The following is a 67,051-nucleotide window of genomic DNA, read 5'->3' on the forward strand; positions in this document are numbered from 1 at the left end:
ATATACGTCTGTGTATTACAAGGAGAGTAAGAGAGATGTCAGGAGATACGTCTGTTTCTTTGTCTGAAAGTTATGCTGCCATGAATGCAGATGGTCTGTACAAACTGTCCATTAGCCAGTGTGTGAATACTGACGCAAAGCCAGACTGGTACATGAGAGAGGGGCTTATGGTGACATCAATCATGGAGGCGAGGGGGGAGGCGAGGGGGAAATCACATGTATTACACTCCAGTTATTACAGGCACCTTCCTGAGCACACACGGCATGCATGCTGGCACACACACATACACGTGGACACACACACTCACTTTCTCACTAACTCACATAGAGCCTCACACACACACACACACACACACACACACACACACACACACACACACACACACACACACACACACACACACACACTTGTCATGCATCTGCACCAAAGCAAAATGATTATAATCACTTATGATGTTGAGAAGCAAGCAGGCAAATGAAGACTGCCAACACACATTAGGCAGTTTACATAACCTAAGTCACAGACTCAACCTCCTTTTCCAGGCCACAACAAAAATGAGCTGTCACATGTCACATGGACCCATAAATGTAGACATTCTCCTAACGATGGGCAGTAGACCCTCCTGCTGGAGACAGTTACAGACAGACAGCACTTTCAGAGACAGAGGCTCTCATTGAGAAACCCTCTGATGAGGATGATGATGGTTGATGGTTGATGATGACAATTACGACAATGACGATGGTGGTGGTGGTGGTGATGATGATGATGCGGTTGGTGATGGTGATGGTGGTGGTGGTGGTGATGATGATGATGATGGTGGTGGTGGTGATGGTGATGATGATGATGGGGTTGGTGATGGTGATGATGGTGGTGGTGGTGGTGATGATGATGATGCGGTTGGTGATGGTGGTGGTGATGATGATGATGATGATGGTGGTGGTGATGATGATGGGGTTGGTGATGGCGATGATGTGATGATGGTGATGATGATGATGGGATTGGTGATGGTGGTGGTGATGATGATGATGGTGATGGTGATGCGGTTGGTGATGGTGATGATGGTGATGATGGTGGTGGTGGTGATGATGGTGGTGGTGATGATGGTGGTGGTGATGGTGATGATGATGTTGATAGGGTTGGTGATGGTGATGATGATGGGGTTGGTGATGGTGATGTTGATAGGGTTGGTGATGGTGATGATGATAGGGTTGGTGATGGTGATGATGATGGGGTTGGTGATGGTAGTGGTGGTGATGGTAATGATGATGGGTTGGTGGTGGTGGTGGTGGTGATGATGGTGGAGGTGATGATGGTGATGATGATGATGGTGGTGATGATGATGATGGGGTTGCTGATGATGGGGTTGGTGATGGTGATGATGGGGTTGGTGATGATGGTGATGATGATGATGGTGATGATGGGGTTGGTGATGGTGGTGATGGGGTTGGTGATGGTGGTGATGGGGTTGGTGGTGATGGGGTTGGTGATGGTGGTGATGGGGTTGGTGGTGATGGGGTTGGTGATGATGGGGATGATGGGGTTGGTGATGATGGTGATGATGGTGTTGGTGATGATGGGGTTGGGGTTGGTGATGGTGATGATGGGGTTGGTGATGGTGATGGGGTTGGGGTTGGTGATGATGGTGATGATGGGGTTGGTGATGGTGATAGGGTTGGTGATGGTGATGATGGGGTTGGTGATGGTGATGGGGTTGGTGATGATGGTGATGATGGGGTTGGTGATGGTGATAGGGTTGGTGATGGTGATGGTGGTGGTGGTGGTGATGATGATGATGGTGGTGGTGATGGTGATGATGATGATGGGGTTGGTGATGGTGATGATGGTGGTGGTGGTGGTGATGATGATGATGCGGTTGGTGATGGTGGTGGTGATGATGGTGGTGGTGATGGGGTTGGTGATGATGGTGATGATGGGGTTGGTGATGGTGATGATGGGGCTGGTGATTGTGATGATGGGGTGGTTGATGTTGATGGGGTTGGTGATGATGGTAATGATGGGGTTGGTGATGGTGATAGGGTTGGTGATGGTGATGATGGGGTTGGTGATGGTGATGGGGTTGGTGATGATGGTGATGATGGGGTTGGTGATGGTGATAGGGTTGGTGATGATGGTGATGATGATGGTGGTGATGATAAATATGACAACTACAACAACAATGATGAAGTTGCTGGTGGACGCGAACACTCACATGTTGTACCTCTAGGTTCTGCTGACTGGACTGGACCCTCACCTTCAGGGTCTCCAGACCACACCTTCCACGGACCCCGACAACCTGCTCGGCCCAGGGGGAGGAAGTGTGCCTCGTTAAGGAAGGTCCTTGAGGATGAGAGGTCAAGGGTCGTATAACATCAGCGGGAGAGGTCCTCAAACCTACTGAGTATCTGGCTGCATTCCAATGTTGAAGGACACCTTAACAGAACGTTTGTCTTACGTTCTGAGTTCTCAAGTATCAAAGTCATGTCTTGCACTCAAACTAGTTGTACATAATGACTGTTGATAAGTTGAATCCACAATGTCTTCTAGATGTTTCATTTCCATGTAATACATTTACTGCTTGAGCATCACTGGATCATATGACATATTCTATAGGTTGTGGTCTGTCTTTGATAGACACATACTGTACATTACATAGCATGAACCTTCTGCCTGGATCACAAGTATTTCATATGATATTCAAGAGACACTGAACATTTTACACTGTAATGTAAGCCAGCTATGGATAACAACGATTAAATTGGGAATCGTTCCCATTTCATTACATCAATCTACATGTTGGCTCGTATGGATTCATAAAGGAAGTCAGGTGCTTGAGTAAGTATCTGTACTGCACTCTGCTACATGCTGTACTTGATCTATAATGCAAACACTTTCCATTGACTATCATCATCTCAGGTGTCGTAGTGAGACAGGATGGCATGCCAGAACACACCCCTCCCTATCCTTCTCTCCCTCTCTCCCCATCCCTCCATCGCAGCTTCCTTCTCTCCCTCTCTCCCCATCCCTCCATCGCAGCGCTACACCTAGGCAGAGTGGAAGCTACAAGCGAAGCAATAACCCTGGTGTGCAAATGACTGCGAATCAATGGACGTTTTAGTCAAGCAGAACACGTAGGCCCCGGACAGACAATTAGAGAAAGGACAGCAGCAAACACACCTCTTCTACGTCCTGACCTTTAAAACAAGAGCCGGTCATACTTTTCCCCCTCTCGTCAGCTATTTTCTCCCGCATCACAATCGCATCTCGGGGGCCGAACTAGGAACACTGTGTGCTTCACATGAACATGACTGAGGGAGAAGAGGCTGGAGCCATCTTGAAATCGGGTAGCCTGGTCCCAGATCTGCTTGCACTGTGTTGCCAACTCTTATGGTCATTGTCATGTCATACAGCACAAACAGAAACGCACACCTATTCAGACGAGGTGCTGGCTAGCGGAGTAGAACACCTATTCAGGCGAGGTGCTGGCTAGCGGAGTAGAACACCTATTCAGGCGAGGTGCTGGCTAGCGGAGTAGAACACCTATTCAGGCGAGGTGCTGGCTAGCGGAGTAGAACACCTATTCAGGCGAGGTGCTGGCTAGCGGAGTAGAACACCTATTCAGACGAGGTGCTGGCTAGCGGAGTAGAACACCTATTCAGGCGAGGTGCTGGCTAGCGGAGTAGAACACCTATTCAGACGAGGTGCTGGCTAGCGGAGTAGAACACCTATTCAGACGAGGTGCTGGCTAGCGGAGTAGAACACCTATTCAGACGAGGTGCTGGCTAGCGGAGTAGAACACCTATTCAGACGAGGTGCTGGCTAGCGGAGTAGAACACCTATTCAGGCGAGGTGCTGGCTAGCGGAGTAGAACACCTATTCAGACGAGGTGCTGGCTAGCGGAGTGGAACACCTATTCAGGCGAGGTGCTGGCTAGCGGAGTAGAACACCTATTCAGACGAGGTGCTGGCTAGCGGAGTGGAACACCTATTCAGGCGAGGTGCTGGCTAGCGGAGTAGAACACCTATTCAGACGAGGTGCTGGCTAGCGGAGTGGAACACCTATTCAGGCGAGGTGCTGGCTAGCGGAGTAGAACACCTATTCAGGCGAGGTGCTGGCTAGCGGAGTAGAACACCTATTCAGGCGAGGTGCTGGCTAGCGGAGTAGAACACCTATTCAGGCGAGGTGCTGGCTAGCGGAGTAGAACACCTATTCAGGCGAGGTGCTGGCTAGCGGAGTGGAACACCTATTCAGGCGAGGTGCTGGCTAGCGGAGTGGAACACCTATTCAGACGAGGTGCTGGCTAGCGGAGTGGAACACCTATTCAGGCGAGGTGCTGGCTAGCGGAGTAGAACACCTATTCAGACGAGGTGCTGGCTAGCGGAGTGGAACACCTATTCAGACGAGGTGCTGGCTAGCGGAGTAGAACACCTATTCAGACGAGGTGCTGGCTAGCGGAGTAGAACACCTATTCAGACGAGGTGCTGGCTAGCGGAGTGGAACACCTATTCAGGCGAGGTGCTGGCTAGTGGAGTAGAACACTTGAAAAGTTAAAGGAGAGCCGCACACTCTAGGAGCTCAGATGCAATAATTGAATGACCAACGTTTCAACAGAAAAGCTGTCTTCATCAGGGTATAATGACACACACTGCGGGGTGACCAGTTTATATAGTGTCAAAGGACACACACAGGTGTCTGTAATCATGGCCAGGTGTGGCCTGATATCATTGGTTAATCTTCAGATATAAAAATAACATACCAAAAACATGAATGGATAGTATACGATCATAGATACAATTTGGCTACATAGGCCTACAAACATTGGCAATAGCAAAATCACAACAATCAAAATAATGGCTTTAGATCAAAGTCTACGTTGAGACCGAAGAGAGCAAGGGTCTTTAAATTAAAGATCCAGCCAGCCTCTCATTTTAACAGTAAATTGTCGAGGTCACCCCCTCTCCTAGGGAGGGTGACATGTTCGATGTCGATATAACGTAGGGACGAAATCGAGTGGTTTGCTTCCAAAAAGTGGGCCGCAACTGAGTAAGTCAAGTTTTTGCACCTAATGGTGCTACGATGCTCTGAGATACGTACTTTTAATTCACGCTTTGTTTTACCCACATCATTTTTACCACAAGGACAAGTTATAAGATAAATAACTGCCTTAGGGGAGCACGTAATAACACCTTTGATTGGGATCTGCTTCCCTGTTTATGGGTGTTTGAAGGATCTACATTTATAAGTGCCATTGCATTGAGCACAGCCATTACACTTGTAGTTTCCATCCAGTAACACTGGTTTGAGTATGTCAAGAACTGCAACGCTGCTGGGTTTTTCACACTCAACAGTTTCCCCATGTGTATCAAGAATGGTCCACCACCCAAAGGGCATCCACCCAACTTGACACAACTGTGGGAAACATTGGAGTCAACATGGGCCAGCATCCCTGTGGAGTGCTTTCGACACCTAGAGTCCCTGCCCCCACGAATTGAGGCTGTTCCGAGGGCAAAAGGGGGTGCAACTCAATATTTGGAAGGTGTTCCTTATGTTTTCTACACTCAGTGTATATACTGTTTTTTTGTAGAGGTGCAGGGGGCTGCCACACTGGGCAGTTACCAGCTCACTTCCCACCAGATTTTTCCAGTCAGACCCAGGATTCAAACTGGCAACCCTCCGGTTGCTGGCTCACCAATCTAACCACTAGGATACTTGCCGTACCATGGAGCCTTTGTGTTGAATCATGTGTTTATTAAAAAAACGAACACTATCAAACACCGTTTATTTTTTAAGGATTTGGCCAGACAGTGTCAGAACTCTGAAAAAGAGAGAAGGATTACCAGCGTTAAAAAAGAGGGGGAATATGGAAATAAGAGACATTCAACCTCATAGACGTATGAGTCATTATTTAATGAAGCTCATTAAGTCAAACTGCAAAATATTTATCCGTTAAGCAACGAGGAGCCATGGGTGTCAAAACAACAGTTTCTTCTACATTTAAAATGATGCAACACTTGAGTCAAAATAGGAGTTGGCAGGTACATCTATTATCGGGCAGTTATTATGCATTATTCAATGATGAGAGCCAAGGTCACAGTGCTTGTGCCTGCGTAGTTTGTGACTAATAACATTTTCTGAGAGTTAATCGGTAAATAAGAGGAAGCCTTACAAGGCTTACTAAACTTTTTGAGCATCTCAAACATGTTAGAATTCGTTAACACAACAAGGATAAAACGTATCTGGGTGATGATGTAAGTTTAACACACATGCAGCAAAAAAGCATCCCCACTACTGGATTTTCCCCTCAATCTCTTTATGGGAATGGAGGGGTGGGGGGGTGAGTGGTCTCATCCCAAAGTCGCCCTCTGAGACAGGAGCAGAGCCCCATAAACCACTTGGATTGTAAGTGTCAGCCACTGAAGGAGAGGAGAGCAGGCTGGGATAGGTGTGTGATAGAGTGAGGTGTTGGCATCTACAGTCTGTTAGTTGCTATCAAAGTTTTCCCCTATCTCCCTCCTCCTTTCTTTCTGTTACTCCCCTGGTTAGTTTCTCACTTTCCACTGTGCTCGGTCATTACACCTGCAGAGCTGAAAATGTCACCCTTGGCTTTAGCCTGATGAATTTACTGTGTTAAATGAGGCCTCACCTCTTGGTTACACTAGTGACCATATCCCCCGTGCATCCCGCAATGGCGGAGGTGTTGCTAACATTTACGATAGCAAATTTCAATTTACAAAAAAAAAAACGACGTTTTCATCTTTTGAGCTTCTAGTCATGAAATCTATGCAGCCTACTCAATCACTTTTTATAGCTACTGTTTACAGGCCTCCTGGGCCATATACAGCGTTCCGCACTGAGTTCCCTGAATTCCTATCGGACATTGTAGTCATAGCAGATAATATTCAAATTTTTGGTGACTTTAATATTCACATGGAAAAGTCCACAGACCCACTCCAAAAGGCTTTCGGAGCCATCATCGACTCAATGGGTTTTGTCCAACATGTCTCCGGACCTACTCACTGCCACAGTCATACTCTGGACCTAGTTTGGTCCCATGGAATAAATGTTGTGGATCTTAATGTTTTTCCTCATAATCCTGGACTATCGGACCACCATTTTATTACGTTTGCAATCGCAACAAATAATCTTCTCAACCCAAAGATTCCTTGATGCCCTTCCAGACTCCCTCTGCCTACCCAAGGACTTCAGAGGACAAAAATCAGTTAACCACCTAACTGAGGAACTCAATTTAACCTTATAAACATTTGTCATAAGAAACTAGCTCCATGGTATACAGAAAATACACGAGCTCTGAAGCAAGCTTCCAGAAAATTGGAACGGAAATGGCACCACACCAAACTGGAAGTCTTCCGACTAGCTTGGAAAGACAGTACCATGCAGTATCGAAGAGCCCTCACTGCTGCTCGATCATCCTATCTTTCCAACTTAATTGAGGAAAATAAGAACAATCCAAAATGTGTTTTTGATACTGTCGCAAAGCTAACTAAAAAGCAACATTCCACAAGAGAGGATGGCTCTCACTTCAGCAGTAATAAATTCATGAACTTCTTTGAGGAAAAGATCATGATCATTAGAAAGCAAATTACAGACTCCTCTTTAAATCTGCGTATTCCTCCAAAGCTCAGTTGTCCTGAGTCTGCACAACTCTGCCAGGACCTAGGATCAAGGGAGACACTCAAGTGTTTTAGTACTATATCTCTTGACACAATGATTAAAATAATCATGGCCTCTAAACCTTCAAGCTGCATACTGGACCCTATTCCAACTAAACTACTGAAAGAGTTGCTTCCTGTGCTTGGCCCTCCTATGTTGAACATAATAAACGGCTCTCTATCCACCGGATGTGAACCAAACTCACTAAAAGTGGCAGTAATAAAGCCTCTCTTGAAAAAGCCAAACCTTGACCCAGAAAATATACAAAACTATCGGCCTATATCGAATCTTCCATTCCTCTCAAAAAAAATTGAAAACGCTGTTGCGCAGCAACTCACTGCCTTCCTGAAGACAAACAATGTATACGAAATGCTTCAGTCTGGTTTTAGACCCCATCATAGCACTGAGACTGCACTTGTGAAGGTGGTAAATGACCTTTTAATGGCGTCAGACCGAGGCTCTGCATCTGTCCTCGTGCTCCTAGACCTTAGTGCTGCTTTTGATACCATCGATCATCACATTCTTTTGGAGAGATTGGAAACCCAAATTGGTCTACACGGACAAGTTCTGGCCTGGTTTAGATCTTATCTGTCGGAAAGATATCAGTTTGTCTCTGTGAATGGTTTGTCCTCTGACAAATCAACTGTAAGTTTCGGTGTTCCTCAAGGTTCCATTTTAGGACCACTATTGTTTTCACTATATATTTTACCTCTTGGGGATGTCATTCGAAAACATAATGTTAACTTTCACTGCTATGCGACACACAGCTGTACATTTCAATGAAACATGGTGAAGCCCCAAAATTGCCCTCGCTAGAAGCCTGTGTTTCAGACACACTTTCTACTTTTAAACTCAGACAAAACAGAGATGCTTGTTCTAGGTCCAAAGAAACAAAGAGATCTTCTGTTGAATCTGACAATTAATCTTGATGGTTGTACAGTCGTCTCAAATAAAGCTGTAAAGGACCTCGGCGTTACTCTGGACTCTGATCTCTCTTTTGACGAACATATCAAGACTGTTTCAAGGACAGCTTTTTTCCATCTACGTAACGTTGCAAAAATCAGAAACTTTCTGTCCAAAAATGATGCAGAAAAATTAATCCATGCTTTTGTTACTTCTAGGTTAGACTACTGCAATGCTCTACTTTCCGGCTACACGGATAAAGCACTAAATAAACTTCAGTTAGTGCCAAATACAGCTGCTAGAATCCTGACTAGAACCCCAAAATTTGATCATATTACTCCAGTGCTAGCCTCCTGTTAAGGCAAGGGCTGATTTCAAGGTTTTACTGCTAACCTACAAAGCATTACATGGGCTTGCTCCTACCTATCTTTCTGATTTGGTCCTGCCGTTCATACCTACACGTACGCTATGGTCACAAGACGCAGGCCTCCTAATTGTCCCTAGAATTTCTAAGCAAACAGCTGGAGGCAGGGCTTTCTCCTATAGAGCTCCATTTTTATGGAATGGTCTGCCTACCCATGTGAGAGACGCAGACTCGGTCTCAACCTTTAAGTCTTTACTGAAGACTCATCTCTTCAGTAGGTCATATGATTGAGTGTAGTCTGGCCCAGGAGTGTGAAGGTGAACGGAAAGGCTCTGGAGCAACGAACCGCCCTTGCTTTCTCTGCCTGGCCGGTTCCCCTGTCTCCACTGGGATTCTCTGCCTCTAACCCTATTACAGGGGCTGAGTCACTGGCTTACTGGTGCTCTTCCATGCCGTCCCTAGGAGGGGTGCATCACTTGAGTGGATTGAGTCACTGACGTGGTCTTCCTGTCTGGGTTGGCGCCCCCCCCTTGGGTTGTGCCGTGGCGGAGATCTTTGTCGGCTATACTGGGCCTTGTCTCAGGATGGTAAGATATCCCTCTAGTGGTGTGGGGGCTGTGCTTTGGCAAAGTGGGTGGGGTTATATCCTTCCTGTTTGGCCCTGTCCGGGGGTATCATCGGATGGGGCCACAGTGTCTCCTGACACCTCTTGTCTCAGCCTACAGTATTTATGCTGCAGTAGTTTATGTGTCGGGGGGCTAGGGTCAGTCTGTTATATCTGGAGTATTTCTCCTGTCTTATCCGGTGTCCTGTGTGAATTTAAGTATGCTCTCTCTAATTCTCTCTTTCTCTCTTTCTTTCTTTCTCTCTCTCGGAGGACCTGAGCCCTAGGACCATGCCTCAGGACTACCTGGCATGATGACTCCTTGCTGTCCCCAGTCCACCTGGCCGTGCTGCTGCTCCAGTTTCAACTGTTCTGCCTGCGGCTATGGAACACTGACCTGTTCACCGAACGTGCTACCTGTCCCAGACCTGCTGTTTTCAACTCTCTAGAGACAGCAGGAGCAGTAGAGATACTGTAGTCTGAATGATACAGTAGTCTGAATGATCGGCTATGAAATGCCAGCTGACATTTACTCTTGAGGTGCTGACTTGTTGCACCCTCGACAACTAATGTGATCATTATGATTTGACCATGCTGGTCATTTATGAACATTTGAACATCTTGGCCATGTTCTGTTATAATCTCCACCCAGCACAGCCAGAAGAGGACTGGCCACCCCTCATAGCCTGGTTCCTCTCTAGGTTTCTTCCTAGGTTTTGGCCTTTCTAGGGAGTTTTTCCTAGCCACCCTGCTTCTACACCTGCATTTCTTGCTGTTTGCTGTTTGGGGTTTTAGGCTGGGTTTCTGTACAGCACTGTGAGATATCAGCTGATGTAAGAAGGGCTATATAAATAAATTTGATTTGATTTGAGCAATGGTCACAGCAGTGACACTCGTGTCAGGGGCGCTCTGGTCCCCTCTCCAAGGCGTTAAATTAAGAGTTCACTGTGGAGACAGAGCGTGCCCCTTTTAGCTCCGTCCAAGCACTTGTTCGGCAGCTAGACATTTTGGAGCAGGTGCTACGTGGGAACATCTGGGAGGTGTTTTTGGAAAATGGCATCATGGCAATCTGGCTCTCTTTTCCCTCTCTATTCCTCCATCCCCCTCTCCCTCCAGACCACCTCCCTGCTCCTTTCCCTTAACATCTACGTAAAACCTGCAAGGTGTTTTTGGAAAACTAAACTGAACAAAAATATCAACGCAACATGTAAAGTGTTGGTCCCATGTTTCATGAGCTGAAATAAAAGATCCCAGAAATGTTCCATGCGCACAAAAAACGTATTTCTCTCAAATGATGTGCACAAATTTCTTTAAATCCCTGTTAGTGAGCATTTCTACTTTGCCAAGATAATCCATCCACCTGACAGGTGTGGCATATCAAGTAGCTGATTATACAAGTGCACCTTGTGCTCTGGACAATAAAAGGCCACTCTGAAATGTGCAGTTTTGTCACACAATGCCACAGATGTCTCAAGTTTTGAGGGAGCGTGTAATTGGCATGCTGACTGCAAGAATGTCCACCAGAGCTGTTGCCAGAGAATTGAATGGTCATTTCTCTACCATAAGCTGCCTTCAAAGTTGTTTTAGAGAATTTGTCAGTACGTCCAACCAGCCTCACAACCGCAGACCACGCCAGCCCAGGACCTCCACATTCAGCTTCTTCACCTGCGGGATTGTCGTTTGTTTTTTGCTGAGGAGTATTTTTGTCTGTAATAAGCCCTTTTTTGTGGATAAATTAATTCTGATTGGATGGGTCTGGCTTCCCGCTCAGCCCAGTCAAAACTGTTCGCTGCTCTGGCACCCCAATGGTGGAACAAGCTCCTTCACGACACCAGGACAGCGGAGTCAATCACCACCTTCCGGAGACACCTGAAACCCCACCTCTTTAAGGAATACCTAGGATAGGATAAAGTAATCCTTCTAACCCCCCCCCCCCCCCCTTAAAAGATTTAGATGCACTATTGTAAAGTGGTTGTTCCACTGGATATCATAAGGTGAATCCACCAATTTGTAAGTCGCTCTGGATAAGAGCGTCTGCTAAATGACTTAAATGTAATGTAATGTAAACATAGCCTGAAGGATGTAAACCCTAACAGAGGGCTATAGAGGTACTAAGTAGCTGTTTGTCCCTCTCCTGCATCCCCTCTCTTTCTCTATCTTTCTCTCTATTTCCGTGTCCAGCTCCCTCTCTTCCAGTCCTCCCTGTTTCCATTGACAACAGGAGGTGTGTGTTTGTGGCGGATAAAGGCAGGGCTTTGACTTGGTAGTGCATAACAAATACGTGAGATACAAACCTCTCTCCAGCTCTCTCTCTCGCTCGTCCTTTCTGATTGGAAAAATATTTTCTCCATGTGTTCCATGCCAAGGACTTCTGTCTGAGTGAGGAAGGAGACGTGAAACAGAGAGAGAAAAAAAGAGACATGGAGATTAGAGATGATGACAGAGAGGAATCTCACCTAGCAACAGGTTACCACAGAAAACAATAACATTAGATTATTTTATGCAGCTATTTCTCCCTTCCTCACTCATAGTGATAGCTAATGTCACTGGGGAACATTGTGTTTCTATTCTGACGACTCAATTTCCATGGCCACTCGTGAATGGCTACATCCGTCATTATATCGTTAGATGTTAGACATCAACATAGAGATGTTACAGGTGTCCACGTAGGGTTAAAGGAGACAAACATGATAGTTAAATAGAGTTTGTCTTTCATCTCTGAGATAAAACGGCGGCAGGTAGGAACACTGAAGTGGAGCAGCCGTCTGGAAACGCTGTCCCTGGTGCAGAGGATGATCAATGGCATATCCATCCTCCGTCCACTCATCTGTCTATCGGTGTCCATCTATCCACCATGCGTTCACCTCTCCGTCGACCCATCCTATCTCCCATTCAACTGTCTCATCCATTCATCCATCCATCTACTCATGATCCTCAATGATCAAAATCATGGACAGATGAGGATGCTGGCTGATGCAGTGGTATAAGTTCAAGAGTTAAGACTCATGACCATGGCCTCACCTTTCATTGACTCCTGCCCATGTTCACCGCTGTTACATAGAGCAGAATGTACAGGGCCCTATGTTTTGGTTAATCATGTCACATGACCTGTATTTCTTGTGTTTGGGTTAATCATGTCACATGACCTGGATTTCATATGTTTTGTTTAATCATGTCACATGACCTGGATTTCATGTTTTGTTTAATCATGTCACATGACCTGGATTTCTTGTGTTTGGGTTAATCATGTCACATGACCTGGATTTCTTGTTTTTGGGTTAATCATGTCACATGATCTGGATTTCTTGTGTTTGGGTTAATCATGTCACATGACCTGGATTTGAACCTTTATTTTAAGACTTTTTTTCAAGAAACAGGAATTAGACCGAAAATGAAAGCAATTGTCTGAGGATGATGCTGGACCATCTGAAATAAAAGAAAATGAAAAGGCTCAATAATAATGTGATGTAACACTATAACAATATACCTCAGGCTACAATGTAAAACCATGCAAACTGATGTAGAGTGGATAAACTACAGCCTCCTGAAATACATTGTGACATTTGCCTATCCAGAATAGCCCATCCTATTGTGTTGATGGGATATCTTTATTTTTAACAGTTACACTATGGATGTGTTAAGAACGCCCTGCTTATGGGCAACAGATAGATCAAATAGAAGGTGAAAAGTTATGCAACAAAGGGAAGTCACTCAGTACAGACGCAGTTCATTCTGCAAGATCCAACAATAAGATCTGTTTGCAAAGCAATACAAGTCCTCGAACATGGTCACAATGACCTAGACAGGGATTACAACAATCTGTAATTATTCTCAAAGTAAAATTGCACGCAAATATTCGTGTTTCAAATAAGTCGGTGTGACTCTTTAGAGATGCTATTTCAGTTGTTCCCACTCACCATTTTATTTCGTTTTATATGTGGTGCTTTACTGCCCCCTGTTGTTCATCAAGGAGATGACATTGCACCTGCTCCTCGAAAGCCGTGGGAATCAAACTTGACTTTGAATTCGAATCTCATCTAAGGTCCTGGGAGGTGCTATCGGAAGACTGCATAAATGGTCAACTAGTTGGGATCCTGCTTGTTTAAAAAAAATATATTTTCTGGGCAGACAACCTGATACAGGGCCTACTCATAGAAGAGATGCCCTACAATGCCTAGATATTCATCAATAACTTTTTTTTTTATGTAACCAGGCAAGTCAGTTAAGAATAAATTCATATTTACAATGACGGGCTACCCTGGCCAAACCCTAAGGATGATGGGCCAATTGTGCGTCGCTCTATGGGACTCCCAATCACGGCCGGTTGTGATACAGCCTAGAATCGAAACAGGGTCTGTAGTGACGCCTTGAGCACTGATATGCAGTGCCTTATACCGCTGCGCCACTCGGGAGTCAGAAAGCACGTAGGTAGGTTAGATACTGTACGATTCATATGGTAAAGCTATTATCTAATAAACCCTATAAGCATATGGTTATTGCGACGAGACAGAGACCGAAAGAGACAGTGACCACGTTTACATGCACGCCAATCTCCCGTTATTATTCGGGTTACTCAAGTATTCTGTTTTTTAGTTGACACATGTAAACATCATATGCCGTTACCAATAACCCGAAAACGCTTGTATCCCTGTTATGATAAACCCGGATAAGATGCCTGGGACATGCTGATCATAGACGGGATACTGTGGCATGTAAACGTATTATCGCATTTACCGTTGTTTTTCACGGTAAATGCCATATTATAATTACTGTCATTTGGTAGGCCATATTATAATTTCCGACATTTGGTAGGCCATATTATAATTTCCGACATTTGGTAGGCCATATTATAACTTCCGACATTTGGTAGGCCATATTATAATTACTGTCATTTGGTAGGCCATATTATAATTACTGACATTTGGTAGGCCATATTATAATTACTGACATTTGGTAGGCCATATTATAATTACTGACATTTGGTAGGCCATATTATAATTACTGACATTTGGTAGGCCATATTATAACTTCCGACATTTGGTAGGCCATATTATAACTTCCGACATTTGGTAGGCCATATTATAATTTCCGACATTTGGTAGGCCATATTATAATTACTGACATTTGGTAGGCCATATTATAACTTCCGACATTTGGTAGGCCATATTATAATTACTGACATTTGGTAGGCCATATTATAATTACTGTCATTTGGTAGGCCATATTATAATTACTGTCATTTGGTAGGCCATATTATAATTACTGTCATTTGGTAGGCCATATTATAATTTCCGACATTTGGTAGGCCATATTATAATTTCCGACATTTGGTAGGCCATATTATAACTTCCGACATTTGGTAGGCCATATTATAATTTCCGACATTTGGTAGGCCATATTATAATTACTGACATTTGGTAGGCCATATTATAATTACTGACATTTGGTAGGCCATATTATAATTACTGACATTTGGTAGGCCATATTATAATTTCCGACATTTGGTAGGCCATATTATAATTACTGACATTTGGTAGGCCATATTATAATTTCCGACATTTGGTAGGCCATATTATAATTTCCGACATTTGGTAGGCCATATTATAACTTCCGTCATTTGGTAGGCCATATTATAATTTCCGACATTTGGTAGGCCATATTATAACTTCCGACATTTGGTAGGCCATATTATAATTACTGACATTTGGTAGGCCATATTATAATTTCCGACATTTGGTAGGCCATATTATAATTTCCGACATTTGGTAGGCCATATTATAACTTCCGTCATCTGGTAGGCCATATTATAATTTCCGACATTTGGTAGGCCATATTATAACTTCCGACATTTGGTAGGCCATATTATAATTACTGACATTTGGTAGGCCATTTTGTTTGTGAACTATAGTTAGATACATGCAGCTTCTCTTCTGTCATAACTTGTTGCCCCGATGACTAAATAAAGTAGTGCTCACCAGAATAATGTCTTACATTGATAGAATGAATGCATTGGTAATCTATTTAACACCGCTAAATGTTTATTTTTATTTTATGTACCAGGGACAAAAGGCAATAACTCCAAAACAGTGGAAAGATTGGTCCTGTGTAAAATGTCAGCAATTTGACCATTGTAAGGAAATTAAAAGTTGAGAAAACGATAAAACACATTTCTGTTAAGACTGTCTGCTTGCATAAGTGTCAAAGATAACACATTACACGCCCATTCGCACGTTGTCAAGAGATGCTGAAAGAAAGAAAACATATTTCTCCACACCTGTTCCCAAGACAAAATTAACATTTGTTGTATAATTTTACTGCAAGAAATGCATAATTCTGCAGGAGTTAATATTATATTAAGCTGTAAGAGTTTATAGGCTAACAGTTAGTGTCCACATTTCAGTTACTATTCCATTTAACCCATGAACTTAAATTAGCAATATTCTGTTTATTCATGGTTACATGGATACTCGTGAGTGGGATATCAAAGATGCATGTAAACAGCTTATCCCAAATAAGACCTTAAGTGGGATATGAGCTACTATCCGTAATAGTCTACGCATGAAAACATGTTATTGTGGTCAGTGAAAGAAACTGAGAGACAGAGACAGACAGAGATTTCTGTTAATGTGGACATTCAACCCCCACTGGGCGAGCCTCAAACAGACAGTAAGACAGACAGATGGACAGAGCCAGACGGCCAGCCAGCCACACATACACACAGACAGACAAGCAGCCAGACAGACAGACATTCAAACACATGGCCAGACAGACAGACAGACAGACAGACAGACAGACAGACAGACAGACAGACAGACAGACAGACAGACAGACAGACAGACAGACAGACAGACAGACAGACAAGCAGCCAGACACACAGACAGAGACAGACAGACAGAAGCATAGGCTAGCCTAGGACCCATTAACCCCAAAGCCTCTCCTTCCTCTCCTTTCTCCGTCCTCCCCCTCCTCACCTCGCCCCTGCTCGGCTACTGGCCCACACAATTACCTACAATTATCCTCACTTCCAGCTAAGAAATTACAGCTCTTATTGATCCCAGCCCCCCAGGCTGCAGGGCTTATCTACACCTCACCACCACAGCCCAGTGGAAGGGGATGGGTATGGGGACAGAATGGGTAGTGACGAGGACATGGCTCATTCTTAAGTGTCATACCTTCACTTCAGGTGTGACGTTGAGCTATGACAGACAGACGCTGTGTGCCCGAATTTCTGTGTTGGCTGATCTCAGTCGAAAAGGTGTAATGGATTTTTAGTGTCATATTGTACACATACACATTTGACAGTATCTCTTACACTACTTAGGTTTCAACTGAGTATGCCATTTATTTCCAGTCCTGAATAACCTACTGGACATCTGTAACCCTATAGGTCTACTACTGTGATGTGAGATGGGGAGGGGGCGAAGAGACACGAAGGTCACAGTATGGGGGCTGTGAAACGTTGAGACAAACTATGAGGCCTGCATCAGCTTCTGAATATGATACTTGCTGACATTTAGTGGGACACAAACATACGTTGTTGTCATCACATACTAATGTAAAACATCCATCATCTGGAATGGATGCCAAGGCACCTGCGGAGAGACAGGTTCAATGGTCCTTTACTGCCATCTCCTGTTATTGTGAAGTGGAGACGCTGGACTCATGAAGTGATTAGTGATGCAACACTGCCCTTTTGTGGGCATGGTAAAGAATAGCAACGCTCAGTTGTGTTGCTGCTTTGGGACAGTGAAAAAGTTGATCTCTTCAGTGGGTTCAAATTCATGGCAGTTATTGGTTTTAGCATGTTGAGACTAAATTTGCCAAACTACAGTTGTAAAGAAGTAAAAGAGTAAAGATATTATTTTAAGTTGAGCCAACGTTTCTGGTAAACCTATTTTTACATGTACAGTAACCTAGTTTCTAGGCATTTTTAGGCAATTACCATTAGCCTTCATTAGGGAATAACTCATGTAAAATAAAGAACAGGAGCAGGAGCAGGTTGTGTACCATATTAACTGTAGTAGCAGCAGGGTAGGTAATGTACCATATTAACTGTAGTAGCAGCAGGGTAGGTAATGTACCATATTAACTGTAGTAGCAGCAGGGTAGGTAATGTACCATATTAACTGTAGTAGCAGCAGGGTAGGTAATGTACCATATTAACTGTAGTAGCAGCAGGGTAGGTAATGTACCATATTAACTGTAGTAGCAGTAGCAGTAGGTTATGTACCATATTAACTGTAGTAGCAGCAGGGTAGGTAATGTACCATATTAACTGTAGTAGCAGCAGGGTAGGTAATGTACCATATTAACTGTAGTAGCAGCAGGGTAGGTAATGTACCATATTAACTGTAGTAGCAGCAGGGTAGGTAATGTACCATATTAACTGTAGTAGCAGCAGGGTAGGTAATGTACCATATTAACTGTAATAGCAGCAGGGTAGGTAATGTACCATATTAACTGTAGCAGCAGCAGTAGGTAATGTACCATATTAACTGTAGTAGCAGCAGGGTAGGTAATGTACCATATTAACTGTAGCAGTAGGTTATGTACCATATTAACTGTAATAGCAGCAGAAGTAGGTTATGTACCATACTAACTGTAGTAGCAGCAGGGTAGGTAATGTACCATATTAATTGTAGCAGCAGCAGTAGGTTGTGTACCATATTAACTGTAATAGCAGAAGAAGTAGGTTATGTACCATACCATATTAACTGTAGTAGCAGCAAGCATAGGTTTTGTACCATATTAACTGTAGTAGAAGCAGGAGGCCTTTTGACATGTGCTTGGCTCTACCCTAGTTGTATTTAATTTCCCCTTGATAAACAGGGCTACTGTTACATTTCCCCTTTGAATCAGGCGTTTTATTTTTTTGCCCAACTAAATATGGCATAGCACAGTAGCCATATTTAGTATAACCTTATTGACAATTTTGTTGTCAAAAGCGTCATTGTATTGAATTAGACTACAAGCAGACTCATGTTCACGTCAAATAAAATAAAATTGTATTTGTCACATGCGCCGAATACAACAGATGCTTCCTTACAAGCCCTTAACCAACAATGCGGTTAAAGAAATGGAGTTAAGAAAACATTTACTAAAATAAAAAAAGTAAACAAATTTTAAAAAGTAAAACAATAAAATAACAATACCGAGGCTATATACAGGGGGTATCGTACCGAGTCAATGTGTGGGGGTACAGGTTAGTCGAGGTAATTTGTATATGTAGGTAGGAGTAAAGTGACTATACATAGAGCATAAACAATGATTGTTCACAAATCAATGTTGTCAACAAGATAAAACAATGCAATTTGATTCAAATAACCCAATTTAGGAAAAAGTCAAATGTTTAAAGAATAACGACTCTGACAAACCTGTATCAGATTGAAATGGCGTCATCCCGTTTGGACCTCCCAAAATATGACATTATTCAAGGTCAGGGGTCTTCAACCTTTTCTTGCCCAGGGACCCCCCTTCCAGGAAAACCGGTAACTAAACATACTGAAATATCCGCGCTTATAAACCCAGGGTCGTTACAATACCTTAGCAAAAATGTTTTCCACATGCCTTATCTTATCATCAGGTGAATGATAATCGCAAGAAGTAATCAACATTTTAAAATTAATAGATTTGGTAGATAGTTTTTCCATTACCTCCCCACACTATAATTGGAAGAAGTGTAAACTATAACATAGACTATTAGCTAGAAAGGTAACTCTAAACACATTGTCGATAACAGCAGCTGTTTAAAGTTGACATCATTAGAAATAACATATTATCCTATTTTGTACAGTAGGTATGTAATTCAAATTGCGTGTATTGTTTTTGCTAGCGATGTTTATAAAAACAACTACTTATTTCAGGGGGGGTTGGCGATACTGTATATTTTTTTGCGGACAAAATAAACATAGCTATATGGATAATATTGAATGAATACTGAACAATATTTGCTATATGTTTAACTTTTTATAAAATAAGAAAAATCTCCTTTTGCCGTGCGGTGATGTTGAACTGAAAGGGGCGTGGTTAGGCCGGTGTTGTAGATCAGTGGGACCGCTGAGCTTCAGCTCCGGTGTGTTTTCGGGCTGGCTGTTCTTTGTCCTCCATTACAGCTCGGATTCCCAGGCCCATCGTACGGCGCAGGCCCGAAGTAGCGCAGCCGCTCTGAGGTTAGTGCCCTACCGCGCAATCTCCAGCTATTTCAGCCCCGGCGCAGCCGCACCAACAAACCCGGCAGCATAGGGGCGAAAAGATGCAGATTGTTTTAGATACCGATGAGAAAACAAAAAAAACGAGTATTTGGCATTTTTGACGACAATACACTTTGCGCACACTGAGAATAAGTCGAGATAATGCAGCAATAGCGTTGGTGTAGGCCGCTAGGCCTGTTATGTATTGTGTTACAGTTGTAGCTCGAGATGGCGGGTTCGCTGCTACAGTAGTCGCGTTATTTTAGCTTACCAGTACACAGCACATGTAATCGCATGCGATGCTTGGTTAGCATGCAATATTTTGGATTCTGATTCCAATAATTGTTCTAGTTTTTACACAATTGTCCAGTATGTCGCTAAATACAGCTGCTTGGCCAGCTAATTCTCTAGCGAAATGTGTTTTGGACATTTGCTAGCCAACTGCGTTTTTATGGTTGACTTGCTAGCTAACGTTAATGAGAGGTTTATTTAGGTTCTTGTCATATTTAAAAGCATAATCGGAGCTAACTAACAGTAACTTAGCTAACTATATGGCTAGTAAAATAACCATAACATTTGATCAGAAATGCTGTTAAACAGTGTTAGCGAAACACATTTGCTAACTTAACTTAGCCACTAACCAGCTAACTTGTTGTGGTCTATCCACCGCCATTGAATGGCAGGTTGGGTAGCGTTAGCTAGCTAGTAGCTATGGTCTGTTATCAATATAGCTCGCATACGTATCATCTTTCGGGAGTATTTAATAGCAGAGACAGAGAATGCTTATCAGTGCAACCTCATTTTGAGTTACTGTTACCTAGACAATCTCGATGTCAATTGATAATTTGTCAAGACTAACTGGTTGGCTAGCCAGCCCATTCCTGCCCCTGTCTGTCTCACCATCTATGTACAGCCTCTCCCCCTCACATAATTCACAGTAGGGCTATATAACAGTTTATAAAGATGCATCATGCAAGCCATTCGACATTCAATCTTTGCATTTCCTGTCTCCCCCCACCCCCAAATCTATTCTGAAATATCATTAATTGGTCACCCAGGGCAATACTCAATTATCCTTTTGAGTAGTAAAGTAATACATGCCTTTTGAATGAATATAATCAACCTCAGCCATTATACATGCTATTTACATTTATTGAACATAAGTACAGAGGCACTGCATCAATGTGTCTACACTGACAATATTACTACTGGAAGATCCATATGCATCATCATTAGCTATGTCATGTATCACAAATGTAGCTAGTACACATGTTCATATATAGCCCCTAGACATAACAAGCTTTATTTCATTAAGCCCTGTTAACATACTTCTGGGATAGTATCACAGTAGAAGTGGGCGGGGGCCTATACACACCCCTGAATGACGTGTGTGTGTCCAGGTTGCTTGCATCAATATCCCATGTACTAACTATTGCTGTAAAGCACATAAACCCCAACTCTGCTCCAGGAGGCAGGAGCACTTCTCTATGGCTGTCCCAGCCTGTTACATACTGAGACAGCAAAAATATGAATTATTCCATGCAAATAGAATAAGTTATTTTCAATTCTCTTCAGTTAGTGTTTGAGGCTAGCACCACGCCATGGAGGACCACAACGTTCACCAGACCGAGCACATGACCACCATCGAGGAGCACGCCGTGCAGCAGGTACATGTGGCCACGTACACAGATCACAGCATGCTGAGCGCCGACGAGGACTCGCCCTCATCCCCTGACGACGACGCCTATGATGACTCAGACATCCTTCACTCGGCCGGCAATGACGAGATGACCGCGCACCTGGCAGCCGCAGGTGAGCCCCGGCCAATGAGAGGAGGGGGTCTTTGGCATGATGGCGGACAGTCTATTATTCATAGTAGCAGAGTGAAATGAGCGCTTTGGTCTCTGTCTTGAAGAGGTTACTGTATTCAGGATCTGCTCTGCCAAAGCTAGGTCATGGGACCCTTGTATCAGGGTCACGCATTAGGAAAATGACAGAATGCTGTGTTTAACAGAAAGACATGGTTGTCTGTCATGTAGAGTAGGCGATCATAACCAGCTCTGTACATAACATGTCTATCTACACCAGGGGTACTCAACTCTGACCCGATGAGGTCCGGGGCCTGCTGGTTTTCTCTTCTACCTGATCATTAATTGCACACACACCTGGTATCCCAGGTCTAAATCAGTCCCTGATTAGAGGGGAATTACACACCTGGTCTAAATCAGTCCCTGATTAGAGGGGAACAGTGAAAGAAAATGCAGTGGGACCTGGAATCCAGAGTTGAGTTTGACGGATCTACACTCTTATGAATCTTTTCCCCAACTACTTATTTCAGACATGACATTGACAAGTCTTTGAACTGATCCCCTCACCTAAAAGAGTCATTGTCGTTCCTATCCATAGATGTTTTTTCATATGCATGTTGTAATGTACATAACTGACCAGCAGATGGTGCTGTCAGACCACTAATGCGAACTGCTCCATTTCAACTGTTTTGTTTCTATTCACAGGCCCAGTAGGCATGGCTGCAGCTGCTGCCGTAGCAACGGGCAAGAAACGCAAGAGGCCCCACATCTTCGAGTCCAACCCGTCCATCCGCAAGAGACAGCAGACACGCCTGCTGAGGTGAACGTCCCAAAACTGTCTATGACCCCAAAATCTTCTAGAACTCACCTAGGAAACTGTTTTCCTGCTCTTTTTCTCTTGTCATTCTGAACAGAATCCTACTTTATTTAGTTTTATTTGTAATTAGTTTTTTCTGAAAGGGGGTATTTTATTTTAATTGAAGTATGGAATGACAGTCATTTGTCACGGCTATTTGTTTTTATCGTCCCCGTGACTAGGAAGAGCACGTTTGAGTGATTTTCGTGGTGTTTTTGTGTCTGTAGGAAACTGCGAGCCACCCTGGATGAGTACACCACCAGAGTTGGCCAACAGGCCATAGTTCTGTGCATCTCTCCCTCCAAGCCCAACGCTTTGTTCAAGGTGTTTGGTGCTGCGCCGCTGGAGAATGTGGTGAGTGCAAGCATGTCTGCCACACGTCAGCCACACAGACGGATGATGTGTTGCCGCCTCATAATGTGTGGCTGAATCTGTAACACAGAAGAAAAAGGAGTTAGTGTTTCATATAAGGAGTGTGTTCACTGTTCCTGCCTTACATTGGGGTTAAAACAATGGCCCAGTTCAACTTTTCTCAGTGCATCCGCTCTTCTGTCCTTCATTGGTTGAAGTAAACGCTGATCTGTGATTGGTGAAAGCAGTAGACTGAAACATCGTCTTCGCTCGACGAGGGCTTTTCCTTTCCTTACCTCAAGGAAAAGACGGATGCATTTTGAAAATATCAGTGTCGACAAATAGTTACCCTAAACGTTTTTCCTTCCTAGTGGTTAAGGTTACTATTTAAGGGGTTGTATTCTGATCTGAGATTTGTGCCTAAAGTCTTTTATCCAGAACATCCATTGCATTGGCCATTCAAGTCGCAGTGTCAACATCCTACCAACAGTAGTCTCAATGCATACTGACTCTATGCCCTGCAGTAGGGCTGGGCGATAGGACGATCTATATCGTGTGACGATAGAAAAACGTCTATCGTTTCATATTATGCTCTTATAGTTTATTTCTTTGTGTCGCAAATCACACTCTTTACGTCAATATTTTTCATCAATTGGACGATGCTATGCGGAAGGAAATTTGCAACACAAACAAACATGGAGGAGCGTGAACGTGACCCAGAGCACAGAGACAAGGAGCTCGTACCTAAAAGAGGGGCTGCTTCTGTCAGATGGACGTGGTTTGGGTATGAAAAGTCTGACACGGACCAGAAAACTGGCCTCTGCAAAATATGCCGCAGGCCGGTCCCAACAACAGGCTCAAACACCACTAACCTCTTTTACCACCTACGCAAAAATCATGTAAAACAGTACGGAGAGAGTCTACGGATGAGACCCCAGAAAGTACAGTCGGGTGCTCAAAACAAACCCCCGACTCAGACGTTGCAAGAGGCTTTTGCCCGCGGCACCATATGGCAAAGAATCACGAAGATGGAAGGAGAGAACAGCTGCCGTTACAACTTCCATCTGCAAAGACATGGCCCCAATTTACACGGTCAAGAAACAGGGGTTTCGTGAGTTTGTGCTAAAATTCGACCCAAGGCACCAAATTTTTATTTTATTTTGTACCTTTTATTTAACTAGGCAAGTCAGTCAAGAACAAATTCTTATTTTCAATGACGGCCTACTGGGGAACAGTGGGTTAACTGCCTTGTTCAGGGGCAGAACGACAGATCTTTGCCTTGTCAGCTCGGGGATTTGATCTTGCAACCTTTCGGTTACTAGTCCAACGCTCTGGCCACTAGGCTACCTGCCACCCCATATGTGACACGTATTGGGGGGGGGGGGGGGGCTGCACAGGCAAGCCCCCACCCACCCCCACCAAAAATATATATTTTCGGCCTATTTTTATTTAGTTTGCAACTATAGTTGAGGTGTTTTCTATTTACCTTTTTTAGATTTTATACATTCATATTTTATATTTTGTTACATGCTTAATAGAAAATTTGCACAAAGGTTCTAAATAAAATAAAAAATAATCAAATATGAGTAAGTACCTTTTTTGAGTAGAATTCAAAATGTATTAAGTAATAGGCCTTTACATGTGGTCATTTTATATAAACTATTTATTCATTGAATTGACAGAAAATGTGCTATATCGTGATAGGTCATTTCATATCACGATAATGATACATATGTCAGGATATGAGGTTTTGGCCATATCTACCCAGCCCTAGCCTGCAGAGTACCTCACTATGTCACAATGTTTGGTTCTCAGACTGCTTTTACAAGGTTAGGGATAACCTTCCCTTGACCTTTGCCCCCTACTCTGGGTCGTCCACTAACCCATGCTTTTCCTACCCCTCCTCCTTCTCCCTGCAGGTGAGGAAGTACAAGGGCATGATCCTGGAGGACCTGGAGAATGCCCTGGCCGAGCACGCCCCCCCCGGGGGGGAACTAACTTCCGAGCTGCCCCCCCTCACCATTGACGGCATCCCCGTCTCTGTGGACAAGATGACACAGGTGAGATGATACACTGACACACAGCTATATTTATTCATGTTTATGGGTGAGATGATACACTGACACACACAGCTATATTTATTCATGTTTATGGGTGAGATGATACACTGACACACACAGCTATATTTATTCATGTTTATGGGTGAGATGATACACTGACACACACAGCTATATTTATTCATGTTTATGGGTGAGATGATACACTGACACACACAGCTATATTTATTCATGTTTATGGGTGAGATGATACACTGACACACACAGCTATATTTATTCATGTTTATGGGTGAGATGATACACTGACACACACAGCTATATTTATTCATGTTTATGGGTGAGATGAGAACCCTCGTCTGGCCAGCAGATGGCGCCAGTTGGTTATAAATCCCTCACTGCTCAGACCATGGTTTCATGCGTTGGCTACGCTAGAAAATGACATGCTTCAAGGTCAAATGCCCCTTTTTAGGTCAATTTGTCAAGGTTGTCACCTGTTCTCATGATGATAGTTGCCACTAGTTTCTCCAGCATGAGTTGCTCGTTAGAACTATAGATCCTATTGGATTCTAGTTTGTAATCTAATATCTTCATGAGACAGATTTGGAATCCATAATGAGCCAGGCTTTCCGATATGCCCGTATCGTTTTAAGAGGCAGATATCCTTCATTTGGCTGTCAGGGTGTGGTGCCAGTCAGTATGAGAGGAAGAGAAAGTAGTGAACGCTGTGCCCTGGTCCACACTAGAGTCCTGTTCTGTAGGCATGAAGCGGACTGAAACGGGGAGGAGCTATCTGAACTTATCCAAAAAGTAAGAGGCACTCATTTTTGTTTTTCCATTCCAAAGTGTTTTGCTTCGCTGTGCCCTAATGAACACAGCCCAGAGATGGCTCACAGAGTAGTCTTCATCCCAAGTGGCGCTAGCTTGTTTACTTCACTGCTGACACAGTCATTGGATCGTCATCATCAGAGACTTGGTACCATGGCTCGCCCTCAGAGACACTACCCCAGGGAGAGGGGACAGAGGCAGCCAATCACTGAGCCCACAGGGATAGAAACAGTCAATCACAGGGAGAGGAGCGGCCAATCCTGTCTCTGGGGCAGGCGTGATAGAACCAGGAAGAATCTCGACGGTTATATATTTTTTTATATGAGTTGAGAGGACGATCTGTTGCCTTACTTCACTCTGCCAAAGCTGGTTGGCAATGGGGTGACGGAAGGTGTTTTTATTTTACCTTTATTTGACCAGGTAGGCCAGTTGAGAACACGTTATCATTTACAACTGCGACCTGGCCAAGATAAAGCAAAGCAGTGCGACACAAACAACACAGAGTTTCACATGGAATAAACAAACGTACAGTCAATAACACAATAGAGAAAAGGGGGGGGGGGAGAGAAAGTATACTGCTCAAAAAAATAAAGGGAACACTTAAACAACACATCCTAGATCTGAATGAAATAAATAATCTTATTAAATACTTTTTTCTTTACATAGTTGAATGTGCTGACAACAAAATCACACAAAAATAATCAATGGAAATCCAATTTATCAACCCATGGAGGTCTGGAATTGGAGTCACACTCAAAATTAAAGTGGAAAACCACACTACAGGCTGATCCAACTTTGATGTAATGTCCTTAAAACAAGTCAAAATGAGGCTCAGTAGTGTGTGTGGCCTCCACGTGCCTGTATAACCTCCCTACAACGCCTGGGCATGCTCCTGATGAGGTGGCGGATGGTCTCCTGAGGGATCTCCTCACAGACCTGGACTAAAGCATCCGCCAACTCCTGGACAGTCTGTGGTGCAACGTGGCATTGGTGGATGGAGCGAGACATGATGTCCCAGATTTGCTCAATTGGATTCAGGTCTGGGGAACAAGCGGGCCAGTCCATAGCATCAATGCCTTCCTCTTGCAGGAACTGCTGACACACTCCAGCCACATGAGGTCTAGCATTGTCTTGCATTAGGAGGAACCCAGGGCCAACCCCACCAGCATATGGTCTCACAAGGGGTCTGAGGATCTCATCTCGGTACCTAATGGCAGTCAGGCTACCTCTGGCGAGCACATGGAGGGCTGTGCGGCCCCCCAAAGAAATGCCACCCCACACCATGACTGACCCACCGCCAAACCGGTCATGCTGGAGGATGTTGCAGGCAGCAGAACGTTCTCCACGGCGTCTCCAGACTCTGTCACATGCTCAGTGTGAACCTGCTTTCATCTGTGACGAGCACAGGGCGCCAGTGGCGAATTTGCCAATCTTGGTGTTCTCTGGCAAATGCCAAACGTCCTGCACGGTGTTGGGCTGTAAGCACAACCCCCACCTGTGGACGTCGGGCCCTCATACCACCCTCATGGAGTCTGTTTCTGACCGTTTGAGCAGACACATGCACATTTGTGGCCTGCTGGAGGTCATTTTGCAGGGCTCTGGCAGTGCTTCTCCTGCTCCTCCTTGCACAAAGGCGGAGGTAGCGGTCCTGCTGCTGGGTTGTTGCCCTCCTACGGCCTCCTCCACATCTCCTGATGTACTGGCTTGTCTCCTGGTAGCGCCTCCATGCTCTGGACACTACGCTGACAGACACAGCAAACCTTCTTGCCACAGCCCGCATTTGATGTGCCATCCTGGATGAGCTGCACTACCTGAGCCACTTGTGTGGGTTGTAGACTCCGTCTCATGCTACCACTAGAGTGAAAGCACCGCCAGCATTCAAAAGTGACCAAAACATCAGCCAGGAAGCATAGGAACTGAGAAGTGGTCTGTGGTCCCCACCTGCAGAACCACTCCTTTATTGGGGGTGTCTTGCTAATTGCCTATAATTTCCACATGTTGTCTATTCCATTTGCACAACAGCATGTGAAATTTATTGTCAATCAGTGTTGCTTCCTAAGTGGACAGTTTGATTTCACAGAAGTGTGATTGACTTGGAGTTACATTGTGTTGTTTAAGTGTTCCCTTTATTTTTTTGAGCAGTGTATATACAGTGTGTGCAAATGGCGTGAGGAGGTAAGGCAATAAATAGGCCATAGTAGCGAAGTAATTACAATTTAGCAAATTAACACGAGTGATAGATGTGCAGATGATGATGTGCAAGTAGAAATACTGGTGTGCAAAAGAGCAGAAAAATAAATAAAAACAATATGGGGATGAGGTAGGTAGATTGCATGGGCTATGTACAGCTGCAGCGATTGGTTAGCTGATGTTTAAAGTTAGTGAGGGAAATATCAGTCTCCAATTTTTTTGATTCGTTCCAGTCATTGGCAGCAGAGAACTGGAAGGAAAGGTCGGCCAAAGAAGGAGTTGGCTTTGGGGATGACCAGTGAGATATACCTGCTGGAACGCGTGCTACGAGTGGGTGTTGTTATCGTGACCAGTGAGCTGAGATAAGGCGGAGCTTTACCTAGCAAAGGCCTATAGATGACCTGGAGCAAGTGGGTCTGTCGACTACTATGTAGCGAGGGCCAGCCGACGAGAGCGTACAGGTCGCAGTGGTGGGTGGTATATGGGGCTTTGGTGACAAAACAGATGGCACTGTGATAGACTGCATCCAGTTTGCTGAGTAGAGTGTTGGAGGCTATTTTGTAAATGACATCGCCAAAGTCAAGGATCGGTAGGATAGTCAGATTTACGAGGGTATGTTTGGGGGCGTGAGTGAAGGAGGCTTTGTTGTGAAATAGAAAGCCGATTCTAGATTTAATTTTGGATTGGCGATGTTTAATGAGTCTGGGAGGAAAGTTTACAGTCTAACCAGACACCTAGGAATTTGTAGAGTTCCACATATTCTAAGTCCGAACCGTCCAGAGTAGTGATGCTAGTCGGGCGGGTGGGTGCGGGCAGCGAACGGTTGAAAAGCATGCATTTAGTTTTACTAGCGTTTAAGAGCAGTTGGAGGCCACAGAAGGAGTGTTGTATGGCATTGAAGCTCGTCTGGAGGTTTGTTAACAGTGTCCAAAGAAGGGCCAGATTTTTTCAGAATGGTGTTGTCTGCGTAGAGGTGGATCAGGGAATCACCCGCAGCAAGAGCGACATAATTGATATATACAGAGAAAAGAGTCGGCCTGAGAATTGAACCCTGTGGTACCCCCATAGCGACTGCCAGGCGAGGCATTCATTTGAGAAACCAAGGCTGTTGAGTCTACCGATAAGAATACGGTGATTGACAGAGTCGAAAGCCTTGGCCAGGTCGATGAAGACGGCTGCACAGTACTGTCTTTTATCGATGGTGGATATGATATCGTTTAGTACCTTGGAAACCAGATTGCACAGCGGAGAAGGTACGGTGGGATTCGAAATGGTCAGTGATCTGTTTAACTTGGCTTTTGAAGACTTCAGAAAGGCAGGGCAGGATAGATATAGGTCTATAACAGTTTGGGTCTAGAGTGTCACCCCCTTTGAGGAGGGGGATGACCGCTGCAGCTTTCCAATCTTTAGGGATCTCAGATGATATGAAAGAGAGGTTGAACAGACTGGTAATAGGGGTTGCAACAATGGCGGCGGATAATTTTAGAAAGAGAGGGTCCAGATTATCTAGCCCAGCTGATTTGTATGTGTCCAGGTTTTGCAACGAGGGGGGGGGGGGGGGGTGGTTCTGGAGAGCCAGGTCAACGCAGTATCCCAGGACACTCACCTGGCTGGGGCCAGAGTGACGGGAGAGTATGGGCTTTGTGGAGATGTAATCTCTCGACTGCTACTATGCTGAATAGGTGTCTCTTTCAAAAGAGATGCTCTCAATGAGACAAACCTGTATACATATAAAGGTTAAATATAGTAGTGGATTGGAAGACATGGTTGTGCCAGGAGAAAGGCTCAAATAAGAGGTTGTAAGATGGATAGGGATTGAGTGACAACCAGGGGAGGGGAGTCAGTCTGACTATCCCTGGAGATGCTCATCTGGCTGGGTTTGGGGAGTTCACGAGAGGGCCCTGGTGGCTGGTGGTATGGAGAGCCTAGGAGCAGCAGGTGAGTCAAGAGACCAGCCAGGGTGAGCCAGCCCATAATTACAGCTCTTTGGGTTTGGAGTGGCTGGCTGCTGATTGGCTGATAGCCTGCCGGATTAGACCAAAGGGAGGGGGGTTAACGCCACACACAGTCACTGTAATTAGGCCATCTGTCCCCCAATCCCCCCCTCACCAGCTACAGGTGGAGAAACAGAGGCACTGAGGAGCTTACTATAGCTGTTGCTACCTGCTACATTAGTAAACTAGTCTTTGTCGGTCACCATTTTATAAACTCTGACAAATGTGTGTTTCTGTTGTTTTTGAGAGGGTTTCTCCAAACGCTAATTCACTGGCTGCAACTACAGCAGGACTGAGACGAAGACGGGTCAGAATGGCTTTCTCAAACAATTTCTAGTATGATATGTTATTATCAGAGGTTACCCATCCATGTTTCAGACTGTCCAGAGCCAGTCAAGGCACCGCCATTTTGTCTACTCTCTCAGAACACAGAGCAAACTGGATAGCTTTGTGGCGTTTCTATTTCTAGCCAAATTTACTCAGTGATGTCAATGTGGGTAGATGCTGCAGTGGCCCCATCCCTACCCCGGCCCCAGTATTACCAGGGACACTGAGGACAGCTGGGGCCGGGGACACTGAGGACAGCTGGGGCCGGGGACACTGAGGACAGCTGGGGCCGGGGACACTGAGGAGACACACACACACACAGGGCTACACGCACGGGGGACTGGTCGGCACGGCGGGGGACTGGTCGGCGCGGCGGGTGACTGGTAAGGCGCGCCGGGGGACTGGTAAGGCGCGCCGGGGGACTGGTAAGGCGCGCCGGGGGACTGGTAAGGCACGCGGAGGTGTGTGTGTTCCACCCCCTTCGTCTCCCAGGAAGAGGGGGCAAATCAGAATAAATAAATGAGGCCTCTTATGCAATAGGTTGGATGAGTCCAAGCAATCAGGCTTCATTGTGGTTAGTCGTCAATCCTAACTGTTCAGAGTACAGTTCACAGAGTACAGCACACCACTTAAACAGTAGGGAGAATGAATGAAACATCATCCACCTACTACTGGTTTAAAACTACTACTGAATCTCCTCTGGTCACTACAGCAGTCTGTTAACATGTTATTGAACTGTGGTTAATCTCACTGAATCCCCTCTGGTCACTACAGCAGTCTGTTAACATGTTATTGAACTGTAGTGAATCTCCTCTGGTCACTACAGCAGTCTGTTAACATGTTATTGAACTGTAGTGAATCTCCTCTGGTCACTACAGCAGTCTGTTAACATGTTATTGAACTGTAGTGAATCTCCTCTGGTCACTACAGCAGTCTGTTAACATGTTATTGAACTGTAGTGAATCTCCTCTGGTCACTACAGCAGTCTGTTAACATGTTATTGAACTGTGGTTAATCTGGCCAGTGAAAATGGGTGTGTTTATCTGGATGTAGTTGTTTGTTACAGTACAACTGATGGAGACTAGAGTGTCAGCTATTGAGGCGGTTCAGGTTTTCTGCCCAGAACAGGGTTTTGTTCATTTGGGCAGGCAACAGTGAAAAGTTGTAAAATGTTTTTCAGCGGAAAAGGAAAGAGCGCAGTCCAGGTAGTCCCTCTAGGTTTCAGTCTGTTTTCTTCCATTCAGTGCCACCCAAGTTCAGAGCCATTAGGCCAAGATTGTGTTAGTTCATCAGTCAGGGAGGCAGACTGGAGCCTCAGTCATAGACTGGCCTGTAGATAGACCTCAGTGCAGTGTGGTCTCCTTTTTAGAAATCCTATTTCTGGGCCCAGTCCACCTCAGCAAGCTGCAGGTAAGTACCTTAATTTCCGGACTATTAAGCGCACCTGAATATAAGCCGCACCCACTGAATTAAAAAATATATATATTATTTTGAACATAAATATGCCGCACATGTCTATAAGCCGCAGGTGCCTACCGGTACATTGAAACAAATTAACTTTACACAGGCTTTAACGAAACACGGCTTGTAACAAAAATAAATAGGCTTTAACGAAACACGGCTTGTAAAAAAAAAAAAAAGAGCAGTAAGCTTTAGTTGTCTTTTTGCAGAGTCAATTCCTCACGCTGCTGTTTCCAACGTCTTATCATCGACTCATTAAGACCAAGCTCCCGTGCAGCAGCTCTATTTCCTTTTCCAACAGCCAGATCAATCGCCTTCAACTTGAAAGCTGCATCATATGCATTTCTCCGTGTCTTTGCCATGATGAGGGTGACAAAATGACTACCGTAATCAGAATGATGGGAAGTTTGAGAGCGCTCGATTTTTTATTTTTATTATTTTTTATTTTTGTAATTTTTTGTTGTTTTTTTTTCACCTTTATTTAACCAGGTAGGCAAGTTGAGAACAAGTTCTCATTTACAATTGCGACCTGGCCAAGATAAAGCAAAGCAGTTCGACAACATACAAAAACACAGAGTTACACATGGAGTAAAACATCATACAATCAATGATGCAGTAGAAAAAAATAAAAAATAAGACTATATACAATGTGAGCAAATGATGTGAGATAAGGGAGGTAAAGGCAAAAAAATGCCATGGTGGCAAAGTAAATAAAGTATAGCAAGAAAAACACTGGAATGGTAGATTTGTAGTTTGAAGAAAGTTCAAAGATAAAATATAAATAATATGGTGCAAAGGAGCAAAATAAATAAATACAGTAGGGGAAGAGGTAGTAGTTTGGGCTAAATTATAGATGGGCTATGTACAGGTGCAGTGATCTGTGAGCTGCTCTGACAGCTGGTGCTTAAAGCTAGTGAGGGAGATAAGTGTTTCCAGTTTCAGAGATTTTTGTAGTTCGTTCCAGTCATTGGCAGCAGAGAACTGGAAGGAGAGACGACCAAAGGAGGAGTTGGCTTTAGGGATGACCAGAGAGATATACCTGCTGGAGCGCGTGCTACAGGTGGGTGCTGCTATGGTGACCAGTGAGCGGAGATAAGGGGGGACTTTACCTAGCAGAGTCTTGTAGATGACCTGGAGCCAATGTGTTTGGCGACGATTATGAAGCGAAGGCCAGCCAACGAGAGCGTACAGGTCGCAGTGGTGGGTAGTAAATGGGGCTTTGGTGACAAAACGGATGGCACTGTGATAGACTGCATCCAGCTTGTTGAGTAGGGTATTGGAAGCTATTTTGTAAATGACATCGCCGAAGTCGAGGATTGGTAGGATGGTCAGTTTTACGAGGGTATGTTTGGCAGCATGAGTGAAGGATGCTTTGTTGCGAAATAGGAAGCCAATTCGAGATTTCACTTTGGATTGGAGATGATTGATGTGAGTCTGGAAGGAGAGTTTACAGTCTAACCAGACACCTAGGTATTTGTAGTTGTCCACAAATTCTAAGTTAGAACCGTCCAGAGAAGTGATGCTGGACAGGCGGGCAGGTGCAGGCAGCGATCGGTTGAAGAGCATGCATTTAGTTTTACTTGTGTTTAGGAGCAGTTGGAGACCACGGAAGGAGAGTTGAATGGCATTGAAGCTCGTCTGGAGGGTTGTTAACAGTGTCCAAAGAAGGGCCAGAAGTGTACAGAATGGTGTCGTCTGCGTAGAGGTGGATCAGAGATTCACCAGCAGCAAGAGCGACATCATTTATGTATACAGAGAAAAGAGTTGGCCCAAGAATTGAACCCTGTGGTACCCCCATAGAGACTGCCAGAGGTCCAGACAGTAGGCCCTCCGATTTGACACACTGAACTCTGTCAGAGAAGTAGTTGGTGAACCAGGCGACGCAATCGTTTGAGAAACCAAGGCTACTGAGTCTGCCGATGAGGATGTGGTGATTAACCTCTCTAGGCTAGGCGGGACGAATTCGTCCCACCTACGTAACAGCCACTGCCAGGCTGTGGCGCGATTTTCAAAACCTTAAAAATCCAATTACTTCAATTTCTCAAACATATGACTATTTTACAGCCATTTAAAGACAAGACTCTCGTTAATCTAACCACACTGTCCGATTTCAAAAAGGCTTTACAACGAAAGCAAAACATTAGATTATGTCAGCAGAGTACCAAGCCAGAAATAATCAGACACCCATTTTTCAAGCCAGCATATAATGTCACCAAAACCCAGAAGACAGCTAAATGCAGCACTCACCTTTGATGATCTTCATCAGATGACAACCCTAGGACATTATGTTATACAATACATGCATGTTTTGTTCAATCAAGTTCATATTTATATCAAAAACCAGCTTTTTACATTAGCATGTGACGTTCAGAACTAGCATACCCCCCGCAAACTTCCGGGGAATTCGCTAACATTTTACTAAATTACTCACGATAAACGTTCACAAAAAGCATAACAATTATTTTAAGAATTATAGATACAGACCTCCTCTATGCACTCGATATGTCCGATTTTAAAATAGCTTTTTGGTGAAAGCACATTTTGCAATATTCTAAGTACATAGCCCAGGCATCACGGGCTCGCTATTTAGACAGCCGGCAAGTTTAGCACTCACCATAATCATATTTACTATTATAAAAGTTTGATTACCTTTTGTTGTCTTCGTCAGAATACACACCCAGGACTGCTACTTCAATAACAAATGTTGGTTTGGTCCAAAATAATCCATCGTTATATCCGAATAGCGCCGTTTTGTTCGTGCGTTCCAGACACTATCCGAAATAGTAAAGAAGTGTCACGCGCATGGCGCAATTCGTGACAATAAAATTCTAAGTATTCCATTACCGTACTTCGAAGCATGTCAACCGCTGTTTAAAATCAATTTTTACGACATTTTTCTCGTAGAAAAGCGATAATATTCCGACAGGGAATCTCCTTTTCGGCAAACAGAGGAAAAAATCCCAAAGGCGGGGGCGGTCGGGGTCACGAGCATAAGGCCAGTGTCCCTTGATCGGCCACTTGAGAAAGGCGATAATGTGTTTCAGCCTGGGGCTGGAATGACGACATTCTGTTTTTTCCCGGGCTCTGAGCGCCTATGGACGACGTGGGAAGTGTCACGTTAGAGCAGAGATCCTTAGTAAATGATAGAGATGGAAAAGAAGTTCAAGAAATGGTCAGACAGGCCACTTCCTGTAAAGGAATCTCTCAGGTTTTGACCTGCCATTTGAGTTCTGTTATACTCACAGACACCATTCAAACAGTTTTAGAAAATTTAGGGTGTTTTCTATCCATATGTAATAAGTATATGCATATTCTAGTTACTGGGTAGGAGTGGTAACCAGATTAAATCGGGTATGTTTTTTATCCAGCCGTGTCAATACTGCCCCCTATCCTAAACAGGTTAACAGAGTCAAAAGCTTTGGCCAGGTCAATGAATACGGCAGCACAGTATTGTTTCTTATCGATGGCGGTTACGATGTCGTTTAGGACCTTGAGCGTGGCTGAGGTGCACCCATGACCAGCTCTGAAACCAGATTGCATAGCGGAGAGGGTGCGGTGGGATTCGAAATGGTCGGTAATCTGTTTGTTGACTTGGCTTTCGAAGACCTTAGAAAGGCAGGGTAGGATGGATATAGGTCTGTAGCAATTAGGGTCAAGAGTGTCACCTCCTTTGAAGAGGGGGATGACAGCAGCTGCTTTCCAATCTATGGGAATCTCAGACGACACGAGAGGTTGAACAGGCTAGTAATAGGGGTTGCAATAATTTCGGCAGATAATTTTAGAAAGAAAGGGTCCAGATTGTCAAGCCCAGCTGATTTGTAGGGGTCCAGATTTTGCAGCTCTTTCAGAACATCAGCTGAATGGATTTGGGAGAAGGAGAAATGGGGGAGGCTTGGGCGAGTAGCTGTGGGGGGTGCAGTGCTGTTGAATGCAGTAGGGGTAGTTAGGTGGAAAGCATGGCCAGCCGTAGAAAAATGCTTATTGAAATTCTCAATTATAGTGGGCTTATCGGTGGTGACAGAGTTTCCTATCCTCAGTGCAGTGGGCAGTTGGGAGGAGGTGTTCTTATTCTCCATGGACTTTACAATGTCCCAGAACTTTTTAGAGTTGGAGTTGCACGAAGCGAATTTCTGTTTGAAAAAGCTAGCCTTGGCGTTTCTAACTGCCTGTGTGTATTGGTTTCTAACTTCCCTAAAAAGTTGCATATCGCGGGGGCAGTTCGATGCTAATGCAGAACGCCACAGGATATTTTTGTGTTGGTTAAGGGCAGTCAGGTCTGGGGAGAACCAAGGGCTATATCTGTTCCTGGTTCTAAATTTCTTGAAAGGGGCATGCTTATTTAAGATGGAGAGGAAGGCATTTTAAAAAAAATAACCAGGCATCCTCTACTGACGGGATGAGGTCAATATCCTTCCAGGATACCAGGGCCAGGTCGATTAGAAAGGCTTGCTCGTTGAAATGTTTCAGGGAGCGTTTGACAGTGATGAGTGGAGGTCGTTTGACCGCTGACCCATTACGGGTGCAGGCAATGAGGCAGTGATCGCTGAGATCTTGGTTGAAAACAGCAGAGGTGTATTTAGAGGGCACGTTGGTTAGGATGATATCTATGAGGGTGCCAATGTTTGCGGCTTTGGGGTTGTACCTGGTGGGTTCATTAATAATTTGTGTGAGATTGAGGGCATCAAGCTTGGATTGTAGGATGGCTGGGGTGTTAAGCATGTCCCAGTTTAGGTCACCTAGTAGCACGAGCTCTGAAGATAGATGGGGGGCAATCAGTTCACATATGGTGTCCAGAGCACAACTAGGGGCCGAGGGGGGTCTATAGCAGGCGGCAACGGTGAGAGACTTGTTTTTGGAGAGGTGGATTTTTAAAAGTAGAAGTTCAAATTGTTTGGGTACAGACCTGGATAGCAGGACAGAACTCTGCAGGCTATCTCTGCAATAGATTGCAACACCGCCCCCTTTGGTCGTCCTATCTTGTCTGAAAACGTTGTAGTTAGGGATGAAGATTTCAGAGTTTTTGGTGGACTTCCTAAGCCAAGATTCAGACACAGCTAGGACATCCGGGTTGGCGGAGTGTGCTAAAGCAGTGAATAAAACAAACTTAGGGAGGAGGCTTCTAATGTTAACATGCATAAAACCAAGGTTATTACGGTTACAGAAGTCATCAAAAGAGAGCGCCTGGGGAGTAGGAGTGGAGCCAGGCATTGCAGGGCCTGGATTCACCTCTACATCCCCAGAGGAGCAGAGAAGAATAAGTATGAGGGTACGGCTAAAAGCTATAAGAATTGGTCGTCTGTGACGTCCAGAATAGAGAGAAAAAGGAGCAGGTTTCTGGGGGCGATAAAATAGCTTCAAGGTATAATGTACAGACAAAGGTATGGTGGGATGTGAGTACAGAGGAGGTAAACCTAGGCATTTAGTGATAGTGAGAGAGAGATTGGCTCTAGAAACATAATTGAAACCAGAAGATGTCATAGCATGTGTGGGTGGAGGAACTGAGAGGTTGGATAAGGTATAATGAGCAGGGCTAGAGGCTCTACAGTGAAATAAGCCAATAAACACTAACCAGAACAGCAATGGAGAAGGCATATTGACATTAAGGAGAGGCATGCTTAGCCGAGTGATCAAAGGGTCCAGTGAGATTCAGACAGCTAGCCGGGCCATAGGTAGCAAGCTGGTGGAAGATGGGAGGGAGGTCTGTTTTTAGCCAGCTCGTGCGTTTCCGTCTGTGGGTTAGTGGGGTTCCGTGTGGAAGGGGGGACCAGTCCAAGTTGGCAAAATAGTTAGTTATAGTGGCCCAAGAAAAGTGTCCGATAGACCTATTCAGATCGCAGCCGAAAAGACAGCTAACGATTAGCGGGCCGCAGATGGGCGATCAGGTTACGTCGCGACGGAGGGGCCAGTTGGATAACTCCCTCGGGCAGATAACGTCGGTGGTCCAGTCGTGAAGACCTGATGGGGCTCCGGATCGGCAGTAAAACGGGTCAGGATAGGTGAGTTGTAGCCCAGGAGACACTTCAGCTGGCTAGCTCAGGAATAGCCCAGGAGTGGCTGACGGAACTCTTCAGCTGGCTAGCTGGCTAGCTCCGTAATAATGTGTGTTAATTCCGTGACCGACGTTGCCAATAGTCACTCAGGTAGCAGCTAGTTAGCTGCAAGATCCAGGTGTAAATGTCCAGAGCCTGCGGTAGAAATCGGGGAAAGGAGAGAGAATAGGTCCGGTATGCTCTGGTCTGAGTCGCGCTGTACAAAAACTGGCGATAGCTTTTCGAGCTAATGGATAGCTGAGGACAGCTAACCGTGGCTAGCTGAACTTCAACGTTAGCCAGTGAAAATGGCTAACCTCTTGCTAGCTTCTGTTGTGGAATTCAGATGAGGTAAATAATACTTTCTTTTTTTAAATTGGTGAGGTGGGTTGCAGGAGAGTGCTTTGAGGTTGAGTTTTTAGAATTAAAAAAGAATATATATATATATATATATATATATATATATATATATATATATATATATATATATATATAAATTTAATTTAATAAAGATTTAATCTAAACAGTAAACAAAAAAGTTGTTTGACCTTAACCCGTTCGGCAATTTCATTGGTCTAATGAAAGCTTCATGCCGCCAAAACACTGAGCACGTCACAGAATGTGTTTTTTTGGGGGGGGGGGAATTGAAAGCGGGAAAAATCCATATATTAGCCGCGTCATTGTTTAAGCCGCGATGTTCAAAGCGTGGGAAAAAAGTTGCGGCTTATAGTCCGGAATTTACGGTAATCAATACCGCTCCCCCCCCCCCCCCCCAGTCAAGGGGGTGTGTGTGTGTGTGTGTGCGCGTGTGTGTGTGTGTGTGTGTGTGTGTGTGTGTGTGTGTGTACACCACTCATCCCCTTGTATCTTGTTTCCTCTGGTCAGGCCCAGCTGCGAGCGTTCATCCCAGAGATGCTGAAGTATTCGACGGGCAGGGGCAAGCCTGGCTGGGGCAAGGAGAGCTGCAAGCCCATCTGGTGGCCAGAGGACATCCCCTGGGCCAACGTGCGCAGTGACGTGCGCACTGAGGAACAGAAACAGAGGGTGAGGATGAAAACAAACTTTCCCTGTGAATTGCCTCCCTGGTATCATTACAATGTTGAATATGGTAGAGAGGTAAGACGTTGTGGAGGTCAAAGGGTCTTTGAGTGGAGACGGTTAGAGAATAATAACCTGGTGGGATAGAGTTCTACCAGGGACAATCCAACACTAATAACCTGGTGGGATAGAGTTCTACCAGGGACAATCTAACACTAATAACTTGGTGGGATAGAGTTCTACCAGGGACAATCCAACACTAATAACCTGGTGGGATAGAGTTCTACCAGGGACAATCCAACACTAATAACTTGGTGGGATAGAGTTCTACCAGGGACAATCCAACACCAATAACTTGGTGGGACAGAGTTCTACCAGGGACAATCCACACACGGGGGTAGAGCTCCAGGGACCCCCCTTGGTGGGACGAGCCCAGGGCCCCCTTCGGGGGTGAGCCAGGGACAATCCAACACCAATAACTTGGTGGGACAGAGTTCTACCAGGGCCCCCACGGGGGAGAGCTCCGGGCAACCACCAATAACTTGGTGGGACAGAGTTCTTTACTGTTTAAAATATGTTTAGTTATGAAGCATAGGTATCAATGAATACAAATGTACATTTTGTTTCGTGAGTTACTTTTTTACATAAAAGACAATATACAAAAAACCGTGTACCATCAGAATATCATTGCAATGAAATGACTTATTCAAATGACTTCTGTATTGCAACTAAAGCCCAGACTTAATTCAGCTCCGTTTCACTCCACTATATCAATTAGTAAAGTTAAACTACAGTGAAACGTAGAGTAATTCTGTCTGTTTGTGTTGTTTCCTGTATAACATCTCCTCTTGCTGTGGCGCCCCTTGCTAGGTGTCGTGGACGCAGGCGCTGCGGACCATCGTGAAGAACTGCTACAAGCAGCATGGGCGCGAGGACCTGCTGTACGCCTTTGAGGACCAGGTGCCACAGCACACGGCCATGACCACGGCCACCCACAGCATCACCCACCTGGTGCCCTCACAGACCGTGGTGCAGACCATCAGCAACCCCGACGGCACCGTCTCCCTCATACAGGTCAGGTGTCCCATAGGTACAGATCTAGGATCTCCCTTAACCAATATTTGGTCAAGCTCCGGGGTAAAGTTTCCCCTAGGAACAGATCTAAGATCAGCTTATTTTTTTAGTGGGGTAATGCTAAACGGACCCAAGATCAGCATCTAGGGGCAACTTAACCCTACTCCACAGATCAGAGGTCACCTAAACGCAGAGTCAAGATTAGGGTCCCAACATTCCGGGAACGTTCGCAAAGTTCCCAGGTTTTTCAGAAATCCCGATTGGAAAATTCCCGGAATCAGAAGGGAATAAGCTGGGAGGGACTTATCAAACTGGGATTTTGGAAAGACCTGGGAACTTGGTGTTTTTCTGTAATTTTGCAACCCTACTAAGGATCCAGATGGCGCAGGCCTCCCCCTCTCTAGGCGGCCGGCAGGCCTCCCCCTCTCTAGGTGGTGATTAAAAGATGCCCTGGATGATGATTTGGAGGGATATAATCCATGGGAAGGATTTGGCTGTTTTGTACTCAAGCCAGGCTGCCCATTGTAATCCCTCTCTCTTTCTCTCTCTTTCTTTCCCTCTCTCTCTTTCTTTCCCTCTCTCTCTGCCCCTCAGGTGGGCACAGGGCAGACGGTGGCCACTCTGGCCGATGCCTCGGAGCTGCCAGGCACAGTGACCGTGGCCCAGGTCAACTACACTGTGAACGACGGAGAGGTACAGACACCACACACATCAGTCTCTCAGAACACACACACACTTCCAAATACACACACTTGTAGAGACATCTGATGACTGTAAGCGGTTGTAATGACAGTCCCTCCTGTGTGTAAGGTGTGTTACTACTATTCTGTGAGGAGTGTTAATGTTACTGTTAAGTCTCCAGAGTAGTGAACATAGCGTGTAGCTGAAATGTTTTTCTGACTGGCTCCATTACACACTTTTAGGCAATATGCCCCTTTACACCTTATCACTTATAATAAATAAATACAAAACGATTTTGATGGCGTTTTAAGCCTGAAGATCGTTTTTCTGCAGTGTGCGGACAGCGTTTCCTCTTTTTGAGATGCTAATGTTAACCATCTCCTGATTCCTAATTGGCTTATATCATTCCTCACCTCTCCTCGGCAATAGTTGATGTGTGGTGAGCTTTCTGGCGCAAAGGGGCAGTCCAGACCACACCCAGGTGGGTTCTACACATTGGTCATGGATGAGGTGATTTCCCCCTTACTATTTAAAGCGCTGACAGGGATTTTTCTGCCATTGAAATCCTTGGGCGGGCCGCCTAAACGGTTTATCGGGTTACCTAAGTCCACACAGTGAGGGAGAAACGTTTTTATTTTTGATAGATTTTCGGGATGGAAAAACACTTTTCAGTGTAAACTTAAACGACAGATATAACGGATGTAGAAAAGACAATATATATATATATATATATATATATATATATATATATATATATATATATATATATATATATATATATATATATATACTGCTCAAAAAAATAAAGGGAACACTAAAATAACACATCCTAGATCTGAATGAATGAAATAATCTTATTAACTACTTTTTTCTTTACATAGTTGAATGTGCTGACAACAAAATCACACAAAAATAATCAATGGAAATCCAATTTATCAACCCATGGAGGTCTGGATTTGGAGTCCCACTCAAAATTAAAGTGGAAAACCACACTACAGGCTGATCCAACTTTGATGTAATGTCCTTAAAACAAGTCAAAATGAGGCTCAGTAGTGTGTGTGGCCTCCACGTGCCTGTATGACCTCCCTACAACGCCTGGGCATGCTCCTGATGAGGTGGCGGATGGTCTCCTGAGGGATCTCCTCACAGACCTGGACTAAAGCATCCGCCAACTCCTGGACAGTCTGTGGTGCAACGTGGCGTTGGTGGATGGAGCGAGACATGATGTCCCAGATGTGCTCAATTGGATTCAGGTCTGGGGAACGGGCGGGCCAGTCCATAGCATCAATGCCTTCCTCTTGCAGGAACTGCTGACACACTCCAGCCACATGAGGTCTAGCATTGTCTTGCATTAGGAGGAACCCAGGGCCAACCGCACCAGCATATGGTCTCACAAGGGCTCTGAGGATCTCATCTCGGTACCTAATAGCAGTCAGGCTACCTCTGGCGAGCACATGGAGGGCTGTGCGGCCCCCCCAAAGAAATGCCACCCCACACCATGACTGACCCACCGCCAAACCGGTCATGCTGGAGGATGTTGCAGGCAGCAGAACGTTCTCCACGGCGTCTCAAGACTCTGTCACGTCTGTCACATGTGCTCAGTGTGAACCTGCTTTCATCTGTGAAGAGCACAGGGCGCCAGTGGCGAATTTGCCAATCTTGGTGTTCTCTGGCAAATGCCAAACGTCCTGCACGGTGTTGGGCTGTAAGCACAACCCCCACCTGTGGACGTCGGGCCCTCATCCCACCCTCATGGAGTCTGTTTCTGACCGTTTGAGCAGACACATGCACATTTGTGGCCTGCTGGAGGTCATTTTGCAGGGCTCTGGCAGTGCTCCTCCTGCTCCTCCTTGCACAAAGGCGGAGGTAGCGGTCCTGCTGCTGGGTTGTTGCCCTCCTACGGCCTCCTCCACGTCTCCTGATGTACTGGCCTGTCTCCTGGTAGCGCCTCCATGCTCTGGACACTACGCTGACAGACACAGCAAACCTTCTTGCCACAGCTCGCATTGATGTGCCATCCTGGATGAGCTGCACTACCTGAGCCACTTGTGTGGGTTGTAGACTCCGTCTCATGCTACCACTAGAGTGAAAGCACCGCCAGCATTCAAAAGTGACCAAAACATCAGCCAGGAAGCATAGGAACTGAGAAGTGGTCTGTGGTCACCACCTGCGGAACCACTCCTTTATTGGGGGTGTCTTGCTAATTGCCTATAATTTCCACCTGTTGTCTATTCCATTTGCACAACAGCATGTGAAATTTATTGTCAATCAGTGTTGCTTCCTAAGTGGACAGTTTGATTTCACAGAAGTGCGATTGACTTGGAGTTACATTGCGTTGTTTAAGTGTTCCTTTTATTTTTTTGAGCAGTGTATTAGAATATGATCTTTGAGAACTAACAATCACCAAAGTAAAAACAATACATTTAGCAGTATTGATTTTGTTATTATGCTTGAGCAAAATATCTCCGCATTAGCCATGGCAGAACTGCAGGAAATTTGCTTTAAAACTGCAATATCTTCTCTCAGCTCCATGGAGAAATATGTAGAACTGCAGAAAATTAGCTTTTAAAACCCCCCGAAAAAATGATCTCTGCTCCATGGAGAAATGTGAGCCCTGCAGGAAATGAACTTTAAAACCTCCTGAAAATGATCTCCGCTCCATGGAGAAATGTGTAGAACTGAGGGAAATTGGCTTAAAATGCAAATAATCCTGTACACCATCAAGATGAGGGCCTCTTAAATTCATCTGCGCCTACGGGCTGACTGCGCCCGTTGCCATGCCTACCAACTAAGCCCTTTTTTGATCCAGAAAAAACCCTGCGCTGATATAAAAAGCGCCATAGAAATCAGTCTTGTTTTTGTTTCATTATGTTAAGTGTTGTAGAACATGCAGCACTGTAGTGTACCTTACATTCTGGGATCCAGCGATACTGCTAGTGTGGTGTACCTTACATTCTGGGATCCAGCGATACTGCTAGTGTGGTGTACCTTACATTCTGGGATCCGGCGATACTGCTAGTGTGGTGTACCTTACATTCTGGGATCCGGCGATACTGCTAGTGTGGTGTACCTTACACTCTGGGATCCGGCGATACTGCTCGTGTGGTGTACCTTACACTCTGGGATCCGGCGATACTGCTAGTGTGGTGTACCTTACACTCTGGGATCCGGCGATACTGCTCGTGTGGTGTACCTTACACTCTGGGATCCGGCGATACTGCTCGTGTGGTGTACCTTACACTCTGGGATCCGGCGATACTGCTCGTGTGGTGTACCTTACACTCTGGGATCCGGCGATACTGCTCGTGTGGTGTACCTTACACTCTGGGATCCGGCGATACTGCTAGTGTGGTGTACCTTACACTCTGGGATCCGGCGATACTGCTAGTGTGGTGTACCTTACACTCTGGGATCCGGCGATACTGCTCGTGTGGTGTACCTTACACTCTGGGATCCGGCGATACTGCTAGTGTGGTGTACCTTACACTCTGGGATCCGGCGATACTGCTAGTGTGGTGTACCTTACACTCTGGGATCCGGCGATACTGCTAGTGTGGTGTACCTTACACTCTGGGATCCGGCGATACTGCTAGTGTGGTGTACCTTACACTCTGGGATCCGGCGATACTGCTAGTGTGGTGTACCTTACACTCTGGGAACCCGGCGATACTGCTCGTGTGGTGTACCTTACATTCTGGGAACCCGGCGATACTGCTCGTGTGGTGTACCTTACACTCTGGGATCCGGCGATACTGCTAGTGTGGTGTACCTTACACTCTGGGATCCGGCGATACTGCTCGTGTGGTGTACCTTACACTCTGGGATCCGGCGATACTGCTCGTGTGGTGTACCTTACACTCTGGGATCCGGCGATACTGCTAGTGTGGTGTACCTTACACTCTGGGATCCGGCGATACTGCTAGTGTGGTGTACCTTACACTCTGGGATCCGGCGATACTGCTAGTGTGGTGTACCTTACACTCTGGGATCCGGCGATACTGCTAGTGTGGTGTACCTTACACTCTGGGATCCGGCGATACTGCTAGTGTGGTGTACCTTACATTCTGGGAACCCGGCGATACTGCTCGTGTGGTGTACCTTACATTCTGGGAACCCGGCGATACTGCTCGTGTGGTGTACCTTACACTCTGGGATCCGGCGATACTGCTCGTGTGGTGTACCTTACATTCTGGGATCCGGCGATACTGCTAGTGTGGTGTACCTTACATTCTGGGATCCGGCGATACTGCTCGTGTGGTGTACCTTACATTCTGGGATCCGGCGATACTGCTCGTGTGGTGTACCTTACATCTGGGATCCGGCGATACTGCTCGTGTGGTGTACCTTACATTCTGGGATCCGGCGATACTGCTAGTGTGGTGTACCTTACACTCTGGGATCCGGCGATACTGCTAGCCAAAGATGTGCATGCATGGATAAATAATCCTGTTGGTTTATAGTCCTATTTCATTTTCAAGAGATGATCAATACAAGGCTTTGGTTTTAAACAGAATTTTATATTACTCAAAACTTTAATGTGTTCCGGCCTCCCGAGTGCACAGCGGTCTAAAACACTGCATCTCAGTGCTAGAGGCGTCCCTACAGACCCGGGTTCGTACCCGGGCTGTGTCGCAGCCGGCCGCGACCAGGAGACCCATGAGGCGGCGCACAATTGGCCCAGCGTTGTCCGGGTTAAGGGAGGGTTTGGCCGGCCGGGATGTCCTTGTCCCATAGCGCACTAGCGAGTCCTTGTGGCGGGCCGGGCGCATGCGTGCTGACTTCGGTCGCCAACTGTACGGCGTTTCCTCCGACACATTTGGTGCTTCTGGGTTAAGCGAGCAATGTGTCAAGTAGCAGTGCGGCTTGGCGGGGTCGTGTTTCGGAGGACGCATGGCTCTCGACCTTCGCCTCTCCCGGGTCCATAGGGGAGTTGCAGCGATGGGACAAGATTAACTACCAATTGGATATCATGAAATTGGGGAGGAAAAAATGCATTTAATCAACAACAACAAAAGCTTTTATGCGTTGTCTGAATATGTTAGCCAACAAAACATTTTTATTGTAATTTGCATGATATGGTATTTGTAGGATTGTCATAAATCACTATGGCTTCATCTCTTGTTGAGGAACATGTCATTTACTGTTCTGTAACCCTGCAATGCAACTTCATACTCTGTTTCAATATCATTGCTGAATACCAAGTTCTCTACTCTTCACCAGAATATGTCGGTGTGTCGCACGTTACCGATGGAGGTGTCGCCACAGTTTATTGTAAGCGGCAGATCTACGTCACATTTTATGTTAATTGACTACAACAAATGTTTGTCGAAGGATCACAATCATACTCGTTTTTGTTTGTCGTAGTGTAGAAACACCCTAACTCTGCCTCTCTCTGTCACTTTCCCCCTCTCTTACTCTCTCCCTCTCTCTTACGACTTCCTCTCTCCATCTCTCACCTCCCCCTCCTCTCCACCTCTTACCATCTTTTTTCTCTCCCTCTCTTACCCTCTTCCTTCTATCCTATTTCCCCCCCCCCCTCAATCCCTCCCTCACCCCTCCCTCCTTCCTCCATCCCTCTCTCCCCCTCCCCCCTCCATCCCTCCTTACTGGCCAGGTTGAGCAGAACTGGGCGACTCTACAGGGTGGGGAGATGACCATACAGACCACACAGGCGTCCGAGGCCAATCAGGCGGTCGCGTCCCTCGCCGAGGCTGCTGTCGCCGCCTCCCAGGAGATGCAGCAGGGAGCCACCGTCACCATGGCACTTAACGGGTAGGGCGTGTTCATTAGGGCACACCGTCACCATGGCACTTAACGGGTAGGGCGTGTTCATTAGGGCACACCGTCACCATGGCACTTAACGGGTAGGGCGTGTTCATTAGGGCACACCGTCACCATGGCACTTAACGGGTAGGGCGTGTTCATTAGGGCACACCATCACCATGGCACTTAACGGGTAGGGCGTGTTCATTAGGGCACACCGTCACCATGGCACTTAATTGGGTAGGGCGTGTTCATTAGGGCACACCGTCACCATGGCACTTAACGGGTAGGGCGTGTTCAGGGGGGTTGGGGGGGGTTGGTGTGAAGGGACAAGCAGGGTCGTCCAGCCAGGCGAAGAAAATGTACAACTCAACAGCATTGTGGACAATCAGGCCATATGCTCTATCTGCACTGACTCTGGGAGTAGGTGACTATTGAGAGTATTTAGTCTGGGGGACCAGTCTTCATAATGACAACACACAGATACCACAGCCATTGGATGACCCATCCATGTTTACTTAAAGGCCTAGTGCAGTCAAATGTGACCAACCGGGCCTGGCTGCATGACGTAATGCACAACCTCATACGGACCTTCTGATAGGACGAGGCAGAGCTCTGTTGGTCAGGTGACCTGCGGGCTGTGCCTCTGGCGCTTTTATAAACCATCCCAATTCCCCCAGGCTCCACAGCGGACTGCTATTGGTTCGACTACTGTAGGCTAGTTGGTGAGTGATGACCTGTGGACCCATTAGCAGAATACTGAGAGTAAAGATACTCACTGGCAAGGACTGCAGGACAGCGGCCTTCCTTTGTCAATACATGTGTTTTACCCAAGATTTACACCCAGTCATCAGTGTATCTTTTTAGCTACTGACAGTCATCAGTGACTGCTGCCATCTCTAACAGGTTTCTCTTGTGAAATAGATTTGATGTCAGTGAGACTAAACTGTATATTTAAATGTTAAATCAAATAAAAACTGTAACCATGGTATAATGTTGTTACAGAATGTCATTACGTAACACACCGTGTCAATCTAAAAACATCCAAACTGAATGAAACCTGCAGAAACATTTTGAGATTGGGAGAAATCTAATTCTGTAAACAACGTGCACAATGCACACATCTCCTGCTGCGCTGCTTGGGGGTGGGGCTCTCTGTGGGCTTAATGCAGGATGCTGGTACAAGGGTGTGGAGTCAGAATCCTGCTGTCCCACAATGCCGCAGTGGGATTGAGGTATGGTCACCGCCCAGATGCTCTCTCCTCTCTGTTTATAATGGAGTAGGATGAAGTTGCCCATAGACGCTGATTTTGGGTCAGTTTAGCATGTCCCCCACTGATGGTTAAAGGCCCAGCCCAGTGCAGTCAAATGGGTGATTTTCCAGTGTTTTATGTATTTCCACACTGAGGTTGGAATAATACTGTGAAATTGTGAAAATGATGATAATGCCATTTTAGTGTTAGAGCTGTTTGAAAAGACCGGCTGATTTCACCATGCAGTAAATTAGTTAATAGACCAATAAGAAAGAGGTTTCCAAACATCTGCCAAAAACAGCTGAAGTAACATTTTCCCCTCCCCACTCAGACCACTCTGACAGTTCTTGTTTGAGAAATTGTCCTTAATTAAGAAGCTATTTTAGTTGAAACCGTTTTAATTGAAAACAATCATGTAAGGTCCTTAATTGTTACCTAGAAATGATTTGATATTGAGATAAAAACAGCTGCATTGGGCCTTTAAGGACAGTGCTTGCATTGGCAATGGGGCATCTTATAGCGTGAACAAAGTGCATCTAGGTGTATTCATATCAGCAAGTGCTGACACGAGACCCTGGGGTCTGAGCCGTAACAAGGGAGGGGCAGGCAACTAGGCTGAATAGTGTTATTCTCATAGTCTCTAATTGCATAGGTAGTTCTATAACACCTGTGATGTCAGAAAGCGGGGACGGTTGGAGCAGGAAACTAAGGGTCCCATAGGGACATGGGGTCAGCTGCTTTTTCCTCCCGTTTCAGTGTTTAATTTTAGTTAATTAATTAGCCATTACCTTTGTACTCAACTGCCTCGCCTGGTTTCTGGGGTGTTAAGTGGTTGCTAACCAACCAATCAGCCGCTACATTTATTCCTCACAAAACCACTGCTGAATGAGTTTGCGCTTTTCACAAAAGTGTGGTAACGGGTGTTTGTGAACTAAACAGTAAAACTGCTAAAACTGGTTTAAAGTCATTTGCTTTTTTGGAACCTATTGTGTGTACTAAGTGTAAAGATGCTGGCGGTGCACTTGTTAACACTACGGTAGATGCTGGCGGTGCACTCGTCGACACTACGGTAGTTTGGAGTCATTTCCTCCAGTGTCTTGGAGTTCCCATTGGGGCTTGTTACAGGAGTCCTCTTCCCTCCTGGTTACCTCATGTGAGCAGCGCGGCACTCTGCACTTTGCCAGAACCTTCCGTCCCTGTTTCCCAACCCCCAGTGCCCACTGAGGAGGGAAAATGCTTTTTTTCTCTCTCTCTCAAAAAGAGCTTATTTTTACCCTAGTGGATGTTCTCATTATGACAGAATGGTTGAAAATGGGATATGTCAATTCTTGTCAGTGTGATCTTTAGTTTGTTCTATAAATGTGAGCTGTAAACAGTCATTCTATGAATCGTTGTGGATGAAACTCTTGGGTGTTGATTATATTTCCTATGTCGTTTGGCTGGAAGAGGAGAACTAGGAGTTAGTATCCCTGTTGAGGAATATGTGTCAGATTCCCAAAGTAAGGTGATTTACCCAATAAATTACTGGGAGTTTATATATGGAGTGTTTGACTCTTTATTTTTATAGTTTATTCGCCGTTAGTCAGCACCTCCACACAATCTTTTTTCTGGGTGTGCGCCAGCTCATGTCTTTTAGATTCCCAAAGTTGACCATGGCAGAAAAGATGCTTTATAATGACCCCCGTGTTCTAATGACCCCATCCCCCGTGTTCTAATGACCCCATCCCCCGTGTTCTAATGACCCCATCCCCCCGTGTTCTAATGACCCCATCCCCCCCGTGTTCTAATGACCCCATCCCCCCCCGTGTTCTAATGACCCCATCCCCCCCGTGTTCTAATGACCCCATCTCCCCCGTGTTCTAATGACCCCATCCCCCGTGTTCTAATGACCCCATCTCCCCCCGTGTTCTAATGACCCCATCTCCCCCGTGTTCTAATGACCCCATCTCCCCCGTGTTCTAATGACCCCATCTCCCCCCGTGTTCTAATGACCCCATCCCCCCGTGTTCTAATGACCCCATCCCCCCGTGTTCTAATGACCCCATCTCCCCCCGTGTTCTAATGACCCCATCTCCCCCCGTGTTCTAATGACCCCATCTCCCCCGTGTTCTAATGACCCCATCCCCCCGTGTTCTAATGACCCCATCCCCCCCGTGTTCTAATGACCCCATCTCCCCCCGTGTTCTAATGACCCCATCTCCCCCCGTGTTCTAATGACCCCATCTCCCCCCGTGTTCTAATGACCCCATCCCCCCGTGTTCTAATGACCCCATCCCCCCGTGTTCTAATGACCCCATCCCCCCGTGTTCTAATGACCCCATCCCCCCGTGTTCTAATGACCCCATCCCCCCGTGTTCTAATGACCCCATCCCCCGTGTTCTAATGACCCCATCCCCCGTGTTCTAATGACCCCATCCCCCGTGTTCTAATGACCCCATCCCCCGTGTTCTAATGACCCCATCCCCCCGTGTTCTAATGACCCCATCCCCCCGTGTTCTAATGACCCCATCCCCCGTGTTCTAATGACCCCATCCCCCCGTGTTCTAATGACCCCATCCCCCGTGTTCTAATGACCCCATCCCCCGTGTTCTAATGACCCCATCCCCCGTGTTCTAATGACCCCATCCCCCGTGTTCTAATGACCCCATCCCCCGTGTTCTAATGACCCCATCCCCCCGTGTTCTAATGACCCCATCCCCCCGTGTTCTAATGACCCCATCCCCCCCGTGTTCTAATGACCCCATCCCCCCCGTGTTCTAATGACCCCATCCCCCCCGTGTTCTAATGACCCCATCCCCCCCGTGTTCTAATGACCCCATCCCCCCCGTGTTCTAATGACCCCATCCCCCCGTGTTCTAATGACCCCATCCCCCGTGTTCTAATGACCCCATCCCCCGTGTTCTAATGACCCCATCCCCCCGTGTTCTAATGACCCCATCCCCCCGTGTTCTAATGACCCCATCCCCCCGTGTTCTAATGACCCCCGTGTTCTAATGACCCCCCGTGTTCTAATGACCCCATCCCCCCGTGTTCTAATGACCCCCGTGTTCTAATGACCCCCGTGTTCTAATGACCCCCGTGTTCTAATGACCCCATCCCCCGTGTTCTAATGACCCCATCCCCCGTGTTCTAATGACCCCATCCCCCCCGTGTTCTAATGACCCCATCTCCCCCCGTGTTCTAATGACCCCATCTCCCCCCGTGTTCTAATGACCCCATCTCCCCCCGTGTTCTAATGACCCCATCTCCCCCCGTGTTCTAATGACCCCATCTCCCCCCGTGTTCTAATGACCCCATCTCCCCCCGTGTTCTAATGACCCCATCTCCCCCCGTGTTCTAATGACCCCATCTCCCCCCGTGTTCTAATGACCCCATCCCCCCCGTGTTCTAATGACCCCCGTGTTCTAATGACCCCATCTCCCCCGTGTTCTAATGACCCCATCTCCCCCCGTGTTCTAATGACCCCATCTCCCCCCGTGTTCTAATGACCCCATCTCCCCCCGTGTTCTAATGACCCCATCTCCCCCCGTGTTCTAATGACCCCATCTCCCCCCGTGTTCTAATGACCCCATCTCCCCCCGTGTTCTAATGACCCCATCTCCCCCCCGTGTTCTAATGACCCCATCCCCCCCCCCCCGTGTTCTAATGACCCCATCTCCCCCCGTGTTCTAATGACCCCATCTCCCCCCGTGTTCTAATGACCCCATTCCTTGTCAGCAGTCCAGGGGCACTGGGGTCAGTTTGGGGGTGGTGGGAGGATGGGTGTATTGTTTTAAAGAGTGTCCCAATGCAGAGCCAAATATGTGCAATGGTGCGCTGCCTACTCACCTTCAGATGTGGGGAGTTGAAGTGGGTGTTTGGGTGAGAGTGTTGGGCCTCTGGCACCACCATACTGTCAGGGTTGGGGCTTGGGTTGTTGTCCCCTCTCCTTATAATTGTGAATGTCCACCAGTCTGTCAACGTTGTTTGGATGCGTAGGGTGGACAAATAGCCACACATCACCTCCTTTCCATCTCTAAGCTGTGTGTGATTGTGTTGCAGTGAGGCTGCGGCCCATGCAGTGGCGACGCTGGCTGAGGCCACCCTACAGGGAGGAGGTCAAATCGTTCTGGCCGGGGAAACGGCGGCTGCTGTAGGAGCACTGACTGGAGTGCAAGATGGCAGCGGTACGTACCACACAACCTCTCAACAACTATTGTCAGGTAATTGACTCACCTGTATAAATCAATGTGAAATAGTCCACTGACACTCCTCATACCATTACAACACCCCCCCTACAACATTACAACACCCCCCCTACCATTACAACACCCCCCCTCTAACATTACAACACCCCCCCTCTAACATTACAACACCCCCCCTACCATTACAACACCCCCCCTACCATTACAACACCCCCCCTCTAACATTACAACACCCCCCCTCTAACATTACAACACCCCCCCTCTAACATTACAACACCCCCCCTAACATTACAACACCCCCCCCCAACATAAAATAATAATAATGCCTTTTGTGAACTAACACTGGCACCCCCCCTTTCTAGCTCTGACTTTGCTGATAGCTACTTCATTGATGGAAAATGTACTTACTGTGATATGTGGTTGTCTCACCTAGCTAACAGTAAGTTGCACTGGATAAGAGTCTGCTAAAATGTCAATTCAAACAACAGCCCTAGCGTTTGAACCCACGCAGCCCTAGCGTTTGAACCCACGCAGCCCTAGCGTTTGAACCCACGCAGCCCTAGCGTTTGAACCCACACGTTGTTTCATATACACCATGCATACAAAACGACTAAATCACTCAGTTGAACATAATCCTCCCATATCATGATGACCTGTCTGGGGTGTCAGCTACAGGTAACACAGCACATACAAACCTGTCCCCTGCTCTCGCTAGGATAACCCAGGTTCCCCAGCTGTGCTGTTTGTGTGTGTGTGTGTGGCTCATACTAGATACTCTGTACAGACCAACAAAAGGGCTTAACAAGAAAAACTTCCAAAAGGACTAATTGGGGGGAGAATGATTTTACTGTAGCGCAGAGGCCTGCCTGAACTTGACTCTGCCCATGTGTTTCATTAAGTGACCACAACTGTCCAGTTTCCTTGTTTGAATGTTAACTGAATGTTAATGATACTCAGTTTACACTAGATGTATATCATTCATTACATTCAGAGCAAGTCAAGCTCCTTTCATATTCAACTCATTCAAATTGTCTGGAACGGTGGCAAATGAAAATCACTAAAAGGCGGGAGGTTTTGAACAAGGGGCGGGAGGTTTTGAACAAGGGGCGGGAGGTTTTGAACAAGGGGCGGGAGGTGTTTTGAACAAGGCGGTTTCAATGTGCATTTAACAAGGGAGTTGGTATGACTGGATATATATTTGGTCCTGTACTTTAGTTGTGGAGTTTGTTGTGTACTTTCTGATTTTACCCCAGAAGGTGAGGTCCACATAAAAGGACTGTTGATGAGTATGGTTCTTGGGTGGTAGCAACACCGGGACACATTAGTGAAGCTGGTTTTCCTCCATTGAGTCTAGTCTTCCCAGTTACACAGTAGTGTCTGTATCACAGCTGGGTTCCAGTACTATTTACTGTATTTGAATTACTTTCAAATACATTTCAAAACAAGAAAATAAGTATTTCAAATACTTAAATAGACATGTATTTAAACCCAGGTCTGGTCAGTATGTGAGGGAATAGGACAGGATATGCCAGGTCTGGTCAGTGTGTGAGGGAATAGGACAGGAACAGCCAGGTCTGGACAGTGTGTGAGGGAATAGGACAGGACCTGCCAGGTCTGGTCAGTATGTGAGGGAATAGGACAGGATATGCCAGGTCTGGTCAGTGTGTGAGGGAATAGGACAGGAACAGCCAGGTCTGGACAGTGTGTGAGGGAATAGGACAGGACCTGCCAGGTCTGGTCAGTATGTGAGGGAATAGGACAGGACCTGCCAGGTCTGGTCAGTATGTGAGGGAATAGGACAGGATATTGCCAGGTCTGGTCAGTATGTGAGGGAATAGGACAGGAGCTGCCAGGTCTGGTCAGTATGTGAGGGAATAGGACAGGAGATGCCAGGTCTGGTCAGTATGTGAGGGAATAGGACAGGAGCTGCCAGGTCTGGTCAGTATGTGAGGGAATAGGACAGGAGAGGCCAGGTCGTATGATACCAGCTCTCATCAGCTGATGGTTACATCATGATCTCAGTAGCAGCTTTTATCCACGTAACACTCCACCACCATCATTCCAGAAACTCCATACTCTCTGCCTTCAGGGCTAGTTTCCTGTCTCTTCACGTCACACCCCTGTCCTACAATGGGCCATGCCCCTGCTGGTGACCCTTCCCCCTCAGGCACGGGGGCGTTGTCATCTCCCTGAAGTGCTCTTGCTAAAGAGGCTTTGATCCACTCCATTATCAGTCTATAGTCTAATCACTGGGCCAGCTGTCAGCGCCCTGGGACCGGACAGCAACCGGCCTCATGGTGACTCACACTGTCCCCTCCTCTACCACTGCCCACAGGCTGCAGTAGGAAGAAGGCCACTAGCAAAGGTGTGTCTTTAAACACCCAAAGCTGATTAGCAAGCACTACAACTACATTTAAAGAAATGGACATCAGGAAGCCTTCTTTCCCCCCCACAATGTGCCTGCCCATCATTTTACAGTCGCTGCATTGCATTGCAGTGAGAATCTAATGCTTTTCTCCTAAGTGAAGTTAAAGCTGTCCCTATTGGGTGTGGTATGTTTCACAGGAGTGACAGACGGTATGACCGACGAAAAACATGTTCCGATTTGGACATGAATCATACGGTCATTTGCAAAATAGCTACCCTTTTTAAGACGCCCATCTGTTGGGTCGTCACTAGTTAACACAGCCACAACGTCATAATTATGGCTAAACCCCACCCCTTTCTACAATTTATCTTCTTAAAATCTGATTTTAAACCTAACTTTAACCACACTACTAACCCTAACTTTAAGACCAAAAAGACCATTTTGACTTTGTGGCTGTGTTATCTAGTGAAAACCCATCTGTTGTGGCTTTTTGTGAGCCGTCAAAAACTCAGCCACTCTGTTTAGTGAATGGACAGGGAGGGAGGCAGCAGAACCGAGGAGCCTGAGGCTAGGAAAAGGCATTGTGGGATAGCTGGAGCCCCTTCCGTGCCCCATCATTCTACAAGGGGGTTATTTTAGCCAGTTGGTAGAAGCCACAGCGCTAAACCTCCCTCCCTTGTAGCTTCTGCTGTTAGGCTGCATCCCAAATGGCACCCTATCCCCTATATAGTTCACTACTTTTGTCCAAAGCAGTCACAAGTAGTGCACTGTATAGGGAATAGAATGCCATTTGGAACACATCCTTAGTATGTTAGCTAGCAGCAGGCCCCACTCAGCTAACAACCAGCCCTTCACCTGTTGGCCCAGTGCTGCTCCTCTCCTGAGCCTGTTGACCTTTACCTAATCACCGTAATGGAGGAGTGGAGGGGCCACTGTTTGAAGTGCTGCCTGATTGGCTAGCTTTGTCCCTAGCACACATACATACACACACACTCATCGACCATGGCCCTCAATGTCATAGTAAGTGAAGGTGAGCGGCTTGGCCTGGTACTTGACTCAGTAAGCACCGGTCTCTCTCTCTCTCTCTCTCTCTCTCTCTCTCTCTCTCTCTCTCTCTCTCTCTCTCTCTCTCTCTCTCGCTCTCTCGCTCTCTCGCTCTCTGTCTCTGTGTGTGTGTGAATGCCAGGCTAAAACTATATTTAGTCTCCAAATGTTTATTGAAAACATATTTGCACAATGAGCGCTTGTCTCTCAAATACATTGTTACAGTTGTTGGTCAGCTAGCTAGCAAATTGTGCCATATTAGCATTGACTTGAAATCAGTCAAGACATGGTGAACTTACTATGCCAGACTGACCCCCCCCCCCCCCACCGTATTGTAAGCCCTGCTACTATACAATCATCACAGCCAGTCAATCAACACAACTTGATTCTGTCACGTAGCTGGACCAAGTGGACTTATTAGACTACTACAGAGGGGGACCTGGGGCCTCATTTAGAGAAGGCATGTACGCGCAGATTGACCATACGAGTCGACCAAATGGATTTACTTGGCATTACATTTAGTGATTTTATAATTGAGACTTTATTAACGTCTGTAGACAGACATTGTTTAAATTGAATTTCTCACGTTACATTTTAACACTAAAATGTGGTGTTTAAACTAATCACATTTTCTAAAGGAGGGGTCTGGATCCTTTACCTAGTGGATAAGGTAAAGAGGTGTGGGTTATCATATTGTTGATCACATTTATGCATCATTTTCAAAATGCCCGCATTAGTTATCATTATGCCAGTGTATCACTGAAATGTGGAATGACCACGAGCATCTGCCCGCCACCATGCCCAGCTATGACCTCCTTCCCCTAGCCTATGACACTGTGACAGCTTGTGGGGCTGGACAGAGACCCACGTGACTGCAGTAGTAATCCCCAGGCAGAGTCTCTCTCTCTCTCTCACACACACACACACACACACACACACACACACACACACACAGCTGGGCAGGGAGGAGAGGCAGTCCGGTTCAATTGGACCATTGTTCTGCAATGTAGCCTCTCTAAAATGGCTGCCTAAAGCGGTTTGACTCAAGCATGGCTCTCTCTCAGGCCCTAACCCCACCTTAAAGACCCTCATGGACCAAGGCACTATACAGCAGAACTAAAATGGCCAATTGTCATTTGTCCATTTCATCAGTCCCTTTGTCAATACTGCATTGTATGTGTTGCCAAAATATAGAATAGCATAGAAAAATGGATTGTCCTCTCATTCTGGGAAAATAATATTTCACTTCACAATTATGGAATATAAATGTTTATTAGGATCCCCATTAGCTGACGCCATGATGTCAGCTAGTCTTCCTGGGGTCTGACACATAACTAAAAATAAATGTTCAAACAATTACAATTAACGACATTAAACATTGTAGAGGTGCTGGGCTAGTATGGTTACTACACGTGGTCTGCACTTGTGAGGCTGGTTGAGCGTACTGCATTAAATAACCTCTCTTTCGTATCGTCTGAGATCCCTAAAGATTGGGAAGCTGCCGCGGTCATCCCCCTCTTCAAAGGGGGAGACACTCTAGACCCAAACTGCTACAGACCTATATCTATCCTACCCTGTCTTTCTAAAGTCTTCGAAAGCCAAGTTAACAAACAGATCACCGACCACTTCGGATCCCACCGTACATTCTCCGCTGTGCAATCTGGTTTCTGAGCTGGTCATGGGTGCACCTCAGCCACGCTCAAGGTCCTAAACAATATCATAACCGCCATCGATGAGAGACACTACTGTGCAGCCGTCTTCATCGACCTGGCCAAGGCATTCGACTCTGTCAATCACCACATTCTTATCGGCAGACTCAACAGCCTTGGTTTCTCAAATGATTGCCTCGCCTGGTTCACCAACTACTTCTCTGATAGAGTTCAGTGTGTCAAATCGGAGGGCCTGTTGTCCGGACCTCTGGCAGTCTCTATGGGGGTGCCACAGGGTTCAATTCTTGGGCCGACTCTCTTCTCTGTATACATCAATGATGTCGCTCTTGCTGCTGGTGATTCTCTGATCCACCTCCAGACAACACCATTCTGTATACTTCTGGCCCTTCTTTGGACACTGTTAACTAACCTCCAGGCGAGCTTCAATGCCATACAACACTCCTTCCATGGCCTCCAACTGCTCTTAAATACAAGTAAAACTAAATGCATGCTCTTCAACCGATCGCTGCCCGCACCCGCCTACCCGTCTAGCATCACTACTCTGGACGGTTCTGACTTAGAATACATGGACAACTACAAATACCTAGGTGTCTGGTTAGACTGTAAACTCTCCTTCCAGACTCATATTAAGCATCTCCAATCCAAAATTAGATCTAGAATCGGCTTCCTATTTCGCAACAAAGCATCCTTCACTTATGCTGCCAAACATACCCTTGTAAAACTGACCATCCTACCGATCCTCGACTTCGGCGATGTTATTTACAAAATGGCCTTCAACACTCTACTCAGCAAACTGGATGCAGTCTATCACAGTGCCATCCATTTTGTCACCAAAGCCCCATATACTACCCACCACTGACCTGTATGCTCTCGTTGGCTGGCCCTCGTTTCATATTTGTCACCAAACCCACTGGCTCCAGGTCATCTAAGTCTTTGCTAGGTAAAGCCCCGCCTTATCTCAGCTCACTGGTCACCATAGCAGCACCCACCCGTAGCACGCGCTCCAGCAGGTATATTTCACTGGTCATCCCTAAAGCCAACTCCTACTTTGGCCACCTTTCCTTCCAGTTCTCTGCTGCCAATGACTGGAACGAACTGCAAAAATCACTGATGCTGAAGACACATATCTCCCTCACTAGCTTTAATCACCAGCTGTCAGAGCAGCTCACAGATCACTGCACCGGTACATAGCCCATCTGTAAATAGCCCACCCAACTACCTCATTCCCATATTGTCATTTATCTTTTGCTCCTTTGCACCCCAGTATCTCTACTTGCACATTCATCTTCTGCACATCTATCACTCCAGTGGTTAATTGCTAAATTGTAATTATTTTGCCGATATGGCCTATTTATTGCCTTACCTCCCTAATCTTACTACATTTGCACACACTGTATATAGACTTTTCTGTAGTCTTATTTACTGTATGTTTGTTTATCCCATGTGTAACTCTGTGTTTGTGTCGCACTGCTTTGCTTTATCTTGGCCAGGTCACAGTTGTAAATGAGAACATGTTCTCAACTGGCCTACCTGGTTAAATAAAGGTGAAATAAATAAAATAAAAAGACATTTAGGTCGATGGAGAACAGAAGAAAAGGCTACTTTAGACTATTTAAACATGTCTAAGCCTGTATCCCCCCCCCCCTCTGTCTCTCTCCAGGCCTGGTGCAGATCCCAGTCAGCATGTACCAGACGGTGGTTACCAGCCTAGCCCAGGGGAACCGGCCCGTACAAGTGGCCATGGCGCCCGTGGCCACACGCATCGACAACACGGTCACACTGGACGGCCAGGCGGTAGAGGTAGTGACTCTGGAGCAGTGACAATGAATCCTCCCATGGCAGGTGTGTTCCACTGGAACAAAGTCCCAAAATGGCCGCCGCCGGGAGCTGAGGGAGGGATAGTCCGTTTTCACCATAGAGATAGATGGAGGGCTCATCTTTGTATCAGTGCCATTGAGGCCATCTCCATTTTGAATTAGTCAATTTTTCTCTTCACGATTGACTGATCCCTCCTGATAACCTGGTTTGACATTACTCAGTCAGTGGAGGATCAGCCAATGAAGTTGGAAGTCCCCCCCAGTTGACTACATTAAAATGGTGGAAGCCCTAAATGGCGCTGCCCATGCTAATACAGCCTTTTGGCCAGTAGAGGCCTCTATCATTCTCTATGGTTTCCACATGCTGCGCTCTGTACAATGTAAAAAAATATATTTTTTATGTACATCTGCAGGGGAATAAAGAAGTGACGGATTTATCAATGCATTGTTTACTGTGTGTGTGTGTGTGTGTGTGTGTGTGTGTGTGTGTGTGTGTGTGTGTGTGTGTGTATATAGTAGAAGATTTTTGTTTGAATGTCCTTTTTTAGCTTTGATGTTGAGCATTGTGTGACATGGGTTAGAGAGTATTTAGTATTTATTTCTGCACACCTTAACATTTACTTAAAGAATAACCAAAAAGCCAAGGGGGACGCCACCACCACCAATTCACCTTTCATTCTGAACCTATATCACAGTCCCATTAATGACGTTTTGGTACTATGTCTATGTGAGTGTTATTCCATGTTTGTTATAGAATGCGGTTACTAAATCACAATCACTCTCTGCTCTGTTGTCATGGACTTCATATGCAATCAGGTTGTGCCGAAACCCAGGAACCTTTCCACTAATTCCACCCCCTGCTATATTAGTCAATGTTCCTCTTGTACCCTGGATGTCTATGAAGCATCCCAATTATCAACTGTCCACTGTAAGACACTTCACTGCCTAGAATGATTCCAATGAAACATTATTTCTGAAATATGTTACCTGTTGTTGTGTGGTTTATTGTACTGTAGTCCACTCCACACACATGCTGGGATTTGTGAAGACTCAGGATTTATTAGTAAGGTATTTTTATTGTGCTGGATATTTGACGACCTGGCTAGGCAGCCATTTTGACTCCAGAGAATATCACAATTGATTTCTCAAATGCATGAGTAGCTGTCCCTTTTTGAGTATTTCAAAAAAACCAAGACGCTCCTTTTGATGTCAGTGGTAGGAACTTATTCTAAATCATTTTATACATTGAGGGAGGCCGTACTGTGTACTACAGAGCATTCAATGACTTTTGTATTTGTACAGAATACGTGTGCATTCTTTGGATTGATATGACGGTATGAATAAATTCAGCTCACTACAGAGAATCCTTCGTAGAATGAATGATTTAGGAAATACATTAGGTGACTGAATTACACCAAGCATGCAGTCCATGTGATCGCCCAATAAAGTGACTACTGTTCACCGGTCACACTAGCCAGTGTCATCATTGAACTCTGAAGGTGAAATACTTCCTTTCCAAAACCCTACTATTATTCTTCACATCATACCAGGTCGTTGTTGGACTTGTTGGTCCATGCCCCTCTTTTTCTACATGGTATACCGCATATCGATGAAGTTACCCTGCCATGAAAACTCCATGACCTCTATACACTCCACTGTCATCCCCCTACCCGCCACACACACTCAGAGCCTGTCGTGACGGACGGTCAGAGTCCTGGTTACATCATAAGCTGTATTGCACTGTGCAGCCCTCCCTGTGGTTAAAGCCTGGGATTTGCTAGCTGGGTCCTTCTGTTGCGGAGTGGAAGAGAGACGTTGGTTCGGGCCCTAATCCGTCAGGCGTCAACACACACCCCATTCTGCCTCCCAGATTACAGCACAGGAAGCAGGTTACAACCTCATGGATGGAAAGATACACCAAGTCCTGTTGTTTCCTGCTTTGCTATCTTCTCTGTATTGAAGCGCTTGTTTATGAGACATTTTAAGGAGACAATTTTGAGAGGATGTCTAAATGGTGTGTGTGTTGATGTGGTAGGGGGATGTTGGGGGTTAGAGAGCAGCTGGCCACTGGGGGGGTAGGAGCGTGACACGTGTGCATCACCCTGTAGCACCAGAGTAAAAAAGCCTTATTAGAATGCTTTCTGGGAAACAGGCCTTGCCTTCTCTCTCGAAAATATCCACCTATACAGGGAATTTAAAGCCACATTCGTTCTTACCTCGTCTCTCATGACAGACTGCTAAATAAATGAATGGACTCTAATGGAGTAGCCGGCCAGCGCAGACACCAGATTTGGTTCTGTGTGTCGAGATTGATTCTTACCATCCCTGTCTGTTGTTTTGTCCATCCAAACATATTCTTGGGATTTATAGAATGAAGTATCCACTACAAAATAGGAATTAACAAAGTAGCAGGAAGTAACCACTAAGTGCACATCGTACCTCAACATGAGCAGCGGTGTACGCGCCCTGACATACACCTAACACCTCTCAGCACCCTGCGTCCCAAACAGCACCTTATTCCCTATAGTGGATGTGCCCTGGTCAAAAGTAATGCACTATAATAGGGAGCCATTTAGGACGCAGACTTCATGTTAACTGTTTCATCTCCAGTGTCTGATGAAGGCAGGCTCACTGATGAAAGGTGCTGTGGTAAGCCGGTCAGTCAGTGAGGTGGGTGGTGGTGATGTAATCAGCTAATGGTGGCAGCAGATGGATCTATGCGGATGCCTGTTGGGGGGGCTCGGTGATGCGGTGAGGTGTGTGACCTGACCTGTAAAGGATGAAGACCAGGGGGCATCTGGTGACAAATCACCTGTCCACCAATCCTGACTGCTCTACATGCCCCCGGAAACCAAGGTATTTTTCATAAGGACACACCGTAATAAAGTGATTTGCAACGGAAAGCAAAAACTTGTATTTCTTATTGGATTCAGATAGTACCTCCCTGTTTTACTCTGTTTCTGACTGTTTCTTTGCCTTTTCGTGACAACTGAACACGACCCAGTTATGTTTCAGCACTAAGCTACTCTGTCCAAGGGAATACCACTCAGGACAATACACTGCAGTCAAGCCTCGTAATATCAATAGCATATCATTTTATTACATATGACATCAATGGCTGTGTGTGCTGGTACTCAGTTGTACACAGTACCTACACAGTACCTCCACACACAGTAGTAGTAGTAGGAGGCGTATTGATATTGATTCTCTCTGGCTGAGCCAGCTCCATTCTTGTTGCCTGGAGTCGTGCAGACTCTGGGGCAGGCCTTTAATCTCCACTAATCGTTTCTTAATACTCCAGCACAAGGGATAATCTCCACTCCCTCCCCTCGTCCCAGCACCAGCCTTAGGAGATGAGGGGGTGGGGCTGATAGGGGAGGGGGAAGAAGGGGTGGGGCTGATAGGAGATAGGGGAGAAGGGGTGGGGCTGATAGGAGATGGGGGAGAAGGGGTGGGGCTGATAGGAGAGGGGGAGAGGGGGTGGGGCTGATAGGAGATGGGGAAGAAGGGGTGGGGCTGATAGGAGATGGGGGAGAAGGGGTGGGGCTGATAGGAGATGGGGGAGAAGGGGTGGGGCTGATAGGGGAGGGGGAGAAGGGGTGGGGCTTATAGGAGATGGGGGAGAAGGGGTGGGGCTGATAGGAGATGGGGGAGAAGGGGTGGGGCTGATAGGAGAGGGGGAGAAGGGGTGGCGCTGATAGGAGATGGGGGAGAAGGGGTGGGGCTGATAGGAGAGGGGGAGAAGGGGTGGGGCTTATAGGAGATGGGGGAGAAGGGGTGGGGCTGATAGGAGATGGGGGAGAAGGGGTGGGGCTGAATGGAGAGGGGGAGAGGGGGTGGGGCTGATAGGAGATGGGGGAGAAGGGGTGGGGCTGATTGGAGATGGGGGAGAAGGGGTGGGGCTGATAGGAGAGAGGGGGTGGGGCTGATAGGAGATGGGGGAGAAGGGGTGGGGCTGATAGGAGAGGGGGAGAGGGGGTGGGGCTCATAGGAGATGGGGGAGAGGGGGTGGGGCTGATAGGAGAGGGGGTGGGGCTGATAGGGGAGGGGGAGAAGGGGTGGGGCTGATAGGAGAGGGGGTGGGGCTGATAGGAGAGGGGGAGAAGGGGTGGGGCTGATAGGAGAGGGGGAGAGGGGGTGGGGCTGATAGGAGAGGGGGAGAGGGGGTGAGGCTGATAGGAGAAGGGGAGAGGGGGTGGGGCTGATAGGAGATGGGGTAGAAGGGGTGGGGCTGATAGGGGAGGGGGAAGAAGGGGTGGGGCTGATAGGAGAGGGGGAGAGGGGGTGGGGGAGAGGGGGTGGGGCTGATAGGGGAGGGGGAAGAAAGGGTGGGGCTGATAGGAGAGGGGGAGAGGGGGTGGGGCTGACAGGGGAGGGAGAGAGGGGTGAGGCTGATAGGAGAGGGGGAGAGAGGGTGGGGCTGATAGGAGAGGGAGAGAGGGGTGGGGCTGATTGGAGATGGGGGAGAAGGGGTGGGGCTGATAGGAGAGAGGGGGTGGGGCTGATAGGAGAGGGGGAGAGAGGGTGGGGCTGATAGGAGAGGGAGAGAGGGGTGGGGCTGATTGGAGATGGGGGAGAAGGGGTGGGGCTGATAGGAGAGAGGGGGTGGGGCTGATAGGAGAGGGGGAGAAGGGGTGAGGCTGATAGGAGAGGGGGAGAGAGGGTGGGGCTGATAGGAGAGGGAGAGAGGGGTGGGGCTGATTGGAGATGGGGGAGAAGGGGTGGGGCTGATAGGAGAGAGGGGGTGGGGCTGATAGGAGAGGGGGAGAAGGGGTGAGGCTGATAGGAGAGGGGGAGAGAGGGTGGGGCTGATAGGAGAGGGAGAGAGGGGTGGGGCTGATTGGAGATGGGGGAGAAGGGGTGGGGCTGATAGGAGAGAGGGGGTGGGGCTGATAGGAGAGGGGGAGAGGGGGTGGGGCTGATAGGAGATGGGGGAGAAGGGGTGGGGCTGATAGGAGATGGTGGGAGAAGGGGAGGGGCTGAACAAGACTCCACTGTCCACACTTCTACACACACACAATGTGTTGGCTGAACCAGGGGATAATTCTGAATTATAGCAACATTTACTATCAGTATACTAAGTGCTCTACTCTGTCACACAGTGGGTTATAACTAATAATGGCCTCCACACCTTCCCCAGCAACACTACTAACGAACATCACCTCTGTTACCCTCCCTCCGGCCCAGACAGACACTGGCGTAAGAACGATGGGTCCTAATCTCATTTCACTAATGCCCCTGGGTGCATTAGAGGAGTACAGGCACGGCTGTCTCTGCCCTCAGCCCAACTCTCCCAACCTAACCCTGAGCACCACTCATCACGCCTCTGAGGGAGAGAGACAGAGAAATAGAGCAACAGAGCGAGAGAGACACAGAGAGAGAGACAGACAGAGAGAGACACAGAGACAGACAGACAGACAGATGAGAGAGAGAGAGAGAGAGAGAGAGAGAGAGAGAGAGAGAGAGAGAGAGAGAGAGAAAGACAGAGAAACAGAGAGAGAGAGAGTGAGAGAGAAGGGGGGCTGAAAATGTGGTGTAACCTGAGAGGTGCAGCCCATCTGGAGAAGGCCCCTGCATTGACGATGGCTTTCCCACAATGCACTATACTACAGCAGAGAAGATCGTTACAGGAGTCTGAGACAATGGGCTAGTCTTTTGAATAAGTTTATTATTTGCATGAGAGAGACTGTGATTTTCTATGGAGGAAAAATGTAAAAGCTAGAATGTCAACAGGTGCACTTACATTACAAAGTCAGGACTGGGTTTCACAAGTCACATAATCATCACATTATCAAGAGATAAAAATGCATTTTCCTTAATAATGTACATGTCGCCCATGCATGTTAAGTTTGGCAATGTGGGACTAGAATAGAGTCAAGTGAATCTGAATCTGTTTGTCAAGCAGAAAACAGGTTACACCACTCACCAGAGATGTGTCTATCGAGGCATACTGGTGGTCTATCGAGGCATACTGGCTGTCTATCGAGGCATACTGGCTGTCTATCGAGGCATACTGGCTGTCTATCAAGGCTTACTGGCTGTCTATCAAGGCATACTGGCTGTCTATCAAGGCTTACTGGCTGTCTATCAAGGCTTACTGGCTGTCTATCGAGGCATACTGGCTGTCTATCAAGGCTTACTGGCTGTCTATCAAGGCTTACTGGCTGTCTATCGAGGCTTACTGGCTGTCTATCGAGGCTTACTGGCTGTCTATCGAGGCATACTGGCTGTCTATCGAGGCATACTGGCTGTCTATCGAGGCTTACTGGCTGTCTATCGAGGCTTACTGGCTGTCTATCAAGGCTTACTGGCTGTCTATCGAGGCTTACTGGCTGTCTATAAAGGCTTACTGACTGTCTATCGAGGCTTACTGGCTGTCTATCAAGGCATACTGGCTGTCTATCAAGGCTTACTGGCTGTCTATCGAGGCTTACTGGCTGTCTATCGAGGTGTACTGGCTGTCTATCGAAGCATACTGGCTGTCTATTAAGGCATACTGGCTGTCTATCAAGGCTTACTGGCTGTCTATCGAGGCATACTGGCTGTCTATCGAGGCATACTGGCTGTCTATCGAGGCTTACTGGCTGTCTATCGAGGCATACTGGCTGTCTATCGAGGCTTACTGGCTGTCTATCGAAGCATACTGGCTGTCTATCGAGGCTTACTGGCTGTCTATCGAGGCTTACTGGCTGTCTATCGAAGCATACTGGCTGTCTATCGAGGCTTACTGGCTGTCTATCGAGGCTTACTGGCTGTCTATCGAAGCATACTGGCTGTCTATCGAGGCTTATCAACTGTCTATCGAGGCGTACTGGCTGTCTATCGAAGCATTCTGGCTGTATATTAAGGCGTACTGGCTGTATTGAAGCATACTGGCTGTCTACCGAGGCATACTGGCTGTCTATCGAGGCATACTGGCTGTCTATCGAGGCATACTGGCTGTCTATTGAGGCATACTGGCTGTCTATCGAGGCGTACTGGCTGTCTATCGAAGCATTCTGGCTGTATATTAAGGCATACTGGCTGTATTGAAGCATACTGGCTGTCTACCGAGGCATACTGGCTGTCTATCGGGGCATACTGGCTGTCTATCGAGGCATACTGGCTGTCTATTGAGGCATACTGGCTGTCTATCGAGGCGTACTGGCTGTCTATCGAAGCATTCTGGCTGTATATTAAGGCATACTGGCTGTATTGAAGCATACTGGCTGTCTACCGAGGCATACTGGCTGTCTATCGAGGCATACTGGCTGTCTATCGAGGCATACTGGCTGTCTATCGAGGCATACTGGCTGTCTACCGAGGCATACTGGCTGTCTATCGAGGCATACTGGCTGTCTATCGAGGCATACTGGCTGTCTATCGAGGGTTACTGGCTGTCTATCGAGGCATACTGGCTGTCTATCGAGGCTTACTGGCTGTCTATCGAGGCTTACTGGCTGTCTATCGAGGCTTACTGGCTGTCTATCGAGGCATACTGGCTGTCTATCGAGGCATACTGGCTGTCTATCGAGGCTTACTGGCTGTCTATCGAGGCATACTGGCTGTCTATCGAGGCATACTGGCTGTCTATCGAGGCTTACTGGCTGTCTATCGAGGCTTACTGGCTGTCTATCGAGGCTTACTGGCTGTCTATCGAGGCATACTGGCTGTCTATCGAGGCTTACTGGCTGTCTATCGAGGCTTACTGGCTGTCTATCGAGGCATACTGGCTGTCTATCGAGGCTTACTGGCTGTCTATCGAGGCTTACTGGCTGTCTATCGAGCGAATACTGGCTGTCTATCGAGGCTTACTGGCTGTCTATCGAGGCATTACTGGCTGTCTACCGAGGCATACTGGCTGTCTATCGAGGCTTACTGGCTGTCTATCGAGGCTTACTGGCTGTCTATCGAGGCATACTGGTTGTCTATCGAAGCTTACTGGCTGTCTATCGAGGCTTACTGGCTGTCTATCGAGGCATACTGGCTGTCTATCGAGGCTTACTGGCTGTCTATCGAGGCTTACTGGCTGTCTATCGAGGAATACTGGCTGTCTATCGAGGCTTACTGGCTGTCTATCGAGGCTTACTGGCTGTCTACCGAGGCATACTGGCTGTCTATCGAGGCTTACTGGCTGTCTATCGAGGCTTACTGGCTGTCTATCGAGGCTTACTGGTTGTCTATCGAGGCTTACTGGCTGTCTACCGAGGCTTACTGGTTGTCTACCGAGGCATACTGGCTCTCTATCGAGGCTTACTGGCTGTCTATCGAGGCATACTGGCTGTCTATCGAGGCATACTGGCTGTCTATCGAAGGCATTACTGGCTGTCTATCGAGGCATACTGGCTGTCTATCGAGGCATACTGGCTGTCTATCGAGGCATACTGGCTGTCTATCGAGGCATACTCGCTGTCTATCGAGGAATACTGGTTGTCTATCGAGGCATACTGGCTGTCTATCGAGGCATACTGGCTGTCTATCGAGGAATACTGGCTGTCTATCGAGGCTTACTGGCTGTCTATCGAGGCTTACTGGCTGTCTACCGAGGCATA

At 46.5% G+C, this 67,051-nt stretch overlaps 1 protein-coding gene across 10 annotated transcripts; it reads left to right on the top strand.

Annotated features, from left to right (window-relative positions):
• The first annotated feature begins 19,557 nt into the window (after positions 1–19,557).
• LOC106609771 (nuclear respiratory factor 1) lies at positions 19,558–59,986 on the top strand. Of its 10 annotated transcripts, none has more exons than XM_045722279.2 (13): positions 19,558–19,709; positions 21,306–21,542; positions 22,244–22,358; positions 22,622–22,748; positions 24,665–24,805; positions 38,514–38,672; positions 39,537–39,740; positions 40,335–40,433; positions 40,851–40,931; positions 45,642–45,692; positions 46,036–46,193; positions 51,479–51,639; positions 58,364–59,986. In XM_045722279.2, exons 2-13 carry the CDS (start codon positions 21,332–21,334, stop codon positions 58,522–58,524), a joined length of 1,668 nt encoding a protein of 555 aa, XP_045578235.1. In that variant the 5' UTR covers positions 19,558–19,709; positions 21,306–21,331; the 3' UTR covers positions 58,525–59,986. The 10 variants fall into 10 exon arrangements, with proteins under 10 accessions (XP_045578235.1, XP_045578239.1, XP_045578238.1 ...); XM_045722283.2 differs by having other exon boundaries at positions 51,479–51,603; XM_045722282.2 differs by having other exon boundaries at positions 46,045–46,193.
• Positions 59,987–67,051: the final 7,065 nt, after the last annotated feature.

This window comes from Salmo salar, chromosome 07 (genome assembly GCF_965601325.2).
Source record: "Salmo salar chromosome 07, fSalSal1, whole genome shotgun sequence".
Taxonomy (NCBI): Eukaryota; Metazoa; Chordata; class Actinopteri; order Salmoniformes; family Salmonidae; genus Salmo; species Salmo salar.

Excerpts from the sequence above, each read along its gene's own strand:
- LOC106609771 (XM_045722279.2), top strand. The coding sequence starts at position 21,332 with ATGGAGGACCACAACGTTCACCAGACCGAGCACATGACCACCATCGAG. Across the intron at positions 22,749-24,664 it reads CTGCGCCGCTGGAGAATGTG|GTGAGGAAGTACAAGGGCAT; the intron begins GTGAGTGCAAGC and ends TTCTCCCTGCAG. Across the intron at positions 40,434-40,850 it reads ACACTGTGAACGACGGAGAG|TTGATGTGTGGTGAGCTTTC; the intron begins GTACAGACACCA and ends CCTCGGCAATAG.